This window comes from Manacus candei, unplaced genomic scaffold (genome assembly GCF_025592945.1).
Source record: "Manacus candei isolate 608988 ecotype Guabito, Panama unplaced genomic scaffold, ASM2559294v1 h1tg000070l, whole genome shotgun sequence".
In the NCBI taxonomy this organism is placed as follows: domain Eukaryota; kingdom Metazoa; phylum Chordata; class Aves; order Passeriformes; family Pipridae; genus Manacus; species Manacus candei.
In genome coordinates, this window is record NW_026138118.1 from 949,649 (window position 1) to 1,017,210 (window position 67,562).

General features: G+C 50.0%; 4 protein-coding genes across 18 annotated transcripts in view; all 4 read left to right on the top strand.

Moving 5' to 3' along the window:
• Positions 1–14,039, top strand: part of GRHL3 (grainyhead like transcription factor 3) — a 26,828-nt gene extending 12,789 nt beyond the window's left edge. Inside the window, 15 exon segments of the mRNA XM_051807290.1 lie at positions 993–1,338; positions 1,588–1,667; positions 3,247–3,400; positions 3,876–3,987; positions 4,131–4,225; positions 5,791–5,949; positions 6,483–6,561; positions 6,948–7,081; positions 7,739–7,773; positions 8,456–8,544; positions 8,671–8,756; positions 9,575–9,639; positions 13,329–13,420; positions 13,423–13,463; positions 13,465–14,039. Of these exon segments, the coding sequence (XP_051663250.1) occupies positions 993–1,338; positions 1,588–1,667; positions 3,247–3,400; positions 3,876–3,987; positions 4,131–4,225; positions 5,791–5,949; positions 6,483–6,561; positions 6,948–7,081; positions 7,739–7,773; positions 8,456–8,544; positions 8,671–8,756; positions 9,575–9,639; positions 13,329–13,420; positions 13,423–13,463; positions 13,465–13,527 (1,630 nt within the window). The 3' untranslated portion in view covers positions 13,528–14,039.
• Positions 14,040–26,035: 11,996 nt separating this feature from the next.
• Positions 26,036–40,440, top strand: NIPAL3 (NIPA like domain containing 3). Its single transcript, XM_051807296.1, has 12 exons — positions 26,036–26,511; positions 27,513–27,896; positions 29,431–29,499; positions 29,588–29,759; positions 29,861–29,920; positions 30,529–30,674; positions 31,333–31,429; positions 32,537–32,672; positions 33,240–33,328; positions 34,527–34,590; positions 35,568–35,662; positions 36,307–40,440. The coding sequence occupies exons 2-12, from the start codon at positions 27,798–27,800 to the stop codon at positions 36,504–36,506; spliced, it is 1,227 nt and encodes a 408-aa protein (XP_051663256.1). The 5' UTR covers positions 26,036–26,511; positions 27,513–27,797; the 3' UTR covers positions 36,507–40,440.
• Positions 40,441–42,691: 2,251 nt separating this feature from the next.
• On the top strand, positions 42,692–51,626 carry RCAN3 (RCAN family member 3). 3 transcript variants are annotated; one of them, XM_051807321.1, is made up of 7 exons: positions 42,692–42,936; positions 43,881–43,911; positions 46,569–46,609; positions 47,268–47,510; positions 48,023–48,196; positions 48,647–48,818; positions 49,559–51,626. In XM_051807321.1, the coding sequence occupies exons 4-7, from the start codon at positions 47,316–47,318 to the stop codon at positions 49,765–49,767; spliced, it is 750 nt and encodes a 249-aa protein (XP_051663281.1). In that variant the 5' UTR covers positions 42,692–42,936; positions 43,881–43,911; positions 46,569–46,609; positions 47,268–47,315; the 3' UTR covers positions 49,768–51,626. The 3 variants fall into 3 exon arrangements, with proteins under 3 accessions (XP_051663281.1, XP_051663279.1, XP_051663280.1); XM_051807319.1 differs by lacking the exon at positions 43,881–43,911; XM_051807320.1 differs by lacking the exons at positions 43,881–43,911; positions 46,569–46,609.
• A 4,326-nt stretch (positions 51,627–55,952) lies between these two features.
• The window catches only part of NCMAP (non-compact myelin associated protein), a 12,209-nt gene continuing 599 nt past the window's right edge, over positions 55,953–67,562 (top strand). Inside the window, exons 1-6 of one of the 13 annotated variants that reach the window (XM_051807331.1) lie at positions 55,954–56,605; positions 62,912–63,003; positions 63,077–63,144; positions 64,928–65,022; positions 65,177–65,261; positions 66,229–67,562. The exon at positions 66,229–67,562 is cut by the window's right edge and continues 599 nt beyond it. In XM_051807331.1, the coding sequence (XP_051663291.1) occupies positions 64,938–65,022; positions 65,177–65,261; positions 66,229–66,364 (306 nt within the window). In that variant the 5' untranslated portion in view covers positions 55,954–56,605; positions 62,912–63,003; positions 63,077–63,144; positions 64,928–64,937 and the 3' untranslated portion in view covers positions 66,365–67,562. Of the gene's footprint in view, positions 56,606–62,911; positions 63,004–63,076; positions 63,145–63,169; positions 64,823–64,927; positions 65,023–65,176; positions 65,262–66,228 lie in introns of those variants that run through there. The other 12 variants (XM_051807332.1, XM_051807333.1, XM_051807339.1 and 9 more) reach the window with 12 other exon arrangements.

A 67,562-nucleotide genomic window follows, 5' to 3' on the forward strand; every position in this document is an offset into this window, starting at 1 on the left:
CTTGAGTGATACTTCATTCCTTCTTCATAAGTAAACTGAATTGAGCTGATTTCTCCTCTCTGAAAGGCCTCTGCATTCTGGGCAGTGCTACAATTTTTATTAAGTGTGGATATTTCAGCAAATACCTGAAGGTGAAGCTCCAAGTGGGTGGGAGCTCCTGGCTCACCCTTGGGGTGGCTCCTGCTGCCAAGGGGTTGCTAATGTGGGGGTTGGTGTGTTTTCTGAGCCTGGTAACAGGGGCAGAAAATCCCCTTTTCCCAGCTCAGCCAGAGCTGCAGAGTCAGCAGGTCATGGAGTCACTGCTGCAGGAGGGACCAGTTTGGGATGCTGCACAAAGGGATGGTTTCCCTGTGCAAGGAGGGTGGTTTTGTAGGTTTTTATCACTTGGTAGCTCCTGCACTTTAAGTATTTTCTGCTCTGAAGAGGCCACTTCCAACACTGCAGCCTTGTTAGATTTTCACTGATCTTGTCCTCTGGGAACTTTGCTTCCTAAGCTCCTGGAGTTTGTGAATTTGTATGAGAATTGTTTTTCCTTTTAAAAAAACAAACAAACAAACAAAAAACCAGAATATATTAAAAAAATCAGCTTTAAGCATCAATGAGCCCTAAAAAGACTGAGATGCAAAGACCACATAGCAGTTATCTTTCTTACTGTCCCTGCTGCTCTGAGCATTTAATAGCCTAAATAAAGGAATAATAGATGTAGGCCCTGGATGTGCAGCCTCAAACCACGTCTAAATCATATTCTCTGATCCCATGTGATCATCCCTTATCTGCTGAGCACCTCTGGCTCTTGCTGATTGCACTGGGAGGTGTGGGTGGAGATCACCCAGGGGCCTGTCAGGTCTGCCATGCCAGGCAGGAGCTGACTCAAGGTCACCTGTGCAGTTTGCTCCCCAGCAGCACATCAAGGCACTCGGTTCCTGCTGTGCCAGCTCATTGGGGTTGTCCACACTCTGCCCCAGGTTGAGACAGGCCCCTTTCTCCAGCAGGCACTGCCACGGGATGGACTATGACCCGGAGATCGCCTCCTTCGACGGCTCAGCCCACCTCATGAAGCTCCTGTCTGAGAACGTTTCCATGACCCAGGAGTTCTGTGAGCCACAGAAGAAGAACGGCTTGAGTCTGGAAGGCGTCCCTCCTCCTCCTCCCCCTCACAAGCCAGCCCTGCTCCCTCCAGGCACCAGCAAGCTGGAGGCCACCCCAGACAACTACCTGGTCCCTGCTGGGGACGTGTACGACAACAGCTCGTTGAACTCCCTCTTCGAGAGCCTCCCCATGGCCCCGGCGCAGCAGCGGTGGCAGCCAGACAGCACCTTCAAAGAGGACCCCCAGGAGGTCAGAGCCCTTTCACTGCAGGAATTTGGGGGTCTACTTAGGGCTCTGCCCATGCTGGAGTCAGAGGGAGCTTTGCTTTTGCGTTAGGATGCTGCTCCTGTGGGATCGTTGGGTTTGGAAGTGGGATAAGGCTTTGAAATGGGGGTCTGTGTTTTATCTGTGGCCTCTGTTGGGGCATCTGGGAGAAGGTGGATGGAAAAAGCTCTGGAAGGTTCTGCTTCTGACTGTTTTGTTTGCACCTGCCTGCAGTCGCTGCTCTTCAGTGACATCCTCAAGCCGCAGCCGGAGCCGCCCTGCCCCGAGAGTTACGGCACGGACGGTGTGAAGAGGTAACTGCCAGTCCCTGGGCTTGTCCAGTGAACACTGGGCTCTGTGTCCCTTCCCTGGGGAATGACTTCATCCCTTCCCTCTCCCCACTCCAGTCTGGGCAATGACCAGTGCAAATTACAGGGCTCGTGCTTTTCCAGAGACAATTTGTGTCTCCCCGGTGCCTTTGGAGCAAGTTGCTGTCCCATGAGCTTCTAGACCCAAAGCAGTTCATGTTCTCTGTGCAAACTGGTGTAAATTTGGTCACATCTCATGAGCACCTTGGCCCTGAGGTGTCCATGTGAGGGTTTTTTGTGTTCCAGCCCCTTCCCAGGGAGCACTGCTTGGCTCCTGTGATACAGACAGATCCAGGTGGCTGCACCATCTTCCCACAGGCTACTTGGAATGGGGCAAATGACAGAGAAAACAAGGATTGCAGTTGATGAGGGTGATAATTACCCTCCTCCTAATCTAAGGTTTAGGTTCTCACTTAGCACTGTTAGTCAACCTTGATTTTAGAGGGTGCCAGTGCCTCTCATTCCTAAAACATGAGAGGGATGTCTTCCTCCTTTCCACTCCTCTCTCAGGCAGAGCCTCACTGCTCTAGATACTGCATCAAACCTCCCAGCAGGTAACATTATTTCACCTCCCACTTTTTATTTGCCTCCTGAGTCAGCTGACTGGGTGACTCAGCTGTCAGACGTGGGGATGTTCACACAGACACCAGCTCGTCTCTGTTCCCTAGTTGTGCACTGGAGTTCTCTGGCTCTCCTGGCTCTAGATAAGAGGAGCTGCCAAGCCAATCTTCAGAGGTGGAGCAGGAAAAAGATGGGTTGGTGACTGAACAGGGCACTTGGAGGGTCTGTGTGAAGACTCCTGCTCAGATTCCTCACAGCAGAAAGCAGCTTGAGCTGTGGCCTCCTGCTTTGAATGCTCAGAGGTGCTGGTGGATGCCCAAGAGCTTTTGAAAATCAGGATCCTCTCTCAGATTTCCTTGTCCACAGTGACACCTTTCTCTGTGTGACACAAATCTTTCCTAGCTTAAGACTAAAGTTGCTGCCCACCAGGCTGAGGGTTCCACAGGCTGGGCTTCTTAGTCCAGCTCTACCTGGATAATCAAGCAATGTCCTGCAGGTCCTCCTGCTTCGACAGGACCATCAAGGGACAGTATTCCTGGCTCAGCCATTTATGGGTGTGAATTTGGAGACAGGAATCTGAGTTTAGCACGTTGTAAAAGTCTCATAGTGAGTACCTGGTGCTCTGGTTTATGGTGTTGGTTGAGCAATGGTTCTGTTGCCATCCACAGAAAAATATTGGTTACAATCATGTCCAGGGATTTTTAAGCCAAAACCAAAGGGTAAAATGAGCCTCTTGGAGAACTGCTGCTCCCTGGGCTGTTGGGGAGGATCAGAATGTGCTGTGCTGGGAGGTGCTCGGTGCTGTCAGGGTGTGTGAGATGGGGAGCAGAGCAGAAACTCCTGTGTGTGCAGTGCCTGCAACCTGTAACCTGCAGGGGTGGAGGCTTCCACGGCTCTTGTTTTGCTTTTTGGAGTGAAACAGCAACGTGTGCTTATTCATCATTCTCTCTTTGTTCCGTCCAAGTGACTTTGAATACACGCTGGGGTCACCCAAAGCCATTCACATCAAGTCTGGGGACTCTCCCATGGCCTACCTCAACAAAGGACAGTTCTACCCCATCACTCTGCGGACAGCAGGAGACAGCAAATGTTTACACTTGTCCTCAAATAAAGTGAAGGTAAGAGCCAAGCTGACAATTTTGCTGACACGCGGAGTCGGACATGCAGCAATTCCACGGGCCTGGGAACAGCTGAGGGTGAGGAGCAATGGCTTTGTGGCTCGTGTTGGCTTGAAGGGATGAATGGCTTGGATTCACTCACAGCAAGGGAATCCTCTGATGCACAGGCCATGTCCCTGGGCAGCTGGAACCTCTCACAGTGAGACCAGGGGTGCACAGAGGGCTGGCTGGGGGCCCTGCTGGGGAGATGGAGCTAGGGAAAGGTTCCCCATCTTGTTCCTGGGATGTGTGGCCAGGCCTCAGAGCCACCCCTGGGACTGTGCTCAAATCCCTTCCCTTGCCTGCCTCAGTTTCCCCAGGTATAAAACCTCCTGTTTTCTGTGACACTGTGACACTTGGTCAGGGAAAGGGCAATGCAGGCACCAAGGCCCAGGCTGCTGTGTGTGCTGACTGGGCTGTCCTGGCTGTGTTACAGAGCGTGGTGATGATCGTTTTTGACAACGAGAAGATCCCCACGGAGCAGCTCAAGTTCTGGAAGCACTGGCACTCCCGCCAGCCCACGGCCAAGCAGAGGGTCATCGACGTGGGTACGAGCTGGGTGGGGCTGGGGACTCCTGGCACCGCTTTATTAAATCACAAGGCTTTTTTTGGCCTTGGAGGGGCAGGATTTTGGGGAGCCTGGGGGATGTCTTGCAGCCTGAGTATAAACTGCCTCTCCACTGCCTTCCAGCTGACTGCAAGGAGAACTTCAACACGGTGCAGAACATCGAGGAGTTGGCCTACAACGCCCTGTCCTTCGTGTGGAACATCCACGAGGAGGCAAAGGTACCAGCTGTGCGTGGGAGAGGGATGTGGGAAGCCTTGGTCTGCAGCAGCAGCTCCTCCCTGACAGCCCAGATGCTCCCCCCCACTCCTCAGCTGAAAGACAGGGAGAGTTCCAAATCCAAACAGTGCCATTCCAGCGGCCCCAGGGAGTGTTTGCCCGCCCGGACAGCGGGGAGGACACGGGGCTTCTCTGTGTGTTTAAGCATTGCCATTAGCTAATAAACACACTGGGTACACCCCAGACAGGCTCAGAGATGTTTTCTTAGTGCTGATGGATAACTCTGAAGAAAAGGTTTTTGCAGCAGCTCAGGGCTCTGCTCACATGTACCTGAAGCCTGTTTAAATAACCCCCAGCTCAGGGAACAAAGACCCTCCTTTCAAGGCAGCAGTTGGTTGCAGACATGACTGACCACCCTCCCGTGCCTTGTGTGATGTGGAAAGGAGCCAGGCAGGTCACAAGATCCCTTTTCACCTTAGAATCTCTATAAAGCTTAGAGCAACAACTTTCCAGCTCTGCTGTCTCCTCAGAGCCTCTCATTAGCACTTTGTGTGGATTGAGAGGAGCATGTAAAAACAGATGAAGGAAAGAAAAAAAGGAAAGCATAAATCCCCCATGTCTCTGAAGCTTGGGAAAACTCTGCTTTGGGATCTCAATAAGCCCTTCTTTAGCCCAAAGGCAACGTGGGTCTTTTACAACCCAAGAGGTTAACAAATGTCTTCAAGGCAAAGTTGTCAGAAATGGAAATATGTCAGGTATGTGGCAAGCCCTGGGGGCACCTCAGCAAAACTGGGTTTAACTCTTAGCAGAAACTCTGTCCCTGCACTGGCCTGGGGCAGGTAAAGGTGAGACTTCAGAGAGCTGGGAGGGCTGGGAGTGAGACAGGAGGGGTCAGGAATTTGGGTCGTCTGTGGCACCTGTTACTTCTCTCCTTCCAACTAAACTTCACACCACAGTTGAGTGGTTTTCTTTCTCATACTCAGGTACTGACTAGAGCTGACAGTGGGTTTCAGGGCTGTAATCCTCAGCTGGAGCCTTGCTGAGGGAGCTGTGGGAGCTTCTCCAGCTGCAAATCTGTCCCCAGAGTCCAGAGGAATTTCAAGATCATACCAATGAGTTGGCAATTTGGAGATAAAATGTGGATTATAGCTGTGCTCAGCTTTTCTTCAAAAGCTTCCACTGGAGCTGGCTCCATCCTCCTGATAAAAGAGACCAGTGTGTGATGAATATTCATTTAAGCAGCAGCACTGCTGTGCAATTCCTGAGGCTGCAGCTTATCCCTCCTCCCTTCCTCAGGGGCTCTGCTCTCTGGGGGTCCCTTGCTCAAATGAAAGCTCAGAAATATCAGCAAGAACATCCCCAGGCAGAATTTTGGGAGTGCTGAAGAGCTGGAATAGGTGTAGGGGAACAAAACTGTGCTCAGGGTGGGAAACCAACAGCTCAGGTGCTGGGTTGGCACCGGGAGGGTTGGGAGGAGGCTCAGCAGCTGCTTTGGTGCCGTCCTGTCCTCCCTTTGCTGGGTGAGAACGTTGGTGCTGAAAACCTCATCCTCTGTCCCTGCTTGCAGGTGTTTATTGGGGTGAACTGCCTGAGCACAGACTTCTCCTCCCAGAAGGGGGTGAAGGGTGTCCCCCTGAACCTGCAGATCGACACGTACGACTGCGGTGGCGGCGGCAGCCAGCTCGTGCACCGCGCCGTCTGCCAGATCAAGATCTTCTGTGACAAGGTACAGCTCCAGCTGCTGCTCCAAGGAGGGTTCAGCCTGGTGGCCACAGGCTCCAGGAGTAAAGGCAGAAAGGTTGGGAGAGCCCAGAACAGCCCAGAGGTCAGGGCTGAGGACCCCTGGGCGGGGTTGGGTCTGCACTGAGGCCGTTGCAGAACAATCACTGATGAGTTCTCCCCAAATCAGACCTACCTGGGGTTGTGCCTCGCAACAAACTCTATTTTTCCGAAGTTTTTAAATATCAGAAGAGGTGAGAATTTCCTTCGAGGTTCTTCCCCCATCTCAGATATTTTTTCCCCACGGAAAAATTTCTCACTGCTATTTTCGTCCACATTTTTTCATTTTTAAAAGCAAATTCTTTTTTTTTTTTCTAATTGATAAGTTATCAGAGTCTTGGATGGCCTGTAGAGCCTCTGAGGTGATCATTTTTGAATAAAGGCTGCCTTTACCTTAGTGTGCTCCCCATCCAAGAGGCAGCCAGTGAACCCACACTTGGAATTCCCAGTGTCCTGATTTTTGCCTGATCTTGCCCACAGGGAGCAGAGAGGAAAATGCGGGATGATGAAAGGAAACAGTTCAGAAGGAAAGGAAAATGCTTGGACTCCAACAACAATGGTCAGTGCCTGTGTTTGTTACCTGATCCCAAGTGTGTTGAAATCCATGCCCGTTAACTCCCACGGGATCTGGCCCCGGGTATCCCAAGCCTGATGCAATCAGCACCACTCGGAAGCAGCCTGTCAGTCAGGTCCTTGCTGGGCTCCTACCAAGTCTCCCAAAGCCTTTTGTTGACACCAACCAATCCTTCTGAATCCCTGTGGACTCATGGCAGGACCTTCCCCGGGGCAGCCAGCACTGGGCAGCCCTGGAGACCCAGTTCCACAGAGCCCTGTCTTCACTCCAATATTTCTGTTGGGACACCGTGGGAAGGCGCCTTCCCCCCTCTCACAGCTGCCTCTCACGGGGCCACCTGAACTGAGATGAACTGGCCTTTCCATCTGTAGGTCTGAAAGGCTGTTTGCTCTCTGGCTTCAGAGGGAACGAGATCACGTTCCTGCGGCCGGAGACCGACCTGGAAACGCAGCCGGTCCTGTTCATCCCCAACGTCCACTTCTCCAGCCTGCAGAGGTGTGGCACGGTGAGTCCCCACAGAAAACAACCAACCTGCCGCCCTCAGCTGTCACCCCCATCATTTCCAGGCTGATCAGTCTCCCACACATGACTTGTGTCATGCAAAAATCCCAAACCAAGCCACAGTTCCTTGTGGAAATGTGGTGAGCTCAAAGACGTGGCTGTCAGGAGTGGCCCAGTCATGCAACAGTGATGGGCAAGATAACCTTGCCAGGTTCCTTCCAGCCAGATATTCCTGTGGTTTCCAGGTATCACCTGCAGCTTCCACAGAGGACTGGAGTGGTAGCAAAAATATCAGCAGAAAGGAAACTGTAGAAAAATATGATTATCAGTCCCTGCATGTGTGGGACATTTCTGCCCTTCTCTACCCCCTTGAGCCGAAGGAAACCTAAACCCAGTGTCCTTCAGAGCTCATCAGCATTCCTTGCCTCAGAAACAACTGTCCAGTTTGCCAAAAAGAAGGAATCTAGAGCAGTTCTTTACATCAGATTTCATTTGATCTAAGAAACACAAACAGGTGTTTGGGTTTAATTGCATAGGAAAACTGATGGGCTGGGAGGAGGGAAATCACATTTAAGCTGTGCCCATGTTGCCCCAGCCCAGCTTGTCTGGCTCACAGTGGTGCTGTGCAAACTCACAGGTCCACGTTCCCCTTCCGTTTCAGGCGCTCCCTCCTGCTGCTCCCAACGCTGCAAACAGGTAAGGACTGTGTGCATTTCCCACCCATCAGCTGCCCTCTGCCTTTGGGAATGTCCTGGCTGGCTGATATCCATAGGCAGTGTGTCCACAGGTGCAAAATAACACGGCACAGTGTCTCCCTGATGCCCTTGAGAGTCAGAATGTGTTAAACTTGGGCCCAGAATGGACTCAAGGGCTGCAGAAACAGGGATCCATTTCTGTCCCTGTCACTGAGCCCCTCCAGTGTGAGCTGGTCCCTGACTGTCCTGCTGTTCTCATTGAGACAACGTTAGAAAGGGAAGATAAAAGATCACAACCATCACTGGAGGGTTCAAGCAGCCGGAGGCTGTAAAATAACCTGGAGTGAAGTAGAAATCACACTTGTGCTGTGTCTGAAGTGGGGGGAACCAGCATCTCCCCCATGATCCACCATCTGGTGATATCAATAGAGAGCCAATGGCACAAGAGTGCAAAAGACTTTTGTTTTTGGTGTGACACCAAACCCTCTGCGGGTCCTCCCTGAGCTCCCCTTAGGCAGGAAGTCACAGCTCTGGTGGACACTTGCTGCTGCAATTACAGACCCATATTTAATTGCTGGTTGGTTGCTGGGGTAATTGGTTGTTCAATCAGAAGTTCAGTTGCTGGAGTTATGTTGCTGGCTGTTGTTTCTGTGCTCCTGAGGGAGTTGTTTCCTGTGTCTCAGGCTGCCCCTAAAGCGGAGCGGCGCCTCCTTCACGGACGAGTTCGACCCGATTCCCCTGAAGCAAACCAAGGAAGAGGATCCCCAGAGAGGTAATCCCTGGGAGGGGAACCCATTCCATCCAGGCAAACCTTGGGTCTTGAATTCCACGAGGCCACGTGGCTGTGGGACCCTGCTGGGGGGACCCCTGAGTCAGTGCTGCCCCTTCTCTCCTGCAGTCCTGCTGTACGTGCGCAGGGAGTCCGAGGAAGTGTTTGATGCTCTCATGCTGAAGACACCGGATCTCCAGGGCCTCAGGACAGCTGTAAGTGCTCTCAAAACCCCCCTTGGGGAATGAGCAAACTGCAGAGAAAAGGGCAAGGTGCTGGGGTACAGCGGGGTGGAGGTAAGGCTGCTCCCATCTCCTGTCTGCTCTCCCTTGGGAATGGAAACGGAAAGTGTGAGCAGCAGGTGAGTTCCACCAACAGCTCCTGGCATGGGCTGTGTTGGAACACACCTCAAGGCAAGATGTTCTGTTCAGAGCACGACAGAACCTCCTCCTGTGGCAGCACATTCATATTTTCCACCGTAAAACACCTTTTCCGTTCTCAAGGCTGGAGATGTGCGAGCTGGAGTCAGCTCTGGCCTCCTGCTGGAGTTCCCTGGCTGTGTTTGAGGAGCACAGACATATTTCTGTGACGATTATCAGCAGCATCTCTGATAACCCAGCTCTCTTTGGAGACTGCTGGGAAGGAAGCAAACAATAAACCTCCCAGATTTGGGGTGGCTTTATGGCTGCACTTTAAGCTCTGTTGGTTTTACAGATTTTTAAAAATAGAGAGTTTGAAAAATGTCAGCACAGAGGATCCTTTGCCATCTTGTCCCTCGCCATCCCTCACCACAAAGAGGAAAAAAACTCTGTGGAAAATGCTTGGGAAAAACCTACAAACCTCCTATCATCCTAAGACCAAAACTGAACTTCCCCAGGGGAATGTTCAGATCGTGGCTTTGGCCCCTTTTTTCTTGAGTAAGAGGGAGGGGGATCTTTTGCTGCTGAACACCCCTGGCTTGGTGTTATCTTTGATTTTTATCATGGGAATTTCATTTTACAAGTACAAAGATTTGCCATGTTTTCTCTCACAGATTTCAGAAAAATATGGGCTTCCTGAAGAAAGCATTTATAAAGTCTACAAAAAATGCAAAAGAGGGTAAGCTAATCTCTCATCTGCTTTCATGCTGTGCCTCCAAACCCCCCATCCTCTCTGGGACACTGCCATAGGCTCAAACAGCATTTTAACAAGATAATAAAAGGCAAAGCCATGTCAGGCTGTGCCATTTGGAGCATATAAAACTCAGATCTCTCTGGGCTTTAAAGATTTCGGATAATACCTGTTTGTATTATATTTGTTTGGAGGGTGAAGTCTCCCAAGGAAAGGAAGTTGGGTGAAGGAGGAATTATTTGGGTAGTTTAATGGGTGATCCTTTGTGTCTCAGTCTAAAAGCCTGAGGTTATGGAGAACTTATCGAAGAGGGATCAATGTTTGCTTCTCCAAACCAACTCTGAAATGTCCCTGGCTCAGGGGGAGACTGTGCTGGCTCAGGTGATGCTTTCAGGGGGTGACAGGTGAGGTTTGTGGTAAATGTGAAATGGCTTCTCGAGTTATTCCGACGTGGTGCTTGTTAGGGACGGATCCCTGCGGATCTGCCCCATCCAGGCAGGGAATGGTGTGGGTCTGCAGGAGCTGAGGAGCTGCTGAGTGTTCCCTGGAGGGCAGAGCTCTCCATGAGGAGCCAGGTGCTGCTTTCAGGGATGCTTTCTGGACTGAGAACCCCTCCTGTGCCATCCCCAGCTCCGGCACCGAGTTCTCCCTTCAGCTGATGGAGTGGGAACGACTCATAAAGTGCCAGGCTTCTTTTCACAGAGCCCAGCTCAGAGCCCCTCCTGCAGAGTGAGTGAGATACCATCAGGCCTGGGCAGCAGCAGTGACTGCCTGGGAGATGAACTCATTGTTGTTGCTGGCCCTGGCCCAGCTCTGAGCACAGGGAGAGGCAGAGACACGGGGCTGACGACAGGTCCTGTGTTGGGCAGCTCTGCTGCTCCCACCAGCATGGCCCAGAGAGGTTCTCTGTGTGACAGCAGGGCCCTTGGGATCTTGGGCTTAGCCCAAAGCCCTGCTTCTGCATCTCCTTCCTGGTGGCAGTGGCATGAGAAGAGTCCTAAAGGTCCTGGGTGGGATCTTCCACCTCGTTTGGTGTCACCATAACTGGATCCCAGGGGACTGGGCTGGTTTGCTTCGTGGGGGCAGAGCTGAAGGGAGGCCTGGAGGCAGCTGCAAGGTGGGAGGGGAGAGGCAGTGGTTGCTCCTCCACACTGGGATGTGTCACTGAACTGGGAAGCTGAACCACCTCAGCTCCAAATCCAGAACTGAGCAACCTTTCCCTTTTAAAAACAGTTTTTCAATATGGCCCTAATTTTAGGATGAGGGATGGGCCATAGTGAGGCATCCAACTTTGTCAGGATGTTCTTCCACCTGTTCCTGAGCTCAGGGCCCTCAGCATTGTCAGATGCTGCTCATCCATTAGCCCCAGAAACTGGAATTTTCTCCTCAGAGAAGAAGAGCAGCACTGGTGGAGGGAGGGGGCTGTCCCTGCTCCTGCAGCCAGAGAGGGCCTCGAGTCTGACCTGGGAGAAGAACAACTGTGAGGGACAGGGGAGGTCAGTTTATTGTTCCAGCTCCAGGGCTGAGCCCAACCCCGGGCGTGTCAGCGGTGCTGGTGGCTTGTGATGTGGCCACCACAGGTCACCAGAGTGTCATCAGGCAGCAGCTCCTCTGAGGTGACTCCAGCTTGGGCTGGAGTGTCCTGGCCCAGCTGAGTGTCAGCATGTGCAGGGCAGGAGAGGTCCCAGCCCTGATGAGTTTGCAGGTGGACCAGGAAACAGCAGTGTTTCAGGGGAGAGGTCTCCTTAACTCTGTTTGGCTTTGATTCTGTTCATCACTTGGTCTGATACTTAGTGAATGTTGTTTAATAATGACTAGGAGGGAAAACAGGCAGGTGTCCTTCCAGCTCTTCCCCAGGATGGAGGAGCAAAGAGGTGTCTGATGAAGAGAAAAGGCCACGCCTGGAAATTAGTTCAAATAAATAATCTTGACACCTGGTTTGATGAAAGCTGGACGTGACCAGTGCCAGAAGTTACTGCTGAAGCATGAGGGAGATAAAAGACACCTCCAGTGTGGTACAATGGCAGGGTCAGGCCCCGTTTCCTGCTCCCCCAGATTTAATTTTCAATAATTTCATCCTATTGCTCCACCCTAAACAATCGTCCCTCGGTAATTACAGCTTGGGGGGCAGATCTTCATCTGGTGGAAAGTAGTGAAGCTCAGTGGTCCTGCCTGGCCTGATGGCAGGTGAGGTCCTACCCCAGCCACGGGCCTGCCCAGGGCCATGAGCTCACGCAGATGAACTCGGGCCCAGGGTGACTCAGGAGCAATAATAAGCAATTCCGTATCTTGGTGAGGTTTGGTCTAGAAAAACAATACAGGGCTCTCAGATTCCTAATCAACACTGCCTGGAATCGTTTGTGGTTGGGAAATCAGATGGAAGCACGGGAGCAGCAGGCACAGGTGACTCCTCTGGCTTCCTGCACTGAGATAGGCAGAGATAAAGGGAGCAGCTCTGCTGCTGCAAAGCTTTTTGTGACATCCCACCCTTGGGAACCCTCAGAGACTCTCTGGGGCACCTGTGGGAGGCCAGACCTGGGATCCAGGGCTTGGGCACCCGCCCCTGGGTGCTGGGGCTGGGGCTGGGATACAGCCACAGAGGTTGTCATTCCCCAGGGACACCCTGGATGGATCAGCCCCTGTGTCCCAGCCTTCCCCTGTGCTGGGTGGGCTGTGCCCCCCAACTGTGCCCTGACAGAACTCCCAGCCTTGGGCAATGTTCTGGGCACCCCTGAAAGGCAGCACCGAGCCCTGGGCACGGCTCAGAGCAGAGCAGCCCAGACACGAGGGCAGAGCTGCCACTCCAGGGCTGCAGGGTGGGCTGTGAGGAGCCTGCCCTGCCCCTGAGGGGTTCCCTGGGGGGCACCAGGGCCCCCTGTCTGTGCTTGTTGAACTGCTGGATCTGTCAGAGGCTCAGCCTTCCTCCTTTTCAGTCTTGGCTTGAGGAGGGTTGCACAATTAACGCTCTTGCCCCACTAATGACCCCAGTGGGAACCTGGAGGGGTTGTTGCTTCCTGCAAAGAAAGAGCATTTGTTCTTTGTTTCCTCAAAATTTCACACTGGTTTATGGGAACACTGTGGGGTGATGCCAGGCTGCCCCTTCCCGTCACAGGACAAGGGGCTCTTGCCTGGCACAGAACCACAGCCTGGGGTTTAAATCTGCCCTGGAAATGTTCCCTTTTCCTCGTGTCTCCATGGAATTGATTCCTGCTCAGGGAAGCTGAGGCATCTGCAGCAGGGCTGGGATCCCTGGAGCACAGGGAGGGATTTGCCATGGGCTGGGGGAGTTCCTGTAGAAGGGGGTCCCAGGCAGCACTCGGAGGCAGTTCTGGAAAGGAGAAAGGCCTGTCCCAAACCACTTCCATGTGCTCCCAAAGCAGCCTCAGCTCCTTCAGAACAGCCCTGGAAGCAGCTGGGTGGGAAGGGAGGAGTGAGCAGTTCTGCTCTGAATTCACACCCTGATAATCCAGGGGGATTTACCTGTGGAGCCAACGCTGGGCCAAGGCATGTCTGGGAGAATTGTGAAAAGCTCAGCACTCAGCAGGACCTTCCCTTGTGTTGTGCTGTGGCTTTAATCCATCAGTTAATTAATTGATTAATGGTGGCTAAGCCCCTCGGGCTGGGCAAAGTGGACCTGCTTTCAACGTGCTGACCCAGCCCCTCTCCCTCTCCCGTAGGATCCTGGTGAACATGGACAACAACATCATCCAGCACTACAGCAACCACATGGCCTTTCTCCTGGACGTGGTGGAAGCAGAGAACAAGTTCCAGGTCATCCTCAAGGAGCTCTAAAGAGCCTCAGGCAGCACTTAACTGGGACTTCTCTCCAAGCCCACGGAGCTCAGCCTCATGCCCCTTCTTGTTGCCTTGACTTGAACCCCCCGTGGCCGGGGCGGCCTCGGGGCCGGGCCACGGAACTGCCTCGAGATCAGGGATGGATGTGAACGTGGAACTTCGCTCTGCTGGGCTTATTATTATTATTATTATTTTTTATTTTATTTTATTTTATTCTCTTCTGGCGCTGAGGGCCTGACCTGCTGTTTCAGAGCTGGGGACACCAAGTGACATTAACAGGCAGAGAGACCAGAGTTGGTGGCCTTGGCTGTGACTGATCCTACCCCAGGTCTTGGGTTTCTCCCAGACCACAGAACCTTCTGACTGTTTCCAGCTCTGAGCTTCTCTCTGTCACAGAGACTCTCACAGATGCATTTTCAGCTCCCTGTTGAACGGACACTGCCTGCTCCCACCCCCCACCCTGCCACATCTCTGACTGTAAATACCACCAAGGCCTCCACAGCCCTTGTTTATACATTTCTGATGTATTGTTCCTTTTGTATTTTATATATGTACAAACATGCATTGTTTTATATTGGACTCAGTACGGTGACACAGAGCATTTCAAACACAGGCTGCTTCACATTTCTCCGTGAACTCCTTTTGTAACTGTGTTGTTGGTTTTGTTGTTTTGGATATTCCGTAGCAATAAAGGTTCAAAGACGGAAAATGAGCTGTTTCACCCAGCTCTGGAGTCGGAGTTGGGATGGGCTGGGCAGGAGCCAGGGCAGGGATGTGACCTCAGAGGCACCCAAAGGACTCGAGGATGGTTTTGCAGCAGCTGTGATCCTCCTCCCTGTCCTGCTGGACTGTTTGAACTCCACTCTGCCAGCCCTCAGTCCTTCACCCCTGTGCTACAACTGTTTACAGCTGATTCCCATTCAGGTAATCCAATGCCAAGGGGAGCCCTGTATTTGCTAATTAATCCTCTGACCAATGGAAACTGGGGCCTTTCCTCCTCCTTCCTCTTCATCCTCTGCTTTTCCTCGCCCCGTTAAAGATGCACCTGAGTCCCGTGACTGGGGAAGAGAGAACAGCTCTGCTTTCACTGGGAAAGAAATGCATCAGGTGGGTGAATTTTGTGTTACTTAAGTGTTGGTAGAGGCCTCTAAGATGAAGCTCAGATAAGTTAAAGGCTTATCAACCTTTGAGATCTCTCCAGCACTCTGCACTCCCTCATTTCATATCACAAACTCCTTCTTCAGCAGGATTTCTCTGATTCACTGTTGGTTCTGTGAGGCTGTGCCTGCAGTCCTCCTGCAGAACCTCAGCTCCAGTTCAAACCAGTCACACCAGGAATCCCCCAACGCTGTGTTGCCCATCTGACCCCCTTCTCTCTGACTCCAGTGACTCGAGCAGCACCTCTCCTAATTTACAACAGCAAAAACGTTGTAACCTCGGGTTCCCAGCAGAACAAAGCTGGATTTTGCTGGGTTTCAAGGCGTTCCATCCCACGGGAAACCACCCTGAGCTCTGCAGGGCTCCCTGAGTCTGCACCTCCCAAATGACTCCCTGGCTTTCTGCCGGTGGGATGGGGGCAGAGGACCAGGGGCTTTTCCCGGCTGATCCTGGCCCTGGGAGGGTTTCGGTGCCGGTGCCTGCTGCGGGCAGGGAAGCTCCGGCTGATCCAGGGCAGCGCAGGAGCGGAGCCTCCGCCCGCTGCCACCCAGGGGTGGGTGTTTTGCTGACTGGCTCAGTATCGCTCATCCCTCCCAGCCAAGGGCGAGGAGCTGCCGCGGAGGTTGCGCAAAGCAGAGCTCCCAAATATGTGAGAGCGTTCCTGGCTCCTCGCCCGGAGCCCACCAGTTCCTTTTGAAGATCAAGATACGGGAGAAGGACGGAGGCGATTCACACACACACACACACACACACACCCGGCGAGCAGAGGTCGTGTGAAAGTGGGAGAAGTTGTGTTGTGCAAAGGGCTCCTGCTGCCACAGGAGGGGCTGCCCCGGACAGCTGGGAGCTGGTTTGTGCTGACTCCAGTCAGGAACACAAAGTAAACTGGTTTAAGAGATGGACACTGCAGGGGCTGGATGTGTGCTCTGCACAGGGCAGTGTGTGACAGACCCCAGAGCCCATCCCTGAGCTCCAGGATCTGCTCCCCTGCCCTCCTCCCTTATTCCTGCCCTGCTCAGGATGGACCTCCCCTTCCAGGGTAACATTCCCTATGGAATGGCACAGTCAGCCTGCAGCACTGGTGTTCTCAGTTGGAAACACAGAGGAGGTGGGGGTTTTTGCATTAATTATTATTTTGTGTTAATTATTCGACATCTACAAAACTGGAAGCTTTCAAACCAGCTTTAGCTAATGGCCATTCTCTAATTCACAGAGCCAAGTTCCACCAATGAGCTGCTGAGCTAGCAGTGATCCAGCCCTTTTGGGCTGAGAACAGGACTGCTCACTGTGTGCTGTGCAGGGTTTGGGGGAAACCCTGGTGGAGGAATCCCACTCTGGCATCCCAGTCCTGCTGCTCACAGGCTGGGAGCCACTTCCCCCCCTCCTCCCCGCAGCTGTGGAGGAAGGAACCCTTCCAAAGTGCTCCTGGTGAATGAGTGCCCACAAAGACAGGGGTGCATCCCAAAGGGAAGCAGCAGCATGTGAGCTGAGTTGTGCAAGAGCTCTGGTATCCCCGGCGCTGGGCGGAGGGCTCTGCTCTTCACTTCTGCAAACAACACCCAGTTTCTGTGTCTTTATTCCTGCTTATTCATTCCTTGCATCATCAGCCAGGCAGCCCAGGAGCTCGGTGTGTGGTGTGGTTCTGCAGTGCTGTAAAGGGAAAAGCAGCACCCCGTGTTTGGTTGGGACACCCACACGCTCGGAGGAGCCCTGGCACTGCGCTGGGTATCGGAGGGGAGGATTAAAGACAGGAAAATGAAGCCCTGTCTGCATCTGCTTTGCAGAGTGGAAACCTTCCATAAAGCTGCTGAGGGTTCCCCCAGCTCTGCTGTCTCACCTGTTTCCCCTTGGGTTTGGATAATTAAATTTCTGATGGGCTCAGTTGAAGCGCTGTGTTTATTTTACAATCTATTTTACAATGTTTATTGTAAAATACGTGGATTTGCAGTGGTCCAGCCCTGCAGACACATACCAAGTGACTCCAACTGGGGGTCCCTCCTGTTCTCTCCCACTGCCTGGATCAGGAGAGGGCACAGGCTCCAACCCCAGCAGTTGGGTGTGGAGTGTTTGTGTGTTTTCTGATAACACAGACTGGTGATCTTCTCCCCTCATATTTAATTTGCCCTCTGTCCTTATCAAATGCCTCTTGGCATTGCTTCCCTCCCAGCCTGCAGCTTCCCCCTCTTTTACCAACCCCCTGTGACAAGATACAAGTGCTGAGAGATGTAGTAAAGATGTAGTAAAGATACCCCTGGTGGGTAAGGAGAGCCCTGGGCTTTCTCATGGGCTCATTTTTTTTGTTTTCCATGGTCAGGAATTTATTGTTGATCTTAATCTTAGGCCAGGCAACATCACTGCACAGGGACAATAAACACTCTTGAACAATCTGCTGATGGATTTATTTGTCTTCTCATGAGGATTCCATGAGGGGCAGGAGGGCTTGGGAGAGGGGAGTTTCCATTGGTGCCTTTCCATCTCTTTGAAACAGTGGTGGGATGGAACACGTGGGAATGGCAGTTCTGGCTCAAAGGAAGCACTTGAGACTTTTATAAGCCTCTCTCCAGCTCTAATTCCCAGCCCCAGGTTTTACCCTGGTTCCTTGCCATGCTGGGCAGCCACGAGTATCCCTTGCCATTCCTGCCCAGTGGTTCCCAGCTTCGAGTCTTTATGCCCAGTGTGTTCCTCTGGGGGTGAGTTCAGGCACAAAACAAACACAGCCTAAATGTCTAAAGCCCCTGCTTGGGATATGAGGGATCTTTTTCCAGGTCGTGTGTGCTGTGGCTTCTTCCTCTGTGCAGTGGGGATAAGAAATTGCTCCCACATCTCAGGGTGGTGCAGGATTTAATTACTGTTTGTACCTGTCTGGGGCCCCTGATCCACTGCTCCAGGCTGTTCTCAACCCACACTCCCCTTCCAGGCACCTCAGAGCCAGTGCCTGTGGATCCATGGCAGTGACCAGCCCCCTTGGAGCAGGATGGACAGTGGGACACTCTGGGATGGCTCTGCTGTCTGATGTGTTTTCATCCACCCCATCAAAGTGGTGTCTCCCAGGCTGGACTGGCCTGGAAGGAGCTTTCTTTGCTTTCCTGGGAGGTTTGTGTGGCTGAGAGGTCGCAGGCTCTGGAATAACTCTCAGTTCCAGGTCTCTGACTGGCAGCAGGGTGTTACTGCCTTGGAAGACAATCAGTGTTGGAATGACCTTCAGGACAAACAGGCAAGGGGTGCAAACACCAAACCAGGCACTGAGAGAGCAGAGTGCATCCATCAGGGGAGGTGAGAGAGGAAAAGGAACTGGTGTGACAGGACTGTGGGGAAGCTGCTGCTGGATTTAAAAGCGCTGTCCCAGGCAGAGCTGATTTCCAGGGACACTGATAAGGCAACACTAAACTCTGTCTCGAGCACAGGAACAAATGGATCATTAGCAATGTCAAAGAATCAAGCAGGAGGAGAACTCCCACGTGGTGGAAGTTGTGAGATAAACTCGGTGCCCTCACGCTGCAGGTCCCAAACCTCAGCAGGCAGTGGGCCAGCAGCACATGTTGGGTGCATTATGCACTAGTGTGGCTTCTCTGGCTTTCACAGCGAGCTGTGGGGTGTTCTGGTGATTCCTTAAGGGTACTTCAAACTTCCAGGGTGGTTTCCAGGTGGTTTTCTCAGCAGAGCTTCCAAGGGACCTTCCCAGAGCTCACGGAAGGGAGACCCACCAGTGCCTGTGGCACTGAGATCAGACATGCCTTGAGAGGCTCTGAGGCAGCTGGATTTGTGTGTTAAGGTGCTCTGCACCACGGAGGATCAGAACCAAAATCAACAGCAACACCTTCCCTCCCAGCTCAAGGCTCACAGGTCCAGAGAAGGCCGTTTTCCAAATGCTTCCAAATGAAATCCTCTTGTGGTTTGGGACATAAACACTGCCTGGCCAGAACTGGTGTTGCTTTGCTTGCAGAAAAGCACAAGGGTTTGTTTCAGAAAGAAAAAGGGCTTTGTGGACGCCTTTGAATTGCCTTTTCCTGTGGGTAATGACCAACAAAGGAAAACCCACATTTAAAATCCAGTTGTCTCCGCTGTGAGTGGTTCTAATGGCAGGGCTGTTGGCAGCACCAGGCCCAAAATCTGGGAGAGCTTCCCAAGTGTGGGTGGGTCTCTCTGTGCCTGCCCAAGATGCAAAGGTTGCATTCACAAAGGCACTGAGGGTTTGAGTCTCTGGCAGAAAATGAGCACGGATTTTGAGGCCCTGAACTAATTAACTTAGAGATTCAAACAAAAAAACCATGATGCTTTTTCCCTGGGTTTTTTTGCCTTTATGTTTCCTATGCTAAGCTGGTGAAATGCCTCCAATCTGCCATATTTAACTGCCTCTGTGTTAACAAAGGGTTTGGTCCCAGAGCTGAAGATGACTTTGAGGACAGCTTGGGACACTGTTTTCTTGTTTCTCACTCCTTTTTTTGGCCTCCCAAATTTGTCACTTTTCAGCTGTCACTGCCTCAAAAGCAGAACCTGCAGCTACCAGACAAAAGTTCCTTTTTGCTGAGGGAGAGCAGTGACCACGAAAATTGCAGGATCTGTCCACTCCTTCTTCTCAGATGTCTCTTTGTCTATAGCCATAAATTATCAGCCACTGCCATCTTTTAAATAGATAGTTTCCTGTTCTGCCTCTTGTAGGTTAGATATTATCTCCCCCAGTAAATCATGAGTCAGTGATTAATTCAAGAAGGCCGTTCCCAGGAGCAAATTCTTACAATGTTAAAATTAATACGATGCGAAGCCATTATACTGTGATATAGAAAATAATTATGGCCTGCAAACCAGTTTAATCAACTCAGAACATGCTGGGGCAGGTGCTCAGCCAGAGTGAGTCATTGTAAGAAAGTTCACAGTCTCAGTGTAAGGGCTGTGTGAGCAAACAGGATTATCCCCTGTCAGCTGAGCCTGGTACCTGGACGTGTGTTCTTTGCACACCCAAACTGTGAGGTAAGACACCCCTGCTGATGTTTCAGCTGTGTCAAATGACTGTAAAAGCATGAATTGCTTCAAGAGCATGCATGCAGCCAGTTAAGATGTCTCAGCTGATGAGTGGCAGCTTATTAAGCTGATTAAGTTGTGTCTTCACCCTGCCTTAAACAGCTCTGCAGAGTCATCAGATATCAGAGGGTGAACAGGCCCTGCCTCAGCACAGGGATGTGTCTGCACCGAGTTTGGAAGGGGGCAAGTCATTGGGAAGCAGCTGCTGTGCACAAAGGGAGGAAAAACTCCTTCTAAAATAACAAAACAACCCCAAAGCAGTGACAGATCCAGCCAGACACCATGGAAGGGACGGGTAAGTCCACGAGCAGCGTGAGTGTCACTATGAACCATCTAATTAATAACCCTGTGCCTCACTGACAGCTCCTGTGTCTGAGAACACTGAACTGCTGGGGTTAGAGCTGGCAGCACCCCTGTGGAGCCTGGCAGGGGTGGGGAGCAGCAGGCACAGGACAGTTCAGTGCCTTGCACAAGGGTGAGTCAGCAGGACTTGAGGAACTGAACCCCAAGGCAGGTCCTCGCTGACAGGAGCTGGCACAGCTCCACGGGCAGGGCCAGCACGTGGGCACAGAGCTGATCCCCAGCTCTGGGGGTGAACCTCAAAGGCAGGACCGGCTGAAGATGTGACTCTGACCTGCCTTGAGCTCCCCCTCCAACCCACCCAGGCAGGGGGGATGTTGTTAGGGCAGGGGAAAGATCCCACCTGGACCATCAATGGTAATGGGATGGCTCCAGCATATCCCTGCTTTTCATCCTTCACAGGCCAAGACAAACCAATTTTTATAGGAATTACTCTGAGAACAGTAATGCTGGAGCACAACAATGGTCCATCTAGTCCATACATGTCCATATGTATATAAACAATTTTTAAACTTTGCTTATTTTGAGTTCCACAAACAAACTACTATTAATTACTATTTTATTTCTCTACCTGTTGCTCCCAACAGCTTTCATGGCAAATGATCATCCCAGTTTACACATGGAGAATGAACATTGTTTGTGCAATTACTTCCTTCTTTCAAGTTTAAATTTACTGGGGTTTAAGTTTATGCTGGTATCCCTCTGGTTTATATGGTGTGGGAGAAGCTCATTATTTGACTTTTCTCAGTTATCTCACATACACCTTACTTGCCTTCTCTCTAAATTAAATATCTTCAATGTTTTCAGTCTTTACAGGGACTCTAATATCTCTTATCCATAAATTAAGTCTATATGTGCCATTGCCTTTTAGGGTTAGTGTGGCCAGAACTAAACACAACATCCCAGCTGAAGATGTACCAGCACCATCACTGGTGGTATTATTGTATTTCTTCTATTGTTCTCCAAGTCACATGAATTTTAGGTTTTGGTTTTAACTGTGTCTTCATAATTTCAAAATTATAATCCTTTAATGCAAGTCTCCGTGTTGCATGGAAAGTTGGATATTTCTGGGCATGGAGAGGATCAAATTTCTCTCTGTTTACATGGCAGTTTGTACAGACTGGGAGCCAAGGCAGATCTAAAATCTCACTGTGACATCTGAGTTGGGCCTAATTAATTCAGCATGTGGGCAGAAGGCATTATTTGCAGTACCACACCTTTCCTGCCTCTCTTCTCTTCCTGGGCTTTTCGAAAAGAGGACTGGGCAGGATTCTATTTATAGAGCCAAATAAATCCCAACCTGTCTCAGCTTTTCAGACCTGGTCCCATGAAGTGCTGAATGCCCTTGTCTGCCAATCCCAGAAAAAAAAAAAAAGTGGGGCTTGGAAGGTCTGGGATCATGCAAGGTGAAAGCAGCAGCTTTGTGCTAATGTAAATATGAAATTGTTCCAGTGTGGAGGATGGGGAGAACTGGAGTTCCTGATCTTTAAGAGCATCCTGTGGACTTCATTAATTGTCTTGTCTGCCAGTTGCCAAGGGAAAATGTTCTGGAAGGGACTTAGCTCCTGTTCTGAAGGCTTGAGAGTTGGATTCTGGCAGGGATCTGATGCCCCCTCCCCAAAACAGCACGTGTGTGACAGTGAGGGAGGGAGAACAGGATGCCTGGGACTGGAGAACAAGGAAAAGGGCAGTTGAGAGGAGAAAATAAAGTAGTTTAGGCATTACTGCACTCATGGATGAGGGGATTTAACTGTGTGGAAGGTTTTGCAGGATCAACCAGGATGGTGCAGGGTTCAAAGGGGGAAAATGGAAACCTGCATAGGATGAGCAAGGGGTTGATTAAAAACATCATCTAGGCAGGACCTGTGCTGGTATCCACAGCAGCAGCAGCTCTGGAATGACTTGATGCCCCTTAGGAAACAACCAGCAATGGCAGGGAGAGGAATGGAGGCTCCTGCTCTGCTTGGTCTTGCAAAATTGTGAAGGGAAGAGGAGCTGGGGGTGGGCAGGCATTGCTCCTGCTGGAGAAGATGCTGATTTATGGTGACATCACAGGCAAATCACTTCCCAGGCTGTTTTCCTGAGCTGTTCCTGCTGCGTGCATGGACAAGTGTAACAGTGCTAAAAATAATAAACCCCAAATATGTGCCACCTCCATGAAAGCTGGAAGAGCTTTGCAAGGAATCAGATCCCGAGGAACCAGCCTCCAGTTCTCATGTGCATGCACAATTCCTGTGGATTCAGCCCTTCTGGTAAAAATGCCACTCACCAAGCAGGTGGCCACGAATAATCCTTCCCACTTTAATTTTTCTTTGTAGGAAAAATTCTTCAGGACAGACCAAAGTTTGAGGTGTGTGATACAACTGGGAAGTTTCTGCAGGGCTGTGCTTCCCTTTAAGCACATGGGACACTCCCAGGGTGCCAAAATGACAGGGGGAGGTTTCTGGCTGTGGTGTGAGGAGCAGGGATCCTGAGCCAGCTATTCCTTATCAACCCCCAGGAGCAGAACAGCCCCTGCCCCTGGTCGTGGGCTCCCATCCCTGCCACGTGCCTGAGGTTCTCCACCCTGGACAGGAGGCTTGTGCTGAGGGAAGCAAGAGCAGCCCAGTGTGCTGGAACTGGCTATTAAAATTGCAGCAGGTTTCCACAGCAGCTGATAAAAAACTGCATCTGCAAGCTCCGTTCCCTGGTGTTGGCAGGCTTGGCTGCTCCTGCTGACCAGCCTGCTGAGGCTGGGATGCAGCTCCATGCCCAGCCCTGCCCCACAAGGGGAGTTGCTGCTCTGGCAGCACGTTCTTGATTAGCACCTTCCAGGACAGCACGTGTCAGGGAAGCAGCCACAGAGCCCTTCTCCCATCCAGTGCATCCAGCTCTGGGTTTGGCATGTCCATCATCACCTCAGTGCTGCTGGAAGTAATTGGAGATTAGGCATCTACACACCCTTGGAGGTTTTTTTTTTACCTCTTGCTAAAGTGGCTGCACCTCAAAGTGCCCTCAGAAGGCCTGGAACTGTGTTTTGGTAACACAAGGGCCACTGTGCTGAGAGGTAAATCCCCCAGAAACAGCTTCCCCCTGTGTCCCCTGGGTGGGAGAAAACAGGGCTAAACTGGCAGAGCTACAAAAGTGGGTCAACTCACCTGCTGGGTGTTCTAGGTCAGGGAGGGAGAAGCAAATAAGCTCCTTATGTTGCCTAAATTACCAGTGGGTAAACTCCATGTCCTGGCATCTATCCCTGACTAAAGGAATGTGCTCTGGAATGGCTCGTGCTGGAGAGGACACAGCCAAGTGCTTTTGGTGGAGGGAGCTAAGTCAGCAGCCCCCAAAAGGCCTGGTGTTAATGGATCCAACACTTCCCCTCCCCAAGCTGCTGCAGGAACCTTTCTCCAGGGATAAAGCCCACGAAGGAACCAGCCCAGCCCTTGTGTAGCTTGTGGTTTGGCTCCCTGCCCGCTCTGCCCTTCAAGCAGGAAACTCTCAAAGGGAAGGGAGTGCTTTGAGAAGCTGCCTCCAGACTCTGCCTCTTCTCTTTTAGTCACAGCTCAGCAGCAGGTCACCTGGAACTGCTGGAAGCTGACCAGGCAGACTGACGGCGCCTGCAGAAGGGACTGAAGCAGCTTCTCCACCTTGATCATTTTCCCCTCATCTTTTGTCCTTTCCATCCTTGATTGCTGTTGTTCCATCCGGAGATAAAACGCTCCTGATATCACTGAGATGGGAGAGACAAGCAAGGGGGAAGAGATCAAAGGAAGGAGAAGAAAGAGAAGATGCCAAAGGCAGAAGAAGAAAGAGGGAAGATGTCAAGCACACTTCCTTGATTCACCTGCTTTACATAGCCGGTGCAAAGTTTCAGAAATTCTTAATGTACGTGATTTTTGGAGTTCTGGGGTTGCCACGTAGTCACTAGACAGCAGGAGGCCGTGGAAGGGCATCCTCCTTCCACCAGCTGAGGAAGTAGCTTGAAAGGTGGATCCAGAAAGCCCAGGAGGCCCTTGGCACCTGCGAATCTTGGCTGGACTTGAAAAGGAACCCGGGCGAGGGCAGGCTGGGGAATCGCGGGGGTTTGAAAGTGTCTTTCTGCTTCCCTCTGCTGGTCAGACAGAGCTGTGCCCAGGGAATTCCTGGAAATCGGGGATCAGCGGGAAGGAGAGCAAAAGATAGGAGGGGTTACCTTGTGCTGTCAGCGCACAAACATTAACTCCACCGATTTCTTTGAAGTGCTCCTGAAAAAACGCAACGTGTGTGTGATTGGGTGGGTGGGTGGGTGGGTGGGAGACGGGGAGATGGCACAAATGAACAAAAATTATTGAATTACCATTTTTCTCATCCTGTTATCAGCCGTGATTACAAAGTTAACTTAACGACCTTAACCTAGTTGCTGTTCTTGTTACAAACCAGGATCATTATCAGTGGCAAAAAAACCTCCAAACAAAGGCTTAAACTTCAAACACTTTTGTTGCTCACTTGGTTATACTGAAATCTCTTTGACTGAGACTTAAATCCCCTTTTCCCCCCTAGTTTGAGCTCACTTTCCTATGGTGTTTATAAGGACTGGAGGAAATCTTGAAACCCCAAAGGAAGAGCCAATGATGATGAGATTCTGAATATGGAGATACAGAAAAATGCAAATCCAAGCCCAGCTTTCATTTTAAATGGGAGGTGCAAGAGAAAGGCAAATCTAACATTAGCACAGTGTTCCAGCCAGGAAATCAGCAGTCACTTCTGCATTTCATTTCCCTGTTTTATTTAAGAAGCAAATTGAGGGGGAGTGGGAGGATAAAGAGCCCTTGGAAGCTCTGCTGCTGCTGAATGGGCTGTGACTCAGTGCTCTAAATCACTTTTGCAGATTGTCCTCATTTAGTGAGTCAGGGACTTGAACAACCATGGGGATGACCCTCCCCAAACTGGAAAGCTGAGAGGAGATGCTGAACACCCCAGATCCTGCCCAGAGAAGCCGTGGCTGCCCCATTCCTGGAAGTGTCCAAAGGCCAGGTTGGAGCAACCTGGGATAGTGGGAGGTGGATGATCTTTAATGCCCCTTCCAATCCATGGAAATGTAAGTGGGATTGTGCCCAAGGACAGCACAGGCCTTCAGCTGAGCCCTGCAACTGCAGGGCAGAGGTTTGAGTCACTGCTGGGACAGGGGAGGTGGTGGGATGAGGAGCTGGGCAGTGCCACAGGGCACATTTCATGGCATTTCTTAGTCCCTTGTCCTGATTTGACCCCAAGGAGAGAAATTTAGGACCTCAAACAGCTCTAACCTGCTGTGGATATAAATAGTATCAGGTATCATTTCATTTGTTCCATTAATGGACCCTCTGCTGTGCGTTGAGTGAAAAACCCTCACGTGGTTGGGGCTTTTACTCCCCAGCTGTGCTGTAAGTGCTGTTTATTTTGGGGACATGTCACCAAGAGTTGCTTTTGTGCTTCACGTGCCTCGCCCTCCGGGACATCCCTGAGCACCCGTAGGAAGGCAGGAATCCAGTTCAGATCCCATTCCAGTGTCCCTGCTCAGTGTGGCACCGGGATTTTTGGTTCTAAAACCAGTCCCAGGCACGCAGGGGCTGAAGGGCTGGTTTGACAGAGATGGGACAGGGCAGCCTGAGAGCTGCCAGCACTCGGGGCGATGGCTCAGGAGACAGAGAGGTCCGGTGAAGCCTCAGGTGAAGCCTCAGGTGAAGCCTGAGGAGAAGCCCCAAGCGGGACCCCAGGTGGACCCTGAGTGGCGACACCGGAAGTCCGGTGAGGCGCCGCGGTGAATGCCGGGAAGGGCACCGCTGGGAGCGGCAGTACCCGAGCGACTGAGGCAGCGCGGGGAGCACCGCGCACACCCCACTGCCCCGCCCCGGTGAGGTGTAGGGTCGGTACCTCCCGGTACCTGCCGGTGCATCCCCGGCCCATCCCCGGCCCATCCCCGTCCCCCGGCGGGGCCGGCGCGGAGGGAACGCCGACACCCTGTTGCCGTGACAACCTCCGCCCCCGCTCTCCTCCAATCACCGCGCCCCTTACTTTGGAAACGGAAGCAGGCGCCCAATCACAGGCGAGCTCTCAGAGCCGCCGCGGCTGGTTTAAGGTGGCTCGGCAGAGGCGCTTCGCGCTTGCGCCTTAAGGCGGCTGTGGCTGCGCCACCGGACCCACTGCTGTCGCTGTGGCCAAGGCGCGCGGGAGGGACGGGCCTCACCGGGGCAGGGCGGGGGCCCCTGCCTGTCCGTGCGGCCCTGGACCGGGGAGCTCCCCCGGAGCCCCGGGAGGGGCCCGCGGGGCCTCCCCGCCCCAACCGAGCGGCAGAACGCGGCTCCTTCCGCCTGGCCCTCAGAGCTCTGCGCCCATTGGCTGGGCCGGGTCCCGCCCCCGCGCCGCAGCCAATCCTCGCGCACAGCTGGGGCCTGGCCATAGATTGACAGCGCTGGCGGCCAATCGAAGGAGCCGGGCGGGGACCGCCCGCGGCGCTGACCGGGACCTGGAGTTGTGGCCGAGGCCGGGGGCGGCGGGGGAAGGACGGGCCGCACCTGAGGGACAGGTCAGGGACAGGTGAGTGGCGGGGCCGTCCCGTCCCGGAGTGCCCGGGACTCCGCAGGGTTCGGTGGGGAACAACCCGGGGCTGGGCTGGGCAGGGCGGCCCGGCCCGAGGGTGTGTGGGGACACCCCCTGCCCGACCCGGGCTCTGCGCTGGGGGTTCGCTCACGCCGGGAGGGGGATTTGCCCCCCACTTCCCCTCACAGCGGGGGTTTTTGCCGTTTCCTGCCCGGACTGAGGTGCTGCCCCTGTTCCCCCCGCGCTGGAGGCTCGGGGCGGGTTAAAGGCACCAGGGTGGGCTCAGGGGGGTTGCGGTGCCCAGCACGGGGCGGTCCTGCTGCCTCCCTTTCCAGGGTCCCGGGCTGGGATGCTCAGTCTGCACCATTCCCGGGGGTCCGATGGCCTGAGGACGTGTCACGGGTGGGGATCACCCCCTCTCTGTCTGTAAACCTACATCTCCTTCCGTACCGGGCAGGGGTGACGCCGGTGCTCCCCGAGGGAGAAGGAGCCATCACGGTGTGCAGGGAGCTCAGACAGACTCTCTGTGGCGCTTGCCAGACACTTACGATGAGTTTGACTCCGAGGAATTCCGGCTCCGAGGAATTCCGGCTCCCTACTGCTCCCAGGGATTGCACTGGGATGACCTCTGGGAGCAGCTCTGTCATCCCCAGCACGTGGGGATGGGGTGACTCATGTAGTGCTGGTCCTCAACAAACCCCAGGGGTACAGGCAGGAGGAGAATGAAAAGCAGCTCTTGCAGGACTTCAGAGACTTTGTGGTGCTGTTAAATGCCAGCTGAGTGTGTCACCCCTGGGGCCCAGCCAGCTCAGAGCTCTTGTAAAGCCAAGTCTGTAGGAGTTTCTGTCCAGGTTTGTAAGAAGACATTTAAAATCTGCTTTCTCTGCTGAGAGTTTGTTTCCAGGGGTGGTTTTTTTTCTGTGGCCTAACCTTCAGCAGGATTTCACTGATTTAATTTGATCTAATTCCTTTTTTTTATTATTCTTTTTTTCCCTTAGTGTCACCTTGGAGGAATATCACCCTGCTGCCCCACTGACTGGTGGAAATAGTGGCTCATCTGCCCTTCTGTCTGTTCTATCCCAGTGTGGGCTGGTGGGGAAGGAAAGCAGTGAAAGGCTGCAGAGAATTTGTGCTTCACTGAACTAATTGTTGCTTGGCCAAGGAAACAGGATGGATGGGAAGGAGAGGTACCAAAAGCTGGTTCCAGCAAGGTCCACGTCTCGTCTTTAAAGAGAACTTCCAGCATCAGAGAGGCTGAAAAGCAAACACTCCAAAGAACCAAAATGGAAGGAGGCAACAGCCCAAATCTGCAGCTCCAGCAGCTCCCCTTGGCCACAGCAGCAGTTTCTGTGCAGCCACACACAGACTCCTTCTCCTACAAGGTCAGATTCCCACCCCAGTCCATCCCTAGAAGGCCCTGACTGTTGGATTGAGCTGATAATGCTGCTCTGTTTGGGTTATTTTTTGCAGAAAGGGCTCTGTCTTTGTATCCAGCCACTTCTGGGTGTTACATGCTGTGTATAGTGAGAGAAAGAAAGAGAAAGTCTGTGTCTGCAGAGCAGCCAAAGTGAAGGAAGGGCTGGCAGTTGAAAGATGGGGGTGTCTGAAGGTGTTTAAGTGCAGTAAATTCTGCCAGGTTGTTCTGGTTTGCTGTGCATTCAAGGGCTTGAATTTTGGGTGGGTCAGCCCAGAGCCATGCAGAGCCTGCACTTGGGATGGGATGTGTTCTCCAGCTGGGAACAGGGCTGTTCCCAGCTCAGCTTCCTCTGAATCTCTGGTTCTGAAGGTGCTCAGAAAACCTCAGCAAGAAGGGTTGTGGTTTTTTTTGCTGGACAGAGTACTCAGAGCCCACAGTCCTGGGTCCTTTTGACCCAACTGCTGGGCTCTCACAGCCCAGAAAACTCTGATCACACAGTGACATCCTTGTGCCACCTTCACTGTGTGTGGGGGGAGATCTCCCAGGTGGTTTTGGGTGAGTCTGATTTTTGTACACCCCAATGAGGAGATTTTTGTTCCACTTGAGATCTGAGAGTTCTTGTTTTACTGTGTATGAGAAAATCCAGATTCATACATTCACTGTGCAGGGAGGGATGTGAACGTGGGCTGGGCTATCCCAAATCAGTCCAAGGGGGGACAGGACTGTATTTTGGAGACCAGCACTGAATGAACAGTGCTAAAGACATCTGGTGAGATTTAGGCAGTTGTTGGGAGCACACAAATGCTAAAAGGCCTGGCTTAGCCTCAGGCTCCTCACTCCTACTCCACATTTCCTTTGTGACTCAACCTGCTTTACATCCTGTTTTATTTCAAATTCCACCTTTATAGATCGTGGGAATTATTGCTGAGCTGGGAATGCCAGTGCAGAAGGGGCTGGGAGTCTGCTGGGAACTGTTACCAGTGGCTTTTGGAATAACTGGTTCATATAAACAGCATAAAATCTCTGACAATTGAGCTGCCTCATCAGATGGGCTGAATTACTGAGTGAACCAGCAGCTGTTACAAGTGGAGAAGAGCAAAATGGGTTCCTGATCCATACTGTGGAATTCCAGGACAATAAACATCCTCATGAAAGGAGTTTTCTCAAAGGGAATGAGTGACAGGGTGATTGTGTTTAGCTTTATCTTCCTCCCCTGAAGTCTCTTGGAGAAAGTGGCTGTTAGGGGTTTTCACCTGAGTTCACAGCTTTGGGACTCAAGGACTTCTCTGGATTGCCCCAGATCAGCAGAAAGGGAGGAAGATAAACAGATTTTATTGACAGGTGGGTGTTGGACTAGATGACCTTCAGAGCTCCTTCCCAACCCAAACTATGCTGTGATTCAGGAACAGTTTTAAAAGTCTTTCTTCCAGAGTGTGCAAAAAAACCCTCCCAATCCCTTGGCTGAACTGAATGCCTGTGTGTTCCCTTTGTTTTTACAGGAGAACTTGATTGGGGCATTACTGGCTATTTTTGGGCACCTTGTCAGCAGCATTGCACTCAACCTGCAGGTGAGTGTCCTGAAGCAAACATTCATCCTGCACCAGAAACATCCACCACGACCAACCTGCTTGGCTTCTGTTCCCTTCTCTTTTCCAGAAGTACAGCCACATCAGGCTGGCAGGCTCCAAAGACCCCAGGGCCTACTTCAAAACCAAGACCTGGTGGTGTGGGTTCCTCCTGCTGGTGCTGGGAGAACTGGGAGTGTTTTCCTCCTATGCCTTTGCTCCTCTCTCCCTGATTGTGCCACTCAGTGCAGTGTCTGTCATAGGTAAGGAGGAATCTGAGTGTGTTCCACTGGCACATTCCTGGTTGATCCCACAACTCACTGTTTCTCTTTCCTTTTTTTTCTTTTTTTTTTTTTTTTTATAGCTAGTGCAATCATAGGGATTATATTTATTAAAGAAAAATGGAAGCCCAAGGAATTTTTGAGTAAGTTCTACAATTCCTTTTCGGTTTTCCTCTCTGTTTACAAGCCATTCAACACACATAGCATGGCCTCTCAAGAATTATACAGTCATTATTTTATATTATTGGTAGAGGGATGGCAAGGTCTCCATGGTATCTGTTGGAATAAAGGTGTCATCTCATCCACTGTTGGTTAAAGATGGATATTTTTTTCTCAGACTTGTGCCAAATCACCTGAATCTCACAGATCTTAGAAATTCAAGGAATTGCAGGATTTGAGGACCCTGGCTCTCCAGGATGAAGCTGCAGCCCTAAATCTGAGGCCCAGGGAAATCAGTGTTTGCAGAACTGGGGCATTCATCCCTGCATTTCCCAGGAAAAGGGCCGTGCAGGGCAGGAGAAGCCCCTCATACAGATCTGTAGCTCTGCTTGTTCAGCAGATCCTCTCTGGGATCAGCTGTTTGTCCCAGCTCCCACACACCCACTGCCCAGGGCTTGATGGCTCTGATCTTTTGGAAGTGGGGCACTGAGTCACCCCCAGGGATGTTCAGGATGGTCAGGTGTGGTGGTAATTCCACACACCCCCACCCAACTCCTTAACTCTGCCCTCTCTCTCCTGTCCTGGCTGCAAGGACGTTACGTCCTGTCCTTCGTAGGCTGTGGGCTGGCAGTTGTGGGGACTTACCTGCTGGTGACATTTGGACCCAACAGCCACGAGAGGATGACAGCAGAAAACATCACCAGGCACTTAGTGAGCTGGCCATTCCTGCTCTACATGGTAAGGTGGCCCAGGAAATGGGGGATGGTTTTTTCAACATGCCTGCTTTGGGAGTTTCCTTTCAAGCATTATTTTTCCTTATGGTTGCTGCCAATGTTCCTTGTACTCACTGATGAACCTCTGGCATCTTTTCCAGGTGTCAGGCACAAGCACAGCTTAGAACTCTCCTGTTCCTTCTCTGAATTATTCTGTTAGGACTTAAAAGATATTTAATTTGGAAGTTACTGTGCTTGCAGCTGGGCTTTTTCCACACTGACTTTCTCACTGGAGCCATTATTTTCTCACTGAAAATCTTATGAAATCTGTCATTTTATATTTAAGAGGAGCTTGGCCATTAACTGAGACTTGTGCTTCAGGGATCACAGAAAGCAGGCTGAGATCCCTGATGGGAATATTCAGTCAGGATTATTTGATCTGCTGCTTTACCATAAATATAATGTCTAAAGTGTCCCATGTTTCCTGTTCTGCAAGAAGCTACTGAATAACTCATTTAACTGATTCTAAAATCATGCTAAATTTAATCTATAATTGTGGGGGATCCCCATTTTCCTTTGATTTGCCCTATTGTGTAATTCCAATTTTGTCTGGCCCAGAATCCCATTTACTGGCAACCCCATCTAATCTGCATTTTTAATATTCTCATTTCTGTCTTTTGTAGCTTGTGGAGATCATTGTTTTCTGCCTGCTGCTGTATTTTTACAAGGAGAAAAATGCAAACTACATTGTAGTTATTCTTCTGCTGGTGGCTTTGCTGGGTAAGTTGATGTGGGGTTGTAAGATCTTTAAACAGTAAACTACAGTAAATTGAGGCATCTCTGGCATTTAGGAGATTATATTGACCTAATTAATGCCATAAAATGCACCAATCTGCTCCAGAACTGTTACTACAAATGCTGGACATCTTTGCAAATGACCTTTGAACAGTTAAGGGTTATTTCCCATAAGGAGGAATAATCTGCCAAGCACAGAAAGTGCAAGTTATTTATTTAATTTTAATTTTAATCTGTGCACACAAAGCACGGTATTCAGTGAATAAATGGGGCTGGTCCAGTGGAGGAAAGAGAGGATTTGACCTACAAGAGTCTTCTTGGCTCTGGGAAGATTTGCTGTGAGGGTAAGGAAATGAGAAATACTTTGCCCTGCCAATGTGTCCCTGTTGAAACTGGGAGAGTCTCTGGGCCTGGAGTCAAATATATCCCTAAAGTGTACACTGGGATCCTGCAGTGACTTTGGAAAGGGCAGCATTTCACTGCTACCTTTCTCCACATTAATCTGGGTTTGTTTTTAAAGAAACTCTACTCAGTTAAACTTTAAAAAGGGTGAATAAAGCAAGGCAGTGACTCAGTCTGACACACTTAAATCTGTGTCTCAGTCCTCAACATTTGCTATTTATGCAGTTTCAGTCACTGCAGTGTCTTTTACTCTTTTTTCTTTGTTTTTTGTTGGTTTTTTTGAACTGTTTGGGGCTGGATTTCAGTCACTGATACCTCAAAGGCTCTGTGAATTACAGACAAAGCAACTACACTAATTCTGAATGGCTTTTAAAAGAGGGAGAAGAAGGTTCTTTCTGATTCTTGCTTTGAAAACTTCCTTGGCTTTTATTAACCAAGCCAGATGAAGATTTGTATCCTTCCATCATGTGACAGCCCTTGGAGAAGAAACAGTAAATGCTCTGTAGACATGGGGATTGTGATCCAGGAAGGTTCAGGGACTTGTTGAAGCTGTTGGGAATAAAACTGGCAGGGCTGGTGCTAAAAGGGGCAGTTTGCACCCCTCGTTTGGCCTGGAAAAGGGGGGGTCAGGTTTCTGTGGGTTGTTTGGTGCTCCAGCTGAGTGGGGTGAACTTCCATGACCCTCCCCAGGTTCCATGACTGTGGTGACTGTGAAGGCTGTGGCAGGGATGATTGTTGTCTCCATCCAAGGCACCCTGCAGCTGGACTCCCCCATATTCTACATCATGTTGGTGTGTATGATTGCCACAGCCATCTACCAGGCCACGTAAGCCCTTCACTCTTTGTGTGTCTGTCATTGGTCTGCTGGTTTGGGCTGCTTGTTACCCTTCCAGAAAGCTCTGATTAAAAGTGTCCATTCTTCTCTTCTGTGACCTGTCCTCAAATCCACCTCACAGGAGCCTGGGACAATGGTGGGCTTTGTTTTTTCCATGCAGTGACACTGCCAAGTAGTTGTAATCCCAAATGTGGATATACATCATCCAAGCATTTGCAACACAATTTTAGGAATGAAATGGTGGTAAATCAGATCCAGTTATCTGTGCACTGGCTAAAATCAAACTGTAGAATCAGTGTTGTTGAAAATGTGTCTGTTTTTAGCTTTTTTTTCCCTTCCTCTTTGCACTTGCAATAATATGAAAACCCAGTGGCAGCAGGGATAAAAAGCTTCTCAAAATGTGAGTGGCCCTGAGGTCACTCATTCCAAGGGATGCTGCTGCTGCTGCTTTAGTGAGAAAAATGATTAATTTTCTAAATCTATGCATCACTTCTGCAAGGTGTTTCCAAAAAGAGTATCCCTGCAAATGAAGCTGTGCTGTCTGTGACTCTGTTGCAGGTTTTTAGCTCAAGCCTCACAGCTCTATGACTCAGCTCAGATTGCCAGTGTTGGCTACATCCTGTCCACAGCAGCAGCAATCTCAGCAGGTAAGGGCACAAACCTTCCCAAAAGAAGGGCCAAAAATTTTGGAAAATAATCCTCACTCCCAGCTGAGGAAGGTGAACACTCAGCAAGATGATGACTTGTATTTTCTTGTCATCTTCGTTTGGTTTTTCCTTCAAAAAACATGAATTATCCCATTAGACTGTGTTAAAATTTTCTGTTAAGTGCTGTCACTTTATTAAAAATGCAGGGGATCTTTAGATTTGAGACTGTTACTACTCATTCCATGCAGGGTGATGTGTGATCTTGGATGTGCAGTTCAGTACACAGCTCAGTTTTCTCCTGGTTGAATTTTATCTAGATTTTGTTCAAATGTGCCACACAGTGTACAAACCTGTTTGCTTCCTCTGCTCAAAGGTGTTGGGATCTCTCCCCAACAGTCTTGTTGTTGTATCCAGAGTGCAGCTGCTCAAAAGAGGCTTTTTTTTCTTTCTGCATTTCTCCAGTTTCAGCCCTTGCCCACGGTAGCAAAGCTTTGTCTGCAGGAACAAAGATGAGCATTTCCAACCCCTGGGGCTCAGACCTGAGGAACAGCCTTTGCAAGGTTTTGTTCTCCTCACTTAAACACATGAGCAAAGCTGGGGGAAACAAACACACAAAAAACCAAACCCCAGCACTCAAGAGAGTGCATTTGTCTGGCAGTGCTGGATACTCTGGGTACAGAGTAATTTATTCCTCTGCTTGGAATAGAGGGTAATAACTTCCCCCAAAATTGCACAGGGCTTTTTAATGCTCCTCTTCAGTGTCATGAGAGACTCTGTCCTTGCATTTATTTCCTGTGATGTCCCAGGTTCTCAGATCCATCAGCTTATTTACTTCAGTTAAAAATGCAAAGAGTAGGACCCAGAACATGTGTCCTGCTGACACCCAGGACACCAAGGATGTTTATCTTGAGAGGTTTGAGCTGGATCTTATTGTTTGGGGTCGAGAGTTTGTATCCTGTTGCAGTTAGATCCAGTTACAGCAGTAGAGCTGTTTTGGGAGCGAAACTCTTTAAAAAGATTTGTCAATAATTTTGTGTTAAAACAGAAATCAGGCCACCTTTTTCTATTTCGAGATCATTAACAAAACAAAGGGGCTGACTATAAAAACAGGGAGCTTGCCTGATGTGGTTTCTGGAGGGATTGGTGCTGGAGGTGTAACTGGAGGGGGACAGATGTAATGACTTATTTCCTTTTGAAGGGGCGACTTTTTACTTGGACTTCACGGGTGAAGATGTTCTCCACATATGTATGTTTGCACTGGGGTAAGTGCTTCAAGTTTCCTCGAGAGAAAACTGGACAGTATTGCTTCATGTGACTCAAACTTTAAAAATACATCTCTACTTTAAAAATATGTCTCTGCTGGGGGTACAAACTGTCTTGGAGGAGGACAGGCTGCAAACACTTTCTCTGGCAGAGCTCAGTGTCGTGCCTGGGTGATGCTGGAAGCTCTGGAAAGGTTGTGTAACCCTCAGTAATGCACAATTACAGCATTAATCACTAAATCTTTTACTGGCTGTCCTGGAGATCAGCTCAGATGTTGGGTCATAGGAGCTGCTTTTCGAGCTACCTGCTCATGAATCTGGAAGAACTGTAGAATAACTAAAAGAAACCATTTCTGGGGAATCTGTTTGAGGTTTTGCAGCTTCACTGAACTGTGACTGACTTCTGGAGTCTGGTTCTTGGGGCACGTAGATCAGTAGAACATTTCCTGTGTCTTGATGTAATTAGCTCTCCATAATCAGGGGACATTCTGAAATGGCTTTTAGATAAGGAAAGAAAAAAAAACCCAAAACACAATTGGGAGATTATTGTTTTGAACTGCACCTTCCTCTGTGGACCCACTGGAAAAATCCAGATCAGTGGTTGTTACTGTGTTTACCTACGGGAAACCTTTCAAAGGTCAGGCTGCTAAATCCTGGAATTTCATCAGAGGAAACCAAATGTTGATATGCTGCCCTTCCCCTTCAGTTAGTCAAGGTTAATTCATTAATTAACATGAAAAATTTCCCTGTGTTTTGATAAGGAAAAGGGGACATTGTGCTGAGTGCTGGGTGGGTTTCAGTGCTGGTGAAGGGGGCTCAGCTGGGACAGTGCTCTGGAATTCTGACTTTGCAGTTCTTGAACTTCATAGCTCTGAATCCTCTCTGGAGCTACAGAGTAGGCACCCTGGAAAAGCAACTTGCAATATTGTGTGCCCTCCCTTTTCAGTCATCTCAGTAATGTTGTTCTTCTCCCTCAGGTGCCTCATAGCATTCTTGGGTGTTTTCCTGATCACAAGAAACAGGAAGAAGCCTGTGCCCTTTGAACCATACATATCCATGGATGCCATGCCAGGTAACAGGAAAAATCCAGGGGTTCCTCACTCCTTGGGAGTGTTGGGTTCCCAGTGAGAGCTCAGGCTCTGGGCTCTGCTCAGTGTCAGAGGGATCAGAGAGTTGTGGTGTTTCCTGTGGTTTTCCTTCTGGGTTTTTTGTGCCTCATGAAGGGTTTGTGCATGTTTTGCACAGAGCAGACAGGGGATGATGATGTGCCACTGGGATGCCACTGGGTCCCTGTCCTGTCAGAACAGCCTTGTCCAGTTGGCTGCTCTCCAGGGAGATTTAACTATTTTTGAGCATATGCTTGAGATTGGGATTGGTCCAGCAAGAAGAGCTGATTATTGGGGAAGGCTGAGATAGTGCAAGAGGCAGAGGCCAGGGGGAGCAGGAATTTCCTTTGGGAAGCACAGCTAAACTCTCTGGTGAGCCCTGTGAGAGTTATGCAGCACTTGATGGATAACTGACTGCCATCCCTCATTCCCTTGGAGCTCATTTCCCCATTAGCTGCTCCAGTGCTGAGCACAAAACCATCCTGTCTTTCATTTAACACTCGAGGAACTGATGAGCTGGAAAACAGGGAGACCTGATAATTCACTGATTGAACAGAGCACGGGAAAGATGCATTTTTGTCCCTAAGCATTGAATCTCTGCTCTCCCCAGGCATGCAGAACATGCATGACAAAGGGATTGCAGTCCAGCCTGACCTCAAAGCTTCCTTCTCCTACGGAGCCCTGGAGAACAACGACACCATGCCTGAGATTTACACTCCAGCCACGCTGCCCATCGTGCAGGAGCAACACGGTTCCAAAGGAGTCTCTGCCCCACCCTACCGGGTGCTGGAGCACAGCAAAAAGGAGTGAGTGACCTTTAAAGGACTGATTTGAATCCTCAGAAGTCTGACCTTTTATTTATTTACCCATTAAAATACAAGCAAGTGTAAAGCCAACCCTGAACAGAGCTGAAAGCTCGTCTCCAGCTGAACTTTCCAGGCTGATTATTAAAATAAGCAACTCTTTATAGCTGTGAAGTTGAAAAGGAGTAAATCCCAGTTCTGCATGGAATTGTGCTGGCTGGAAGTGTGAAATGGGGAGTGCAGCACCATGGAACTGATGAATGAGAGAGCAGATGCTGTGGGAAGAGAAGTGACTGTGCAATTTTTAGTCCTGCTGGGAGTGGGTTTATCTCCAGCCAGAAGTTTTCAGGAGTGGCTCACAGAGAGAGAGAGAGAAGAGCAGGATTTAATCTTTCATTTGTAGAGACTGTGATGGATTTGCAGGAAGGCTGTAAATCCTCTGGTGTCTGGTGTGAGCACTGACTTACTTAACACGGCAATAAATGGAATTGTTTTCGAGCACCAACACTGGAACTTACTGTGGTTTTAGAGCAGCAGAACTGCTCAGAGTGAACAAGCTGCTTGATTCCTTCAGACCACGAATTTTTGGGCACTTCCTGTACAACTGTTCTCTGGCTGGGGTTGAACACAAGCACTGAGGATTGTTTTTAGAGCACCACTGGATTATATGTCGGCTTAGAACAAAGATTATTTGCCAGTTTTCTGTTCCACGGCAGGAGCTTCAAGTTGGATTAACTGGTGCAGAGGGAACACTGTGAGGTACAGGGGCAAGGAGAAATGAGGATAATGTGACTGGATCTGGTGGGGAATTTTATATAATTTTTCCTGATGTCTTAATTATTTATCACGTTTATTTTTGTTCTGCTTGAGGCAGCATGTCCAACTCCAGTGGTCCCAAACACTTACAGGTGGTGACATTCCTTAGTTCAAAAGCTCAGTCTGGGTCTTATAAACTGGGATCCTCCCCCCCTTTTTTTTTTTTTTTCTTTTAAAAAAAGGAAGAAAATACTTGTCTACTCTTATGGATGACCTAAGGAGAAAAGAGAGGTGTGCACAGGACTGTAACAATAACTGAGCTTTGTGTACTTGTGATATTTATCTTTCCAGCTTCCAACAGATGGCCAGGAGCTGATATGGAGGGAGAATAGACAGGAGGGGGGGAGAAGGGGGACTTGTCAAGTGAAAAAGGACAAAGTACAGCGTTTACTGGTATAGGCAAGTTATCCTGGCACTTTGGTATCCTTGTCCTCTCTAAAAGTTGGGGGTTTTTTTTCTGTGAAACTCAATTTTAGGTCTATTTGGTGTGTCTTGGGCTGTAAGCACAGTGAGGTGTCTCCAGGACCTTGGAAGATTGTATTTGAAAGGAATTGTGCATTTTTAAGTGGTTACTCTAATACCAAAGTGTTTGGGAGGATCCCGGACTTGGGACAGTTTCTTTCTGCCTTTATTTATTTTTATGTCTTAACTTGACTCGTGGCCAGTTTCTGTTCCCACTGCCAAAAATCCCCTGCAACTCCACTGACTGTACAGAGTTTTTCCAGGTTCCTGCTGTTGTGTGTGACAACAGAACCCTTCTTTTGCAGAGATTTGCCTTGTCAGCTCTGAAGACTAAATTAACCTGGACATACTTTTTGCTCTGGCATTTTTGTGCAGCTTAGAAGAATTAAAACCTTCCCCCCTGCACAGAGGAGGTGCCCAGGGGCCCTACCTGGGTGAAGTTTCTTCCCCAGTCTGACAATTCAGATCTTATCAGTGGCATCCCCTACACTGCAGCTTTATGAAACCTCAAGAAATAACAGCTTTTCTTTTCCCCTCAATCCTTTTCTGTGTTTAAGCAAGATCAGGATGCTGATGGGCTGATGCTGCCAGAGCATTCATTCATCTGCTGGAGCTGCAGTGACACTGATTTACTGCCTTTGGATCCTGGTAATCAATGGTGAATTTATGGGCAGCTTTTGTTCATTAACAATGCCAGATGAAGTCATGCAGGGAGGCTGAATGGGAAGGGCACAGGAGTGCTGCCTTTCCTTATCTCTTCCCTTTTAATCAACCAGGCAGTGGCTGTTTTGACCTATTAGTTCTGCCACCACAGAACACAGCTTGAAAACAGGCTGTGCTAAACCACTGACAGCTACAGACACCCTTAACGTGGCAATATTCCCTGTGTTTAATTATTACAGATGCTGCTGTGGTATAAAATAATTCATCAGAAGGGCCTAAATGTTCTGCTGTTGACACCTGTCTCAGGATGGTCCTGTGTGTAACAGGACGTGGTTTCTCAGTATTTAAAAAGGGCAGGTGACCAAGCACAGACTTTGCAGCAATAAATGATTGCTTTGGGGTTTTTTTTCTCCTCCTCACAGGCCCTGACATCCTGAGGGGTGGGCACAGAGGGCTCTGCCAGGGGACACAGCTGCTCTGCCTGGCTTGTGCTTCTCCTGAAAGCTGCTCTCTGGCCTGAATCAGGGATTTCTTTTTCTGTAAACTGCCCAATTTCCCCAGCCCTGACTGACTCCTGACCTTCCTCTCTGCACAGAGCCCTCAGGTGTGTCAGCACTTCTGCTCTGAGTGAAGTTTCCTCCAGCCATAACTTGAGCTTTTGTGTCATTGTGTGGTTTTGGCTCTTTTGCCTTTAGAATCTTTGAAAGAAGAGTCTTGCTCCAAAGCTTTACATAACCATGTTTTATTTACACAGTCTCTGTGTGTTCAAATAATTCTGCTTAATAATGACAGTTCCATTTACCTGCAGCCACAGGGAAAAACTCCCTTTATCAGCCTTTGGAAACTTCCTGACAAAGGACTGCAGGGGAGGTGGTGTCTTGTTTCTACAGCACATAAATCACAATATTTTTGATTCTCCTGCCACATCAGTAGAGCCTGAAGTGTTTCTTGGTCTTCAGCTCCAGGCACTGAGGGAGGGGTTGCATTGTGGGACTGATGGATTGCACCTCACTCCTGTTTGCTGCTGGTGTTCAACACTTGAATTTTAAAATGTGGGGGGGTTGGGGTTTTTTTTTTGTATTATGTACTTCTGCCTTTCTTGCTTTTTCTCCCAGGCTTCCAAAAAAATCTTATTTTCTGCTCTCTAGCCCAGCCTTACAGCTGAGAAGGCACAAGCAGGGCCCTGAGAGGCCAAGGATCTTATTTAAACCTGACTTGTAGGACTCCTGTGCTCTTTCTGACAGTGGCAGGGTAGAGCTCAGGATTGAATTAAACTCCTCACCTCCCTTCTGGTTCAGAGAAGCTGAAACAGGGAAGGCATTTGTACCTTCAGGTCTGAACTTTTCACAGAGTATTGGTTGGTCTGAGGTGACAATGGCCATGCCCAGGAATGCAGCAAATATTTACAGCTGAGCAGCACAGGGAGGTTTAAAGGAGAGTGAAAAAGAATAAAACTGAGGCACAGCACATTTTTAACATGTGAATGTCAGCCCTGCAGTGTGACCCCAGGGAGGCAGGGCCCTGCTCACAGCACAGCACCCACAGACTCCCAAAGGGGAAGGATTTTTCAGCACCAGGAGCTGTTTCCTTCACTACACTGTGGAACAGCTCCTTGGCTCTGTCTCTGGCTTCTTCATCCAATGTGAACTGACATCTCTTTGCCTCCACACTGTGTGGCTTCTCAATGCACCAGAGCACTTAATACACTCTCAGTGTGTATTTTATGTGTAATTTAATGCTGTGCAGCACAGCTCCTGTGCTGGCTGAATGTATAAAATGACCTGCCTTCAGTGTTGTCTCATTCACATAAAAATGTGTAAATAAATCAAGCTTTACAGTATTGCACTATCAGGATAACTGCTTCATTTTTCACAAGCAATGTTGCATGTCTGTTTAATTCTGTTTGTCTTTTAGGTGAGGCCTTTGGAAATGAAACTTTAAATAAAAAGATTGTGGTAAAATGAAACTTTGAATAAAAGGTTGTTGTAAAACTGATAGAATTCTGGCTTGCTCCATGCTCTGGGAATAGCTTTAATTGGCCCTAAATGTCTTGAGAGAAGTTAAGGCAGAATTTATTTTACTGAAATGTGTATTGAAAGGCCTGTCTGTCTGTTTTTTAACAGGACACTCGTAAATGAAATGCAGATTGATGTGTTTTGGGGCTGCAGCTTCACATGACTGTCCAAGTATTTGGTGTCAGCTGTAGGAATTGGGCAATTTACTTAAAAAACTTTGTTTTACAGGGCTTAAAAAAAAATAAACTAGCATTTATTATTTTGGAGAAGAGCTTGAAAATGTGATCCAAGGATAATCTAAAGGAGTTGGGGAGACACAACCCCAAAATCACTGGTGGCTTGACTGATGAGTTTTTTACTGAAATTGTTCTCTGAGACAGCCAAGCCCTCTGATACAAGCTGGGAATGCTCTGCTGGAGGAGTTGTCATCCTTCAGCTCCAGGGCACAATGTCTTTGATGCAGGAGCAGCTTCACTGCCATTTAGAGATCTAGAGACAGTCGTAAATAAATTTAGAATAGTGGGGACGCAGCTTAATCGACTGCTTGCCAACTTAATTAACACTTAACAGATGGGTTTTAGTCCAGGGGGATAAGAGGGATAACCCTCAGGATACTCTTAATTAAATGTATCTCTTGGGGTCCCAAACCACAAAAGGAAAAAAAACCCCAAAACAATCCAAGAGCAGCCTCAGCTGCTTTGGTGTTAAAGAGCTGCACTTGATTGAATCCCTGGACAACGCTGGCAGAAGCAGCTTCCCCAAGCCCCAGAATTTCTGATAAATGTGGTAATAATTTGTTGACATCAATCATTTAAGGGTTAGTGTCTTGTATAACAGACAAGTGCTAATATCAAGTGATGGCAATTGAGCCAGATGTCAGGAGCATTACAGAAACACGTGCTACTAAGGAGGTGTCATTTCAAATGAGACAGAAGTATTTAAAATGCCTCTGAAGTGGCCATAAACGTTGGGAGTTTGTGGTATTAAAGCAGAATATATTGCTGGCCAGGGAGGAAGAATGTGGTATTGGAACAATGAAGTATGTGATTGCAGCAAGGGAAGGCTGAGGTAACTGAGAGTAACCAACCACCACCTAAATTTGCAGGGCATCCAAATTGCAGAATCCCTTTAGCTGGGCAGGTGAGACTGATCTTACCTTTCTAAAGTGAGTTCTGCTCTGCTGTTTTCTTATGAGGGAAAGGCCTGCCCTGTGCACAAATAAATCCCCAGCCTGGTGGAGAAGACCAGCTGAGAGCTGCTTTCTCCCCTTTTTTTACCGCGCCTGAAATTTAGAATAAAAAAGCATTTCAACCCCAGAGATTTATAGTGTTCATGTCAAAAGCCCACACTGTCTTCTGGCTTTCCAAGCGAGGACAAAGCCGCTGAACTAAATGTTTGCATCGCCGAAATCCGATAGCCAAATGCGGCCAAACAAAGGAACGCTGCTTTCTTTGTGTTTTGAGAGGTGGAGGGACACAGGCATCGATTTATCAGCCGGCTCGGCTGACGGGCTGCCTCGAACCGCCTCGCGGCTGGGATTAAAGCCGAGATTTACTCCCACCGTCACTGTTCCCGCCTGGCAGCGGGCCAGGGCTGCCCAGAAATCCCCCCTGGAGGAGCAGCATCTGTGCCGGCACACGGAGCATCCCCCGAGCCCCCCGCCCTGCCGGGACAGCCCCCGGCGCTCCCCCGACCTCCGGCAACAGGTGATGGAACTGTGGAATCACAGAACCGTGGGATGGTTTGGGCTGGAAGGGACCTTGGAGATGATCCTGTTCCAGGGGCAGGGACACGTCCCGCTATCCCAGAATCGTGGGATGGTTTGGGCTGGAAGGGACCTTGGAGATGATCCGGCTCCAGGGGCAGGGACACCTCCCGCTATCCCGGGCTGCTCCCAGGGGCGGGGCGGCCGCAGCTCCTCTGGGCAGCTCTGAAGCGGCTCCTTCCCCCGTGCTCGGCCCTGCCAGAACCGCCGGCTCTTCTCCAGATGCAGCTCCGAGGGCGATGTGCGGAATTTTTAAATAAATTTAAATAAATTCCACCCACCCCCCCCCCCGACCTCAGCCATCGCCGAGCCCACGTGACCCGCCCGGCGCGACCCCTCAGCGGGGCGGGGCACGCGCGGGGCCGCCCCTCCCTCCCTCCCTCTCTTCCCCTCCCTCCCTCCCTCTCTTCCCCTCCCTATCCCTCCCTCCCCTCCCTTACTCCCTCTCCCTCCTCTTCTCCCTCTCCCTCCCTCCCTCTCTCCCTCCCTCCCTCCATCCGGGTCACCGACCCCCTCCCCGCCGCTCCCGGAGGCGCGGGGTGGGGGGGCGCGCGCAGGCGCGTTCCCGCCTCTCCCGCCGCTCCCGCGCCGTGCCCGTGCGCGCTCCCGCCGCTCCGGCCCCACACGGGCGCCGCTCCTCGGTCGGTGCGCGCTCCCGCCGCTCCGGCCCCACAACGGGGACACCGCGGTGCGCGCTCCCGCCGCCCCGCCCGCAGGTGAGGTGAGGCCCGGGCCGGGCCGAGCGCTCCGAGCCGCGGGTGGGGAAGTTGTTGATGTTGTTGTTGTTGTTGTTGTTTTTCTCTCCCTTAGGGCGGATCCCGAGGGTTTGGGGGGTTTTTAATTAAAGAATATCCCCAGCGAGGGCTCCGGCCCGGGCGGGGGGTGACCCCCCGGCCCCTGCGCTCGCCCGGGGCAGCTCCACGGGGTGTGGGATGGTGGGGTGGGGTGGGGTGGGAAGGGACCTCAAAGATCACCCAGTGCCACCCCTGCCCTGGGCAGGGACACCTTCCACTAGCCCAGGTTGCTCCAAGCCCCGTCCAGCCCGGCCTTGGACACTTCCAGGGATGGGGCAGCCTCAGCTCCTCTGGGCACCCCGTGCCAGGGCCTCCCACCCTCCCGGGGAAGGATTTCTGCCCCTCAGCTCCTCGGGGAGGATCCTGTTGCTGTGGGAATCGCCGTGTGCTGCCCTCACGGTGAGGGTTTTCGGGAGGGTGGGATGTGGCTGGGAGGGAGCTGCTCCTGCTCCAGAGGATGCCCAGGAAAACCCCCGGTGCTGCCTGTGCCGGGGAAGAACTGAAGCCCCCAATGGCAGAAGCTGCTTCGCTTAAATTTTACATTTTTAGCTCCGTGTGAACTTGGAGAGTTTGCTTTCGAGCGTTTGAGCGGCCCCTGTCCCCCAGTGTTTGAGTGGTAAGCAGGTATTAATTCCCAGAAGAAAGGGCTTAGTGAAAGGTCTGATCCCAGTGGCTTTAGTTCTTGGGATCCTCTCAGTCGAGCTGTGTGAGGGTGTCAAATCTGAAACGAGCAAATAGTTTGCTAATGAGTATTGCAGTGAAATCGCTTTTAATTTGTTTATTGCAGTTAATACTCTCGTAAGAATTAGCTGATCATAATAGGAATTAGCTGGTTGTAATTTGCATTTGCATATCTCCATTCATAGATAAGTGGGAACCTCTCACATTTCCAGGGAGGTAAGTGAAGAAATTCCCTTTTTTTCCTAGGGAAGGTGAATCAGAGTGTTTTGGCTGTTGCACTGATAATCACATTCCTGTACCTGTCTCAAGCTTGGAGTGCCCTTCTTCTGGTTTTAATGCTTTCTAATAATTGCATAATCAAATAATTCTGCCTGATCTCTTTAAAATGTCACTTCTCACAGGGCTGTTTGTCACTGCACTTGTTAATTAACGTTCACACATCAGTCTTACCTGTCTCATCTGATGCCAGGGAAGGTGTTGGATATTCTTGCCTTGCTCAGTAACCAGGTGCTCTGATACTGATTTGGGTGAAGTCGTGAAAAAGGAGTAACATGAGAAAAAAACCCCAGAATTAACCATGTAGGTTTATGATTAAAAAGAACAGAACTATGATGCATTCTTAATGAGGGAAGAACCACAGCATAATTGAAGTAGCTTTTATAGCTCAGTGTTCTCTACAGAAGCTTTTCAGATTTTGGTTTTACAGCAGGAAATGCTGTGCTGGAAATTACACAGAGCTGTTGATGTTGCTGCTGAAATGTTCCCTTAACTTAGGCTAAAATTGATTCTATTAAATCCCTTCCCCTGCAAGCTGCAGGAATTCCAGGGAATAACTGCATTGTGTTCTGCAGCTTAACCATGTCTAGGTTTCCACTCTTGTTCTTTAAAGCAGTGAGATGATTTCTGGGAATTAAATTTGTGTCACTGGCTGAGGAAGGAATTTAATCTGCTTCCTGGCACGGGGAGGGTTAAACTGCCCCAGCTCCCCGGTGTCATTTACACTCCTCACTGGAGACCTGCTGCCTTTTCACAGGGCAGAAAATTTAACCCAGTCAGGTATTTTCCTGCTGCATTTAAAGCTTAAAACATGATGGTTTCATATCTGATCAAGAGCTGGGGACAGGGTGTTTTCCATCAGGATCCTTAAACTCTACAGACCTGCAGAGCTTCTCCTCAGTGCAACAGTTCCCCCCCTGCAGGATTTGATGCCACACGTTGCTGGGCAGCAAAAATTGGGATTTTCCAAGTAGGAAAGGCGTTTACATGGGAAAAGGACACAGTGGTGAGCAGAGGGCAGGCCTGCAGGGCAGGGACAGCAGGGCTGTCACCTCAGCTCTGTGCCCAGAACCCAGATGTGCATTTGGTTTAATCCCTGTGTGGTTTGGAGGCGGGAGGGCAGAGGTGGTGCTTGGTTGCCTGTTTTTCACAGGGAGCTGGATGGAGTGAATCAGGACATAGAGTGAAGGTGCAGGGACTGCCAGCTGAATTTATTCACTGTTAAGATGATAACTGGGCAGGTTTGTGTGCATCTCTTGACAGTCACAGTGACTGTGCAGCCATCACTTTCTGTCCACTTCACAGGGAACTCGAATTGTTCAGTGGTACAGAAATTAATTGTAAAGAAGCTGGGTGCTCTGGCTCTTTTCTTGGCTTTTTTTTCCCCTTTCCTTTTCCATCCCTCCTCTCTGACTGTGTGTGTGCTGTCTGGGATATCTGAGCTCCTGGCACTTGTCTGCAAACACTTCTGTTTGTTATTGATCCCTCTCCTGTTCCTGAGTCGATTTGGCAAAGACCTTTTCCTTAATTGTGTTGCCTGCCCTACCATCAGTCTTGCCTTTTACTTTTCCATTTGTCACCTTTTTCTTTACAAAACTGCCCTGTTCTGTTCCACCACAAGACAGGGCAATAACCTGGATGTCTTCTTTTTTTTTTTTCCCAAAATGCAAAAGGAGTTTCAGAGTTTTAGAACCTCCTCGTGCTGGAACTTTGAACTTAATTATAATTCTCTGAATCAACCAAATTTGGAAAAAGAAGGAAAAACTGAGATTTATTTTTTTTCCCCCCAGTAATGCATTCTTTAGGTCTTTTAAGCTGATGTTTTAGAGCCAAGGGCTGGAATGTTGCTCTCAGTTCCACCTTGGCTGGACTGGAGGAGTGTCTGTGTCCTGCTGCCTGGTTTGCTGAGCCCAGATTTCTCCCAGAGCCAGATGGTGCCTTTTGTTTTTTCCCTTGTTGGCACATTTTTGTTCCCTCTTCTCTTCCCTCCTTGTGTGAATCAGCGAGCACAAAAAAGGAGGTTTCCACCAGCAACTCATTTTCTTCCATTTCCATCCTTTCTGTGACACTGAGGAGCTTTTCCTGGGGAAATTCAGGAAATGTTCCCAGGTCTGTGCCCGAGTTTGTGGTGGTTTGGCTGAAGGGGTGACAGGGACTGGGCCAGCTACAGGAGCACAGGATCCTTCCAACAGCTTTTGTTCCACTGATTTAACTCATTTCATGGAGCATCACTCCTTAGGTGTGTCCCAGAGCAGTTTGGAAATACTTAAAACCATTTATCCTAAATATTTTTCCCTCATTTTTACGTGTTTTTATTCTCCTTAACTGCAAAGTGTTTGTGTGTTGTTAATTAGAAATCTTGTCTTAATGTTTTCCCATGAGTGAGAGTGGGTTTATTCTGCATTTTTAATGTGTTTTTGTTTCAGTTCATGGCATTTCTCAGTGTCTGCTTCAAAAGAATGAGCTGATATTCCAAATGAGACCATTGCCAATGAAACACCAATATATTTACCTATCTTTTTTTAGTGTTATGTGATAAATTAACACTCTTTCCAAAGGTAGATCCAGTGCAGTTCCATGTTTTCTCTCATTTGCAGTGTGATAACCTCAAGATTTTTGCAGCCATAGGTGGCAGAAGGTATGCTCCTTTAAGATCTTTTTTTACTGTATAAAAACTAGTCTCCCTAAACTCTTTTATTTAGTCTTTTGCTTTTTTTTTTTTTTTTTGCATGGTTTTTTTAATCCCTTGATGTGTTTACTCCCAGCTGTGGATACTCTTCCCCACGGGAAGGAAAGGTATTTTCCAGTGCTCAGGAGAAGGAAATTTCCTTCCCTTAGGAGATTTTAGATTTTGTTCCATGTGTGCCTGGAGAGGCTTTGGAGAGGTGGTTTAACTTTGCTGGGTACCTGAGGAAATAAAGTTATTTCCTCAACTATCAGAAGACCCCTCTGATGACTTGGGAAGAGGTTTTAATTGTTAAATAAGAAATGGCTGTTCAGTGTGTCATGGAGAAGAGCTTCTAGAACAGTGTTGTCATTTTGGTTTTCTGTCAGGGCAAAGGGAGGAGGAATTTCAGCTCCTTGACAGGAAAGGAACTTTATGTTCCTTTTGATTGAGCAGCAGAGTCTTGGCTCCCCTTGCAGGGTTGGGGTGAGATGCTGCTCATTTGGGGGTGACAACAAACGTCAGGGTGACTTCTCTGCTTTGTTTCTGTAAAATTCTTTGCCTCCCCAGGCAGGGCAGGGTGGTGTGGTGCCCTCCCACTGAGTTTGGGGTGTGTTTTTTGGGATGGCAGAGCCCTGGTGGAAGCTGGCCCGTGCCCAGGAGCTGCAGTGGGTGAAGGATGCTGAGGGACCCCATGAAGTCCTGGAGCGACAGCCAGTCAGACCTGTACAGCAGCGACCAGGAGGAGGAGGAGCAGATGATTTTTGGGGAGAATGAAGATGATTTGGAAGAGATGATGGATTTAAGTGACTTGCCTACCTCCCTCTTTGCTTGCAGTGTCCACGAAGCTGTGTTTGAGGTGCAGGAGGAAAAGGTAAGGCAGGAGGAGGGTGTGGGGTTGGAAGTGCAGCTGCAGCTATTTAATGTTTTTGTCTGGATTTTCAGTGTATTAATGCTTGTTATAACTGGGGGAACAACCCAACCCAAAGTGTTTTCCTGGGAAGCTCAGAGCAGCATGAGTAGAGTTACCAAAGAGCAGATAATACCACTCTTCCCTGGCCTTTGAAATTGTTGGTGGATACACGGTGCTGTGAATTTTTGGAGATCTGCACTTCGAGTTTCTCTCACTAGGTGGCAGTTTGTGTATTCCCAGTTTTTGGTCTCTGCTCACATCCAGGTGCTCTTGGAATTTCACGTTTAACTCTGGGACAATGCTGCTGCACTGAACACGGGTTTGCAGGGTAACTGAGGGAGGTGTGGAATGGGCAGGTGGAGGAGATGAAGGAACTGGATGGGATTTGGGAGGGGAAAGGGAAAGGGCAGTGTGTTTTCCCAGAGAGAAAACGTTCATTTTGTGTCTGGGGAATGTTTGTGCTTCATCTCTAGGAAAGGTTTGAAGCCCTTTTCACAGTCTATGATGACCAAGTGACATTCCAGTTGTTTAAGAGCTTCAGGAGGGTGAGGATAAACTTCAGCAACCCCGAGGCAGCAGCGAGAGCACGGATAGAGCTGCACGAAACAGACTTCAGTGGGAAGAAGCTGAAGCTTTACTTTGCACAGGTGTGATGGAACAAAGATGTTGTGCCTGTGTCCCTGTCCCTTTATTCCTCCTTTGTCCCAGAGTTCCATTTGTGACAACCATCAGAAGTCACCTCCAGCCTCGTTGTCCTGCACTGAGCCGTGTCAGGGAGTCACTGGCAGGGATAAAATTCACCCTTTAGGGGCAGTTTTGCTGTTCCTACCCAAACAGAAATGTGCTGAAAGGAAAGAAGTGGATGCAAAATGTTCCATATAACGGATGCTTTGCAGGGATGTTGTTGCTGGATCAGCACTGGCAGCACTTGCACAGGCCAAGTTCTGAACTGCAGCGTTTCCCTGGGGGAAATTCTTTTTAAAGCTGGGCTGAATGGAGCATTGCTAAAGCAGAGGGTGGAAAAGCATTAGTGGGGAAGGGACTAAATAAAGAGGGAATTAATATTTGCCATCTGTATCTCCTGGTTTTGCCTTCAGGTGCAGGTATCCAGCGAAATAGGTGACAAGTCCTACCTCCTCCCTCCACAACCTGTCAAACAGTTCCTGATTTCCCCACCTGCCTCTCCACCAGTCGGGTGGAAACAGAGTGAAGATGCAACTCCCCTGATAAACTATGACTTGCTGTGTGCTGTCTCCAAGCTGGGACCAGGTGGGAACACTGACCTGCTTTTGCTGTGATGCTTAACTTTAAAAAATGGTTGTAAAGGGATTTTATCTCCTTACCTTTGTGTGAGAAGAAACTCGGTCTCTTTTATGTGATGTTTCTTCCTTGAATGAAATGATCCATCACTTTTTTTACTTAATTAGTTAATTGGTTGAAAGAGTAGCACAGACTGGCCTGTGTGGTACTGGCTCCATCACATCCATATATTGAATTCTGTCAGAGTCTCAGCATTAAGGAACAAACTATAAAAGAGGCATGAGAACTTCAGTCTCTTGCAGATGGGCAGCTCAGGTTACTAAGGATGTAGAGATGCTAATATGTACTTTTTGGGTTTAATCATCATCTTCTTTGTGAGCCTTCCTGGGAAACATGGTGTTTGCTTTCTGTGAAAAACAGGAAATACGGAGGCTTAACCTTTTGTGGGTTTTCATTTACAAATGTCACCTAAAATGTGCAGCATAAATGATGCCACTTAAAAACGCCTGTGCTGCTTGTGCTTTGATGTCTTCAGTGGCTCCTGAGGGTTTTTAGCATCCCTCCCTTGCTTTAAGTACCGGTTGAAAGGCTGATTGTATTCGATGTAACTGTTTTAAAGAGGCTCAGTGAAGTGTGGAGGTTGAGCAAACCGAACACTTGGTTGTGCTGCTGGGGATACTGAGGAGCTTTTGAGGTGAAATGCTTTGCCCCGGGGGTGTTTCAGCCCGGTTTTTGTTTGCTGCTCCCAGGGGAGAAGTACGAGCTGCACGCCGGGACAGACTCCACCCCCAGCGTCGTGGTGCACGTGTGCGAGAGCGAGACGGAGGAGGAGGAGGAGATCAAAAACCCCAGACAGAAGATCCTGCAGACCCGGCGCCCAGACCCCCCCCCGACCATCCTGGGCGACTCCAAGGCCTTCGAGTGTGCCCTGGAGGTGGGGGGGACCATGCCCTGCTAGAGCTGGGCTGCTCCAGGGGGTACCAACACCAGACACTCCTCTGAGTCCATGTGTTGATGTCTGTGCTGCTGCTGTAGCGACAACAGATCTGACTTGTAGTTGTCTCTCATGCTCAAGGGTTTGGATGCCAATGCTCTGAAAAGCACTTTAATTTTAGGGACTAGTCCTGTCCCCACCCCCCCCCGAGTGTAGCAAATCCACCTGACTTGAAATAGTGACAATTAGGGAGTCTGGTTGTGGTTTGGGTTTGGTTTTTTTTTTTTAAGATGTTACTCTTTTTTGTTTCTGTTGTACAGTGTGATGTACCAAGTGCTGAAATAATCTCTTGCTGTCGTGACTGGGTTCCAGAAAGCTCCTTGCACAGCAACTTACAGCTGATCTGTGCTGGTCCAGCAGCTTCCAGTTAATGTCGTGTTAAACACAAGTGAAATGCACTCTTTGTGCTAAAACTCCTTCCCAGCTGAGGTGGGGATTAACCTTTGCTTTCCTCAGAAAGGCCAAGTGTGTGTTTGTGATTTGACACGAGGCACAAACACGGGGATGGAGCTGAACTCAACTGGGTTTGGTGGCTGCAGAAGAAGAGCCACACACTGAGTCTGTCACCAACACTCCTGCTCTGAGCTCTGGGTGGGGCACTGCTGGTTTGCACTGACACCTAATTAGGAGTTAATTACAGTGGGTAGATTAAAATATGGGTCCAGCAGCTGAATGGGTTGTCTCTGATCCTCTCTGAACATGTCCAGTCCTCGAGGCAGCTCCTGGGCCGGATGATGCAGTGACTGTTAGGTCATGTCAGGAGATAAGATGCTGAGGGTTAATTTTTAACTTCTCCAGTCTGTTTTGTATTCTCAAAGACAATCAGTTGCCTGGCTTAGCCAGTTCTTATGCAGTTTCAGCCCTTGTTTGCTGTTTTCCTGTGTGGCATCCTGCGTGTCTGGCAGAGCATCTGCTGCCTCTGAGAGCAGGGTGCATCTTTTAGAATACAGATCTTTAATTTTGTGATCTTGTGTTAAGTGTTTTTTAGTAGGAGGAAAACATGCCTTGGTATAACAACACCTGCTCCTGTGCTTTTATGCTATTTTATAGCCAAACTTTTTTAGTCTAGACAGATTCTTCTTTTTTTTTTTTTCTATTTCAGAGGATAAAATGATTTGTGAACAAACCAGGCTGCTGATGTTTGTGTGTGGAAATCATTTGAGTCGTTCAGAAATTCAGATTTTTCAGGTTCATTTTGGTGTGGTTCAGTCGTTCATGACGTGCTTGTTGAACTTTCCAAAGTGTTCTCACTTGGCTGACAGCAGAGAGAAAAGGAATGGTCAGGGATTCACAAGGATGGAGCAGTTTCCAGCTCTTGGGTTGTCCTGGATTGTGATCCCTCCCACCACCAGCTTCATGTTGCAAAGTGGGATCCTGCAGGCAGGTCCTTGTTCCAGAGGCAGGAATAGTAGAGATTAAAAAGGTAGGAAAATGGGGTTTGTTCACCTTGCCTCCACAGGTGTGATATTTATGTATCTCTTCAGGTATTAAAATCACTCAAAGACCAACTTCTCTGTCTCACTGTTCTGTGGTACCGAAACAAAGGGGAAAAACCCAACAAAAACCTGTATTACCCATCAGGCTTGTGGATTTTTAAAACTCCAGAAGCCCTGTCTGGATTCTCTGTGCTGTTTATATTTTGTGAGCTGTTTGATTTCTGCCCCACTGTAGAAGGTGCTGTGAGTAGGAATAAGTGGAAAACCCCCAGAAACAGTTTTCTAAGGCAAAGCAAGTGTGATGTTGTCGATGTGTAAACGTGTAAAATGTGGAACATTCCAGCATTGTGTAAAGACACTTAAAATAAAACAATGCAGTGCCATTCACACTTGGGGTTTTAGCTGTTTTCCAGAGGTTGGACCAAGTTTGATATATAAGATTTTTAATGGTGGTGTCTGCCTTGAGTGAATGCTCCTGATAACTGTTTGTGGTTTTCCATGTGGAAATTATCAGGGAAGTGAAGGAGTTGGGGGTTTCAGCAGAAATATCCTGGGAGCTGCTGGGCTGCAGGAGGGACTGAGGATGTTTTTGGTGGGTTTGGGGGCCTCTCACAGCCCAGGTCAGTCCTCAGGGGAGTTTGACACTTGGGCCAGTCCTGAGCTCCGCGAAGATTTTGTTGCAATTAAGAGAAATATTTCCTTGCTTTCCAAAAATCTCCCAAGACCCATTTCCACAGGAGAGAAAGGGGCAGACTTTACAGAAATAATGTGGGATGCACTGATCCACAAAACTAAACCATGGGCTTTTGTCCTGGGGGACATCAGGAGCAGGTGAGTGCTGGCCATGGGTCGGTACCAGAAGTGGCTCTGGTCACTCCAGGGTGACACCCTGCCTTGGGAGTGAATGAACTCCAACTCTGCTTTATTTACTGCATGCCATGACTGGGTGACAACCACCAGAACCTGTTTCTCTGAATCACTGACCTGCTGCTGGGTGCTATTTTTAGCAGCAGGGCTGGCACAGGGGCACCAGCTCGGCCCTTTCCGAGCCTGCACTTTGTATAAATAAATACCCCAGATCCCTTTAAAGCCTCCTGGAGAAGCAGCTGAAATGTGTGGTGTTTCTCTGGGCCTGTGTCTTCTGGATTTACAGTTGCTGAGGGTGGTTTGGTTTTATTTCCCAACAGCTGAGAACAAGCCCTGTTTTTTGCAAACTTGTGATTACAACTCCTCGTTCTACCTCTTTGCTGAACTGCTTCCCCTGGAAAGGCCTCATGGATAAAATGCCTATTGCTTCATTTATTCCTTGAAAGGTTTCACTTCCATTTTTGTCTGCTCTTGGATTATTTAGCCCAGAACAGAAGATTGTTATGTTCATCTTGCCAGGCTTTGTTTACTTGCTCTGCTCTGAGTGGAAAACTTGCTAGGAGAGATTTATGGTCCAGTGTGTGTTTAATGTGGAAGGAGACCCCAGCCAAGCCTCATTCCCTTGGAGAAAATGCAGAGCAGGATAAAACACTCCTTCTCCTGTAGGTATTGCCCCTGCAGCCCGAGGGGGTGTGACACAGGGCTGGCCCTGACCTCACACTCAGCTCCAGGAAGGTTTCACAGGCTCTGTTTGATTTATCTCAATTAAAAAAGACCAGGACTGGAGTTGTGTCTTACCATGTGCCCATCTGAGTGGAGGGATGGGTGGGACCTTGGGCTTTTTTGGGCATTTTAGCTTTAGGGTGTGTTTGTGCTGAGTCCCACTAAAAACACACCGTGTTCCAGTGTTACCTGATGTGTTAAAATCCTCCTCTGAACGAGGGCTCTCACATTTTTAACACCTTGGCGTGTTCAGGCTTGTGGAAGGGAATGTTTGATTTCCCTGCTGCACTGAACATACCCCAGCTATCAGCAGTCCCAGGGTGAGGCAGTGGGAAGGACACTCCTGGTTTGCTGTTACATAAAATATCAAAATACCCAATTGTGTGTCCTTTGTGCCTGTGCAGGACCGTGTCCCTGTCAGGGCCTGGGCTGTGCTCTCCTGCTGGGACAGGTCCCCTCAGCTCAGCCCCAGCCCTTGCAGGGCTGTCTGGGAATGGCTTTTGAGGCTGTGGGGATGTGTAGAGTGCTGAGGTCCCGGTTTCACAACACAGTTCCAGACGCTAATAAGGAATTTCTGGTCAGTCTGTTGCAATATCTCTGCTCTCCCTTTGTTCTCTCTTTGTTCTCACTAAGACAGTCCCAGGCCCTGCCCTGCTCAGTGCAGGAAACGTAACCAGTGGTGCTGTGAACTGCCCTGGTGTTCCAGGAGGAGTCCAGACCTTCTCCATGATTAAACTCGGGGAATTTATCTTCCTTAGGGCTTCTGCAAGGCTGTAGCAGCCCTTGTAGTTATTTGAGAGTCCTGTTACGTCTTTCAGCATTCACTGACTCTGTCAGGATTGTTCTGGAGCACCCCAGTGTCTCCTTTTGTCCTCCTCCAACAGGAATAGATCAGGATTGGTGGCTGAGGAGCTGTAAACTGGGTAACTGGTGTTGGCAGCAGTTTATACACAACAGTGTATAAACATTTATATGTATTTACACATTTAACGGTGTATAAACCCAGCGTGTGGGTTTATTACTGTAGCTAGTGGTAAAGGGCTACAAATTCAGGACCTGGTGAGGGATTTCTTCCCAAGCAAACACTTGGGAAAGTCCCACCCTCCCTCTCTGCTGCCTCACATTTGCCTTTACCAAGCTTGTCCTTGGATGTTCACACCCTCCTGAACGTCGTGGCAGGGGCAGCACCTCATAAATCCAGGTGGGTTTTATGGCTTAAAGGATGCTGAGCACACTGTGGTGCCTGGGAACAACGACACTGGGCTGCTTCCAGCTGGGATTGCTGTGTGCCAGTTCCTCCCAGGGGGATCCTCTGGATTGGTTTTCTCACGTGGCTGAGACTTCGAACAGAAGCTCCGGGGGGGGGTTTCTCTAAAGCAAGGGGTCTGTCTTTCCTCAGGTACCTGTCCCAGAGGGAATGTCCTTGTTCAGGACAAAGCAGTGGGAAGCAGGAGATCTGAATTCTCCTTTGAACTTGCCTCTCTGCAAGGGAGGAACATCATCCAGCCAGTGCTTGGTAGCAACACAGACCATTTTCTTCTTTCCACATCCATCCAACAGTCACAGAGGCTGGTTCCTTCTTTCTTATACTATTTAAATTGAGTTATTAATTACTTTCATTAACTTGTGTTCATACCTCTTCCAAGTGATGGTTGCTCACTGTTGAAAGAAGCCCCTTGTGCTCTCCAGAGATACAGCCCAGGGAAGGTACGTGGCTGGAAAACCACTCCTGTTCCCAGGAGAGCCTCATGTTCCTTCTTGCTCATGCAGGATGAGGCAGTAATTGAAAAGAAACCAATCAAGCAAAGTTTATTCCCTTGAAAGGATGACTGGTGAGTAATCCCTGCTGAGACTTCAGTCTCTGGTTTTAAGGAGCTGCACAGGGAGGGATTGAGGCAAAAAGATTGAGCTGGAAGTGACTAATGTGGGTCTTTGTAGTTGTGCAGGAAAATTGCTGAATAATTGGATGTGGTTTCTGGTGAGAAAGCCTCTGTGGGGTTCAGCTTGGGGTACAGTGTAGAAACCAGTCCATGGTGGGCACCAAACTGAGCATGACCCGTGCTGGGAACACAGAAGTTTCTGGAGGAGGTGAGTTCCCATTGCCTGTGGTGGTCTGTGCTGGTCTGGTTGTTCTTTAAGTCTTCACTTGGACTTGAGCACCAGCTTCTCAAATGTGGCTGTAGCTTTCTCTTTGGTGCAAGCACTGACTGGCACCAAGGCAAGTTTAGGTTTATAAATCCAGGTTTAGGTTTATAAATCCAGGTTCAGGTTTATAAATCCAAGTTCAGGTTTATATTTGACATCTTTGTCAATGGCTCCCCAAAGTGCTTTATGTGGTGAACCTGCAGATCATCGTGCACAGAGCCAGAGTGAACGTTTCTCATCCAGGAAGAAGCAGAGAGCTGTGAATTAAGGAAGCACCTCATTCCTCATCCCAACTTTTCAGGCTGTGCCGTATTCTGGTCTTCCCAAGAAATGCACTGCAAATGTTCATGGGCAGTTGGGATGCCCCTGTTGCTGCCTTTGCATGTGGAGGCAGGACTTTGTGAGGGGCAGGTTCCATCCATGTGTTTCAGATGGATTGTTGCAGGGAGGGTGGCTCTGGTTGCAGCTGGGGAAGCTGAACTGGGGGATGGGGGGAGAAACATCTCCACAACAACCCTAAACCACGAGCTGAGCCTGGACTGAGGGCTGTGGCTTGTTCATGTGGTTTTCTGGTTTCCCGGGGGAGCAGCATCAGGTCTAGGCAGGGGGCAGATCCCTTTTATAAGTGGGATTTCCGCAGGAAAAATCCCAACAGGGACTGTGGTCACACGCTTCTTCCCCACTCTTTAGCGGGAAATGCAGGATAAAGAAGTTGAAGCACAGGTTAAAGGCAAGGATTCCTTCCCAGCTGGATCCTGACGAGTGGCCAGAACCACCCGGGACGGACGCGTTTGGGATCCTTCCCCCGGAGAGCTTGGAAGTCCTTTGGGTACTGAAGCGCCGCGGGAGTCGGGCTGTTCCCAAACCTCCGGCGCTCTGGCTGTGAGCTGGGAGGGGGGTGGGAATCGTATCCCAGAGCCTTCCATCATCCACCCCCCTCCCAGCCGTTCCGGGGGCACCCGCGGGGGCGGCGCCGGGGGCCGGGCCGGGCTGGGCGGCCCCGGGGAGGCACCTGCGGGCGGCGGGGCCGTGCCGGGGCCGTGCCGGGGCTGTGCCGGCAGCGACAGCGGTACCGGGCTGTCCCCGGGCCGGGCAAGGGGCGGCGGGCGAGCCCCGGCCGGGGGAAGGAGCCGGAGCGGCCGCGGGAGCGCCCCGAGCCCGCAGCATCCTCCGTGAGTACCCGCGGCATCCTCCGTGAGTACCCGCAGCATCCTCCGTGAGTACCCGCGGCGGGGGAATCGCCCTTCATTTACCACCGATTTCCCCCTCCCCGTTCGCGCCCTTCTGCCCGTGCCAACACCCGTCTCGGGGCGCGGTTGCCCCGGGTTTGTGCGCGGGGTTACTCCGGGCTGGTGCTCGGGCAAACGCGGAGCTCTTCATGGGCAGCTCTGAGCCGCAGAGAAACAGAGAGCAGATGCCCTCGCCCTGCTGGGCTGGTGCTCGAGCAGCTGTTCCATTAATTGGAAACCTCGAAGGGACGGGGCTGGGGCTGAGCTGGCGCGTTGTTCCCTCCCCGGAGAGAACTCGGCGCGGCTGTTGAGCGATTGTTCCCTCGCTGGCGGTGTCCTTTCATCGCTGGAAACGCTGGATCTCCGGTCCTGACTTATTCAACCCCAGCGCTATAAATAAGGGTTTGTCGGCGGTTTTTTTTGTTTGTGGTTTTGTTGTGTGTGTGGGGGGGTTTGGTTTTATTTTTTCTTTAATCTGTCGAGTGGCTGGAAAGGGCTGGCAAAGTAATATTTAACAGGAGAAGGTCTAGAAAGCTCAGAGCATTGTGTTGCAGCTCGCTGAGTGACTCCACTGAACTACAGTGCTTGCATTATTTGGGAACATGCTGAAGTTGCTGACAGGTTTAAACGGCCATTTCTGGTCTTTCCTGGTAATTTGTGTATTTAATGCCCCAGGAAGTCCTTGCTAAAGGAAGCAGAGCATTTTGTAAACAGATTTCACTGCTGTGATACGCTGGGCTGGGCTGGAGTGTTTGGGCAGGAGGGTTTCGTTCCGTGTTTACAAACCAGGAGACAAAGGCAGAGCAGGGACCGGTGACTCCACAGCCTGTCAGTCATTGTCACTCTGTGGGGACAGGTAACCAGGCTGTGGGTGCCAGGCTGGGCTTGAGGGATTCCCAGGCTGAAAACATGAGGTGTCAACCACCTGTGTGTTTGTCTAAAGGGTTCCTGGGAGAGGGGAAGGTGCCTCACTGATTCAACAAGTCGGCATGTGCAAGAAATCCTGTGAGTGCTTCTGTGCTGCTGTTTGCAAAGTGAAAGGAGCTGCATTTCCCTGCTGCAGACAGTTCCTTATGTTGTGTATACAGAGCCTTTATATCATAGAATGGTTTGAGTTGGGAAGGGACCTTAAAGTTTGTCTTCTAACCATAGGCAGGGACACCTTCCACTAGCCCAGGTTGCTCCAAACCTCGTCCAACCCGGCCTTGGACACTTCCAGGGATGGGGCAGCCACAGCTTCTCTGGGCAACCTGTGCCAGGGCCTGCCCACCCTCACAGGGAAGAATTCCTTCCCACTATCCCATCTAACCCTGCCCTCTGGCAGTGTGATATTCCATCCAGGAGTCTCTCTGTAGTTTTTAATACAGAAAACCCTGAAGGATGTGAAGGTCTCAGAGGTTCTCACAAAAGGATCAGGATTTGCATTTTTTTGGTCCTTGAAGAGCTTCAGCTGCAGCAGGTCCAGCCCAGCAGCTGGGGAGCCTGTTGTACCTCAGGCTGAGCTGCTGAGCAAGGACAACACTCCCAAACTCTGGCCCACAGCTGGCAGGAGGCTTGGCTGCCTTGTTGGCAGGAATTCCTGAAGCTTTCCTGTCCAGCCCAGCTCCTCTCTGTCTGCTGCTCCTGCAAGCCTGACTTTTATCAGTTACACTGAATTTTTCTCCTCACCTGTGGCAATGGAGAGTGATTCAGTCAGGATTTAGTGCCCATGGGCAACCCAGGGCTCTCAGATCAGCAGCTCCTGTGCTCTGAGGGCAAATCCCCCGATCCTGAACACCCTGTGGGGTGCTGGGGCCTGCCCAGAGAAGCCCCTGTTCCCCTGGGTGACATCCCACACCCTGGGCTCCCTGCCCTCATGCCAGGCTGGGATCAGGGTCACTGTGTCAGGAGGGGGTTTGGTTGGGGCCAGAGGGTGAGCCCTGCCCTGGCCTGGTGTTGGGCACTGGGAGAGGGAAGGAATGTGGTGGGGGGTGACTGTGCTGCTTTCCTGGAGAGCCACAAACCCCAGGAAATGCAGCTCAAACCTATAGCCCTGGTCAGGCCTCTTACAGGGAGGGATGATGTGAGGCATGAATGGAGATCACAGAGGAGGGAAAGCAGGGAAAGAGCTGCAGGGATGTCTGAGTCACCCGCTTTCCCACTGACACGCACAGCTGAGTGTTTTCACAACCACCTCCACAGAGCAACCAAGTTACAGCCCAATTCCAGAGGCCCTGGAGTCCTCCCTTGCTGTCAGGTGCTCAGGGCAGACACCAGCCAGGGATGCCCCTGCCCAGCCACGAGGCTGAAGGTGCAGCTGCTCCGAGTGCCAGGCTGGGTGGGAGGGCACGGGAAGGGGCTCTGCCTGTACCACAGGATGGGGCAGCCCCCGGGGCAAACACACCCCCACATTCATCCCATGTAGCATCAGCACTGCACCACTCAGCTGTGGGCTGGCTGGGAAGGTGCTCTTTGGTGGGATTTGGCTTGGGGTGAGGAGGGTGAAGGAGCCCATGAATCAGCCCCGGGGGGCTGCCCACGGTGCCAACCCAGAGCATCACACAGGCTCTGCTGTGTTCCTGCAGAAACCCGAAGAATCCCTTGGAAAGGCAAATTCCCTCTTGATATATCAGCCTGTGAGGGAAGCCTCAAAACCTTCAACCCAGCAGATGTGCCTGTCTTTAGGAAAGGCAGCCCACGGGAGCAGTGTGGGGTCACGTGTGTTTGTGCCAACCCACTCTCCAAAGGAAACACAGCTCGGGGTGGGGGAGCTCCAAATTCAGCCCTGACCCCCTCCCTCCTGCTGTGGAGCATTTATGGGGTTTGCCTGGAGTAAAGCAGATGCTCTGATGGAAAATGGCAGGTGAGAGAGGATTTCCCCAACCTCCTGAGCTGCTCCAGCCGCTCGGGAAATGGCAGATCCAGAGCCTGGGAAGCACTTCTGCAAACACATTGCTGAGTCTGCAGTGTTGTTTTTTTTTTAAACTCTCTCCTCCAGCAATCTGAAAAGCTGTGGGGAATTTTCCAGGGCAGTGGCAGGGCCTTTTCTAGGTGGTTACATGCTCCAAGCAGGGTTGACTTTTCGCTGTGAGAAATGTCCTCACGGATGAGCCACAGTTTTGTGCTTTGTTTGTCCAGAACTTGCCACCAACAGGCACTTGGCTGGAACTTCTTTGAACAGCAGAGATAAACTATTGGGTGGTGGGATTTGGGGGTGCTTGGCACGATGCCACTGACCCCTGCCAGGCTCTAACTGAGGGCTCAGCTCGGATTAATCCTCTTGCTTTCCGTTTGAGCGCCCACACATTGATGGTCTCCAACATTTGTCCCCTCGAGTCTCACTAACCATCCCCCAGGAGCCATTCCTGCCTTGAGAGATTCCTGCAGGTGCCTGGAGGCATTTTTCTCCTCTCTGAATCAGTTTTTTTCTCTGGGTAATGTTTAACTGCTGATTACACGTCCTTCCCTCCCGTGCCCCCCACCTGATGAGCATTCCCAGGAACCCTCCCAGAGCGTGGGATGTGAGCAATGGGCAGAACCACCTTGCTGCAAGCAAAAAAGTCTGGGTTGTGTCATGGTTTTGGGGCTCCTGTGTTGTGTTTTGGGGCTCCTGTGATGCTTTGTACCTGCTCTAACCACCATCACCTTCACGGGCATGAGTGCAGGTGGATTTTCTTCCCCCATTGCTGGGGTGGGTCTTGTAACCCACCAGACCCCGTTTTTCATTCCCAAATCTCAGGTTAATTGTGCTGCAGGCACTGGTGGGAGCTGCTGCTCACAGATATGGTTCTGTGAAGCTCTTTGAGCAGGGAATGATCTCCCAGCTCCTGCTGAGTCTGGATGAGCTGGGAATCAGCCTCGGGCCTTGTTCTGTACAGGGAATTCTCTCCCTCCTGGTGACTTCCCTGACTGAATTGTCTGCTCATGAGCTGCCTCCAGCACAGGAGCTGCATTTCTGGGATGTGCTGGTGTATCCAAACCCATCTGGTAGAGTGGAAGTGCCTCCAATCCCTTCCAGAAGGCACAGGACTTGCTGCAGGGGGGGTGTATCCCAGATTTCCAGATGAGCAGCCGTGATCTGAGCTGTTGAATCTGTGCAGGGGTGACTGAACCCTTAAGGATTCCTAAGGAATATGGCTGGAGACACGGCTCAGTGTTGTTGGACAGGAATCTCTTCTCCCCAAAACAGATCATTGCTTCTTCTCCTCTTTGTTATAGTGAGTTGGATCCCGTGAGAGTTCCCATTTGCCAGCTCTTGGTTACACCACTTGGAGTTGGTTAATTTGGTGCCTGTGTGTAGAGACATAAGCTAAAAATGTAGAATGAGAGCTTTCTAATAATCATTTCAAAAAGCTGCCAACAAAAGACAACCTCTAGCATTTCTTTCAGGAATAAGCTTCAAATTTGCTCCCAGCTCTCTCTTGATGTATCATCTGTGCAGTGCATGTAAATGGGAATTTGGGTTTAAAATCTTATTCCATTTCCTCTTCATGAATTATTTTGGACCTAAATAATGAAGTAATTCCACCTCCTGCAAATGCAGCCACGGGACCAAATGATTTATTGCAAATGTCTTTTAAGGACCTCACTAAGTAACCACAGCAGGTTAAACAGACCCTTTTTCTCTTGGATGATGTATTAGTTTGAAAAATTCGGGTCTGTTTGGCATTTCTGGATGGGGAGGGGGTTTTATGCATCCCAGCTTCCTGCCTGGAAGCTCAGACAAGCAGTAAATCCTGCCTGGGTCCAGGGTGGGAAGCTCTAGGTGACACATATGATATTTGTCAGGGGGAAAAGGGGTGATTTGGGCTGTTTAAAAGGCACAAAAATTAAGAACAGGCATCTGAGGCCAGCCCAGCAGCCCCCCCTGGGCAGTTCTGTGCCCAGGCTCTGAGCTGCAGGAGCTCCAGCAGGGTGGTGGTGCTTGCTGGGGTTTTTTTCCATTCTAACTTCAAACCCTGGTTCTGTTGGATATTTCACAAGGCTTCTGATCCCAGTGTGCCTCAGATCCTGGCCTGTAACCAGTGGGAAAATACCTCTGGCTTGTTTTGCTTCCACATCCTGGCTTGCCTGCATGGGCAGCCCTACCCTGAAGGGTCTGGGGTGGTTTTTTAGGGTCTGAATGCACTTTGGTGCACATGGTGGAGTTGCTGTCGTTCCCATGAATAAGTCCATTCACCCAGAGGGAGAGGGAAAATGTGTGTGGCCCAGAATTTTAACGCAAAAAAAAAGAGGATTAGAACTGGGAAATGTGCAGTTCACAGCCTCGTTCAGGCACTGCTCCTGGGCAAGTCAGGGACAAAAGTCTGTTGGGTTCATATTCCCAGGTGTGGCTCTGGAAATGAGGGGGTTTCTCCCCAGGGATTTGGGGAGAATCAGCTCCTGTCACCTGTGTGAGCTGAGGGGTTTGAGCCCCTCTCACCACACGAGCCAGGGAGGGTGACTGAGCTCCCCTCCTTGGTGCTGCTGCTGCACAGAGCTGCTGCAGTTTGCAGAAAACTTTCTCTGGCCTGGCAAGGAAATGGAAAGCTTTTAATGTGTGTTTTAACAACAGCTGAACCTGGGGAGCTCGTGCCAGACCCCGAGACAAACACACGAAGGTGCTGCTCTGACGTGGGGGCACGGAGGGGCTCGCACAGATGGGGGTTGTTCCCTTGAGGCCACAGCTCTGCCCCAGCTGCCCCCCAGCAGTTTGAACTCGGGGTTTCTTTCCCTCCTTCCTCCCTCTTTAGAGCCCCTCAGGGTGGATCTGGGCACATTCAGGTCCCACTGAAGCACGTGGTGTTTTTATCTCAGTCTGAAATCCCAATCCCTGCTGATGTTCCCAGTGATGCTGGGAAGGTGCTGGATGCAAACCCCACCTTTTTCTAGGTGGCCAAGCACTGAATTTGGGTGCATTCCTCACCAGCACCTGCCTTCCCTGGCAGGGAGTTGGTTCTCCAAGTCCAGCTCTCCTGGATAAAGACTCAAACAGAGCCCTCTGTTCCCTGTCCCCCCTCTCCTGTAATTGTGCAGGAGCTGCTGATGGGTGAGCTCTGACCCCCAGCCCCTCCTGAAGGAGCAGGGGGGCCCCCCCAGCTGAAATTGGGCAGGGCAGGGGGGGCAGGAGGGCTGTACCACCGGGGGCATCGCTCCCACGGGCCAAAACAACCCACACACTGTGTCTGCCAAGGTGTTTTACATGGAAACGGGCCCGAGGCTGAACTTTATGGAAACATTTGCAGCTCTGTAAAACGACCAGCAGTGTGAGCCTCCACCCCCAGGCTGGGTGAGTTAGAGGCTCTCAAAGGCCAGGCAGGTGTGTGTGCACAGGGGGAAGTGCAGCAGTGTGTCATGGAGAAGGAATGTCCTGTGATTGCTGTATCAAAGTCCATTTCTCCTCCCCTGCTGAACGGCTTTTGTCCAGCACTCCAGACTTTCCATGTGCTTTCCCATACAGAGTGGGGGCCAGGCTGCAATGCCCCAAAAGCAGTGGGTTCCCAGGGATTTTGCTGGGTCCCTGAGTCTTGCAGCAGGGGCTTGGTCAGGTGGAACCTGCTGATTCACGGGGCAGGGACTTGCTGCAGGTAAAGGACAGGCCCCTCCTGCCCTGGCTGGAGACACAGACCTTGGAGACACAGGCCTTGGACCTCTTGACTTGCTGCACCATTGAGAAAAACCCTGACCTGATGCATTTTTCCAATTGTTTGTTCCCACCCTGGCAGATCAATTAATCCTTTTCGTACACAGGAGGTTTCACTGACAATAAAAATCCTTTGGGTTTGGGTGACTCATGCACAAACAGCTCAACCCTTCTCAAGGTGGTTTGAACCAGGTGGAAGGTAGGAAGCAGGAGTATTACATGACCTAATATCAAACTATTCAGCCTTCTTTATTTGGGGGTTTTTATTTTAGCAGCCAGAGGAGGGGCAGAACACTCCTGTGAGCCTGGGGTTTGAGCTCTTCTGGTCAGGAGCCACAAGGTGACAGTTGGATGTGGTTTTTTCTGAATTTTGCCCGTGCCCAGCTTTCCCCAGCCTGCAGAGGGACGGAGAGGCTCTTCAGCCTTTGCTGCCAGTGTACAACCCCCATCCCCACAGTTCTGAGTGGTGGGGAGGGGCAGGGACAGCTCTTCCCTGAGCTCTGGTACCTCTCAGGTGCCCCCAGGTGTGTGTGAACCCTTTCCCTGTGCTGCACCACAAGGCTGGGCAAGCTCTAAACACAAAATATTTCCGTGTTGAAAGATGTGCAGCTGCTGTTCGTGCTGCTGAATTAACGTGGCCTGGGCTGAACAAAGGCATCATTCAGCCAGAGGAGAAGGACCCAGTCACAGGCTCAGGACAGAGTTATTTTGGGGGTTTAGATTAAAAGCAGAAACCCAAACTTTTTACCTTTGGGGGATTGAAGTATTTGGTGAAATGGACCTTGCAGTCCTGATCCCACATCCCCAGGCAAACCCTGACTGCTTCCCTTCCTGCTGGTCCTTGATCCCTCTCATTCCTGCCACGGAGCCTCCCAAGGACACACCGTGTGTTGACTCAGCTGGTGCTCTCCCCAGACAACCCCCTGCCTGTCCCTGTCCATCCCACTGTGTCCTCCTGCCTCCCAAATCTGTGCCTGCCACCCTGTGTGGTGTTGGGTAGAGGCTGCTTTGCAGAAACCTTTGGGAAAGCCTCAGCAGGGGGAAGGGAGGGCAGGCTGCCTGTCAGATTCCCAGTTATTTTTCTTACCAGCTGATTTCTATCCCCTGAATTATTCCTGGCTGTCATGTATCTTGTGCTGTGCAAAATTACCTGCACCAAGAACATGCCACAATATCCCAGTGGAGTATAACAGAGCCCTGCCTGGTTGTACTGGGAAGCATCTGAAATGGGAAACTCAATTCCATATGGAGTGTTGAAGAATAATGTACTTTTCAAAGGATAGCTGGAGTGGAGCTGGGAGCTGAAGTGGTTCCAGAGGGCTGTTGGAAGTGGTGCTCACACCTCCCTCAGGCTGAAGGAGCCCTTTAATGGCTCAGGTTACCAGGTGCACTGAGAAAACATTTGGAAAAGGCTTATAAAGCCAGTAAACATCCAGACTGCTTTTTCTAGATCTAGTTTTACTCAAACCCAGGAACAGGCATATTTTCAGCTGTCCACTTGGAAGCTTGTCCACTTCCAACAACAGAGTTGAGGTGACAGCAGGGTGAGGGAGGTGCTGGGCTGAACTCACACCAACCCTCTGTCACAGCAGTGACCCTGTCCTGGGATGGCTCTTGTTTGCCATGGAACTTCTGGAGCTTCAAATCAGGCTTCCTCACATGGGATGAATGAAACTACTCTAAATTCTATTTTAGAATGGAGTTTTTAAACCTTTCTGTGCTGACTTTTCCCCTTCCCTCAAGACACGTTGCTGAATTCTGGGTGCAGAATCTCCCACACTTGTATCTCAGCCTGAGATGATAATCTAAAAATCCTAAAGCTTTTAAAATACCCATTATTCCAAACAGCAATGGTACACAGCAACAATGCACTGTTGTGTTTATGTCTTATTTTATCCTTTTAATACCTAACAGGGGATATTTTAAAGCAAACTGCTCAAGATTGGGGCGAAATTTCCATTCCAGATTTTCACCACAGTGAAAACATTAAGAACCCCAGCTCAGTGAACCCTGACTTAGTAGGTTCTGACCCTTTACTGGACAGTTGCCTAATTATCACTGTCAAACTTGGGTTGATATTTCATTAGTGTTTTATGAGCTCACTGCCCTGTTTCCCCCTGCAGCTGAATCAAGATGACGACGGCCACGCCACTGAGCAACAACACCCAGCTCTCAGGGAACGTGACCACAAAGTCTCAAGAACAAAGTCTCTACCAAAGTAAGAAAAGGAATGGGCTGGTGGCTTTTTTTTATTATTTTATTTTATTATTTATTATTTAAGTGGACCTTTGTACTTACCAAACTTCAAAGAGTACAGTGACAACTTTGTAAATAAGGGGTTGTTTTTTCCCCCTCCCCTGTTTCCCTCCCAGGTTCTGGAGCAATAGTTGCTGCCATCGTGGTAGGGGTGATCATCATTTTTACAGTGGTTCTGCTCACCTTGAAAACATACAACAGGTAGGTGGCCAAGTTCTGTGTTCACCAAAATGGACCAAAGTCCCCGCTCTCAGCCAGCAGAGCACTTCAGGATTTGTTGTTGACAGTTTCCAGAAGAATCCAAACCTCAGTGTGCTGCTGGAAGTGTCCTGATTCTCCCAGTCAGTGTTCTGTGACTGGGTTGTTAGGAAGCAGAATTCCTTCATGGGGAAGCTCTTTTTAGGGATTCCTGTGATGCAGGGAAGGTCTGAGCGTGCAGCAAAGCTGCCAGAGGGGAGCTTGATTTCTCACTTCTCATGCTCTGGAAGCACTGACTTGCCATTTTGTACCTTTGGGATGAAATTGAAAGAAGAAATCGAAAAAAAAACCTCAAAAAAGAACATTAAATTGCTGGGTGAACTGGCAAGTGTTGTGTTTGTTCTGAGCCACACAGCAGACTGCAGATACTATAAAGAGTTTTAAACAGGCTTAATCCTGTCAAGTGCCTGTGCCACAGGCAGTCTTTAGGATTCCCATGGTCTGCAATAGCAAATGGGAATGTCAGTAGTTTGTTCCCTTTCCATGTGTGATGACTTTGCAGCATGTCATGTTGCTCATTCCGGGTGCTTTCTGACCAAAGTGGCTGGGGAGCTTAGAATTCTGAGTTTTTTTCTTCTTTGTTATCATTTGGTTCATTGACAGCTGCTGTTATTGCTGGTGCTGAGCCCCTTCCTCCAGGCCCAGGGAATGGCATGGATTAAATTCCATGTTTTCCATCAGTCACGTTGTTTTCCTGAATAAACTTCCCAGGCCGTGGGTTTGCTCTGAATCCTTAACAGCCCATCAGGGTTTGGCTGTAGCTCTGCACTCCCTCTGTTGATTCTTTGGGATGAAATCCTGGCTTTTACTGACTTTCAAATAACTGTACAATGTAACCTGGCTCTGGGGGAACCTCCCCAGCCCTCCCAGGGGAGCACCGACCCCGCTGACGGTCCCGTTCCCTCTGCAGGCGCATGCGGGTGAGGCGGGAGCTGGAACCCAAACCCCCCAAGGCAGCGATGCCACCTCCTCTGGGGCACAACAGCCTGTGCCAGCCCCCCACGGTGACCTTCATCCCTGTGGACATCCACCTGCACGACAGGTAACCGGGAACACTCGTCCTCCCCGCAGACAAGAGGTGGAACTGTCGCTCACACGGACCTGGGGCTCCTCAGCAAAGCTTTTGGAACAGCAACAGGCTGTTGCTTTGCCTGTGGATTGTAATTAATCCTGATTTCTCTCTTTGAGAGGAAAAATGAGAGGTCTGGACACTCTTCCTGTGGCTGAAATCAGCTGGTGGAGGCACAGGAATCATCAGAGCCCGGGGTGTGGGGAGAGTGGATGAAGCGAGAAGGCGCCAGCTCAGATTTTGTGGAGCTTTTGCTGGCTCAGAGTTTGAACTTTCTCTGCCCTGCTGGTAAACAGGAAGAAAAATCTGGACGTGCCACAACTCAGGTGGGACCTGGGTTTGTTGTGAATTACATGGCACAGGTTTGTGGTGTGTTTTACACACGCTGGATGGCACAGGAAGCATCAGAATTGTATTTATCGTTACCCACCTGTCGTGTTTCTAAGCCCACGTGTGCATGGGTTGAGATAAAAGGGTACTTTTTATTTTCAAGTATGTTTAAACTATTTCTATAAACCATGTAACTCTCCATTTCCAAAGGAGCTTGGGTGTCTGAGGGTTTTCACTCTCGAGAATCGCTTCGGGTCCGGGGCTGGAGCTGCCTGAGAATGTTTTGTCTTGCACAAAACGTGAGTTCTTTAATTGGAAAAATAACCCTGGAAATAGAAGGAATAATCTTTTATAAAGCAAGTGAGGCTTTGCAGAGCCCCAGTGTGCCACTCCCCCCCTGCAAGGCTTTGTTCTCTGGTGCAGACTGGGCTCCAACTATTTTTAGAAATTTTTTTATCCTAGAAAGGAACTGAGAAAAACGATGTTGTTTTGTGAGTGTGATGGTTGTGGGTGTACAGCAATGCCACAAAGGAATTCCCAGGGATTTTCACAGCCCACTGAGTGGGAACACAGAGCAGCATTGTCAATCAGTGGCTGATTGTCTGAGGGTGTGTCAGAGCAGCCCCCAATGGGCTGACAGAGGCAGGAAGGATTTTAGGAGGGAGTTGAGGAGTTAAACCTTGTCTTAAAGGGAAGGACATGAGGCTCTGGGGAACAGCTCCACTCCCTGACACAAATTTTATGGAATCACTCACTGGAGTGGCTGGACAGAGGGAGAAGTTACTGCTGTCTGACTGATCAGAGAACCTCCAGCTTTAGAGCTTTTTGTCCTGCAGCTTCTTCCC

What these genes read in the sequence shown, in the direction of transcription:
- RCAN3 (XM_051807321.1), top strand. Translation starts at nt 47,316, where the DNA reads ATGCTGAGGGACCCCATGAAGTCCTGGAGCGACAGCCAGTCAGACCTG. An exon ending in TGAAGCTTTACTTTGCACAG is followed by an intron (nt 48,197 to 48,646) that starts GTGTGATGGAAC and finishes TTTTGCCTTCAG; the next exon opens with GTGCAGGTATCCAGCGAAAT. An exon ending in TGTCTCCAAGCTGGGACCAG is followed by an intron (nt 48,819 to 49,558) that starts GTGGGAACACTG and finishes TGCTGCTCCCAG; the next exon opens with GGGAGAAGTACGAGCTGCAC.
- NIPAL3 (XM_051807296.1), top strand. Translation starts at nt 27,798, where the DNA reads ATGGAAGGAGGCAACAGCCCAAATCTGCAGCTCCAGCAGCTCCCCTTG. An exon ending in GCATTGCACTCAACCTGCAG is followed by an intron (nt 29,500 to 29,587) that starts GTGAGTGTCCTG and finishes TCTCTTTTCCAG; the next exon opens with AAGTACAGCCACATCAGGCT. An exon ending in CAGTGCAGTGTCTGTCATAG is followed by an intron (nt 29,760 to 29,860) that starts GTAAGGAGGAAT and finishes TTTTTTTTATAG; the next exon opens with CTAGTGCAATCATAGGGATT.